At 40.5% G+C, this 72089-nt stretch overlaps 1 long non-coding RNA gene across 3 annotated transcripts; it reads left to right on the top strand.

The window, feature by feature from the left end:
- Nucleotides 1-44131: 44131 nt before the first annotated feature.
- LOC119151091 lies at nucleotides 44132-66374 on the top strand. 3 transcript variants are annotated; one of them, XR_005105298.1, is made up of 9 exons: nucleotides 44132-44245; nucleotides 45430-45495; nucleotides 50936-51020; nucleotides 51741-51934; nucleotides 52373-52544; nucleotides 60143-60269; nucleotides 60448-60511; nucleotides 63448-64297; nucleotides 66087-66374. It is a non-coding gene; the product is annotated as an uncharacterized LOC119151091 (long non-coding RNA). The 3 variants fall into 3 exon arrangements; XR_005105299.1 differs by lacking the exons at nucleotides 44132-44245; nucleotides 45430-45495 and adding an exon at nucleotides 47677-47821; XR_005105301.1 differs by lacking the exons at nucleotides 44132-44245; nucleotides 45430-45495; nucleotides 50936-51020; nucleotides 51741-51934; nucleotides 52373-52544 and adding an exon at nucleotides 58325-58471.
- The last annotated feature ends 5715 nt before the right edge of the window (nucleotides 66375-72089 follow it).

The following is a 72089-nucleotide window of genomic DNA, read 5'->3' as shown; positions in this document are numbered from 1 at the left end:
TTTGTGTCATTTTTGACGAGCAGTAAGGTTTCCAACACAACCATGTGCAAAACAAGACACGAGGCCAACAAGCGAGCCCTGGTAGCTGGCTGAGGTGCTGGCACCCATGTGGCAATGGTGACGGAGCACTCAGCCTCAGCTGCCTTATCCTTTTCCTCGGCTCCAGTACATGTTGCAGGCTCCTTTTTTTGGTCGGTTGGTTGCTTTTTGGGGGGAGATTGTTTTGGTTGTGAAGTGTGCTGTAACCTCAGGCTTAAACAAGGCAGTAAAGGGACTGCGTGATGACAAAAGCAAAATAATACTGGAAGGCTTTAAATTAACAAGGAAGTTGCTGTAAAAAACTTACTGAAAGGTGTGACCCTTTCTTTTGTGGACACACGTTAAGTCTTTGTGAAATTCCTTCCAGTTCTCAGGGATGCTTAGAAACAGGGCAAGCAGGTCCTCCTGCAGGTTGGGCTACTTCACTGCTTATACTAAATCATTTATAAATATCTTAAGTAACATGGGGTTTGATAGAGAATTGCTAGGCAGTTAGATATTCACCTTGTGTCATTATAACTAATATTTGCATCTAATTTTGGTTGTGGTCTCCTATTCCGTTTTTTGATGCAAAAAAGCATTTCCCTCCCCTTCCATGTCATGCTTTGTCATGAGCCTTCACAGAACTGAAGTGAATGTTACCTAATCCCTCACTCATCAGTATGGTTTCCTAAGCAATTCCCAGAGCCGGGAAATAAACAGAAGGCCATTACACAACAAATCAACAAAAAAATCCCAGCTTGCTTTTGTAGATACCTGAGAGTGGAAAAAGCAAAACCATTAACCTGTTCACAATGCGTTACCTTAGGCTCTGTAGATACGTACAACTTTATTAGACTTACTATTAACAAATCTTCCCAAAGGAAATTAATTCCTTTTCTTCAGGAAGTCTCTCTGATTATGAAGTGTTGTTTCTGGCTTAAAAAATTATTTCAGCATCCTCCCACTCAGATGTTAGTGTCTTGAGTCCTGCATCTTAATTGGCTACATATACATACCAGAGTACCAGTCATTGTTCTGTCATACCTGGCTACCTTTAGGCTTGTTGTTTCTTGCATGTCACCGTGTTCCTCTATTTGTGACTGTGTTTGGCAAACACCTACAGCTAATGATACAGAAGTGCAAGTCTTCAGAAATATGACAGAGAAACTAATCTTAGGAAAAGCGTTATGGATTTTTAAATGTTACTGCATTTAACAGAATCACATTGACCTTCAAAGAAGTTTTTCCAAATTGAAGATGCTCTGTCTTAGCCTACTGTTGCTGTATCTGTATTATATTGTAAAAGGCACGGTCACTTCTGGGTAGGTCCTACAGAAAGGTTAGCTTCCTGAAGAAAGACAAAGAATAGTGCCAAAGTCCCAGCCGGGATCCAGACATTCTTGCAGGGTGGTGCACTGACCTTCTGTGTGTACTTCTGTTCTGGTTTCTTTGCCTCAGGTTCCAGTGGTGGGCAGGGTAACACTGCAGCACGTGCCCCGAGCTGACCTTGCCAGCTTCGCCCATCCCCATGCTCAGGGATTTGGGCTGTCTGGAGGCCAGAATGCAGCTGCTTTTCCCCCAAAGCCCCTCTTGACACAAATGCATCTTGTCTTTAAGGTAAGTAGCAGTTAAATAAGGAGTGAAATCTGCACTTCTCATGTAGTTTTTCATAAATAATTCCACATACAATGGCAGATTTTCAGCAATGAGACTGGTGTAGCTTAATCAAAAGCTTCACGGAGACCTGTGTATCAGAGCCGTGCCAGCTTACAGCAAGCTTTCAAAGGGGAGCAGCTCTGGCATCTTGAAATACAAAGGGCACACAAGGAGCATGGCGTTTCTTAGAAAAAAAGTCCTGTGAACTACAAAAAAAAAAAAAAAAGAAAAAAGAAAATAACATCTTTATTAATCTGAAGAAAGCAAATACCTGAAATGTGCCTTGAAAGATACACCAGTTGCTCAGGCACCTTGCTTGTTTTACAGGGAAAGCCAGGCAATAGGGCAGTGCATTTTCACATGTGGTTGGGCCTCGGCCACTGTGAAACAATTACCAACAAGAGGGTATTAAATCTTGAGTGTGCTTAACTGAACTGAAAATGTTTCAGCAGGTCCAGATCCCAGGCGAGACTAATCCACTCAGTTCCCAGATTTGCTTGTCCTCTTTTCCCTACACGTTTTCCTGTACCTCTTCTCTGAGTAAGGTTTGTTTTATGGTCTTTGTAAGCGTGAGGAGAGCCAGCAGGACTGATGGGGGTGACTGAAGCTGGCACCTCCCCTGTGCAGGTTTCCAGCTGGCTATTTTCCTGTCTCACAGCAGAGTCCCCAGGCTGTTCCTGCTCAGATCAGGTGACGGTATCAGCCACCGATCAGGCTCTTGCAGGAAGTTACATTGTCATGAACCGAAAAGGAAAAGATAAGCAGATCCTTGTTTTAATTATGTTCTGAAAGGGGGACAGAAAAGCTGGGATAAGACCACATTGTCCATCCTTAAAAGAATGGTGTACTTCCTCAGGGACAAATGTGGGGTTTGCATTCAAAATCTATTGACTGTTATTTTTTGTTTCATGTTTGTCAAGTTGCGATAGCAAGGTCCAACCAGGATTAATCAAAACTGGATATTTTTTGCAGGACGAAAACTTGCAAAGACTTTGAAGAGGGCTCATGCATTTAAAATCGGAAGTACCAAGGGAAAATGGACTTCTGAAAGTTCAAGGGTGGGAGGTGGGCTATGCGAGGAGGCTGCACTGGCCTTCCAGTTTGGAGTTTCACAGCCTGTGGTTAACTTGAAGTGTGTATCTGTTGATTTAGCTCTTTACAGAGATCTCAGCTGGGATAAACAGGTTGTGGGATGTGTGGAAGGACCTTTGCCAGCAGCTAAAGTCTGTCTCGGAGGCCAAGCTGCCCATGGGAAGGGGCTAGCTTATCCTGATATTGGGACGGGATCAGTATTTGCACATCTGAATAGCAGGGCTCTGCATTCATATTCCAGTTGAACCTCAGCTGTAACACAACCAAAATACAGGGAGAGCAGTATTGCAGCCTTATTGAATTCATGTTCGCACCTTGTTTGAAGCTTTTTCTTTTGTGGACCTGAAGTAAAGCAGCTGTTTACAAGGCACGTTATTTTCTCCTATCTATTTCAGTAATAGGCAAAAATACTTTAGAAAGATAAAGCCTCTAATTAGATGTTCCCAATGAAGAATTGCTGCCTGTCTTATGCTGTTCCCTTCAGACCGTTGCTGTTGTTTAATAACTCAAGTATGTGATTTGTAGCATCCTTCTAGGGGTAGGGTCCATGTAATGTCCTTTTTGAAGGCTGTTTGCAATATGTAGCTGTGAGCCTCCTCTGTTCAAATTCGTGTTGCTTTAAAGCTGTTCCTCTGATGTACGCACACGTTCTGCTTATATCAGTTTATCATTTTCTCTCCTGGGAAGCTTGCAGGAGGTCTATTCATTTTTGTGGTTTTTTTTTTTCTCCTAAGCTCAGAATTTTACACCTAAGGAAGACCGTGGGAGCAATTTTCATTAAACTGTTCCCAAACCAGGCTGTGGCACGGGAGCTTAGAATCCCTTAGAATAAATGCCACCTCAAATAGGTTTCAGCAGGTTTTCCCTGATAGTTTTCAGCTATGGGTGCATGTAAAATATTAGGTATTATCCTTTGTTTAGTGTCACTAGTGCCATACCATATAGGGAGTCTGCTTGGCTGGTCCTAAAAAGCCTGAAGTTGTACTTGACGCTCTTTCTTATAACAGGGTCCTGCATGCTTTCTTCTCTCTAGAAAATGGTTCAGTGTTATTGGTCTCTCTTTCCATTATTGCCCCATTTTTCTACTTTTAACATATTTTTCATTAGTGTGCCATAATTCATATTGAAATTCAGTGTGCTTGCCTGTGTTTAAACTTTTTGGTCTTTGCATGAGCTCTGATTTTACTCGCACACAGACAGCAGGTTAGCTATAGGAAGTCTTACAGAGGATTCGTGAGTTTTATCACTGTTATCTTTTCACTAGACAAAAAAATAAAAAGGGGAGATGAAGGCACTCCCCTGCGCACACCTTCCCAGGTTCCCAACCAGAATGACATCATGCCAGTCATTTCGTGCATCACAGGACCCACAGCAGAGTGAGGCACCTCCATCAGCCCCAGCCGTTTTTCCCCACCAGCCTCCCCAGCTGCCCACAGCATCGGTGCCAGTGGGGCAGGACCCCCCCCCCCCCCTCCAGTCTTGCCCCATCTCTGCAGGCTGAAAAACCCTGGTATTAGCTTTCTGCTTAAATTTCCAAAGGTTAATTTGCTAATTTCCAACTCTTAAAACACGTTTTGACCTGCCTGTGTTTCTGTAAATACTGTCGTTGCATCTCACAGCTATTTCCATGATAAAATGACCGCTCGCATGGTCTCAAATAATTGGAAGGAATAAAAGAAAAATAGTCAAGACCAATGTTTTTTCCCATTTTCTTGACTCTAGGTGTTGCTTATTGAAGATGCAGATCTGCTGGAAAAGCAATACTGTCTAAAAAGAAAACAGATTCTTTTACTTTCAGACTAGCATTAAAAAACAATCTCTCAAAAGAAATTGATTGAAAGTTCTCAAAAAAAAGCATGTGTTTCAAGATGAATGGGAAGACAGATGTTGTTTAGTAATGGATAGTGTATTTTTAGGTAGTATAAACTTTATGGAAGTCGTAAAGTTTTATGAATTTTAATGAATGTCCTTCTCAGATGAACTTGGATCTTCCTGACTGTATGTTCTCTGGGAAGAGGTCACCAGATCTGTTCCTAAACAAGAGGAATTTGCAAATGGAATATTGCGCAGGTTTGGGAAGAGAGTTTAAATAAATCCTTACATGCACTTCGGCATCTGCACTGTGAGAAGTGCACAGGCAATATAGCAAAGCCAGTTGCCTGACTTCAGAATTCTTTTGATTTTTCTTAGTGTCCAATTACTAGCAAACCTCCATGCTGTGCAGGATTCATCTGCTGTCACAGGAATTTTACTCCCTTTCTTGAGACAAGTAAGACAGGACCCGCATGCTGTTCTTGTATGCTGCAAGTTGCTAAACTTCAGATTCATAGCTGAACTTCTGCAAAAGCGTCCCTGAAGTAGCTGTGTTGGTGTCCTAGGTGCTGGCTGGCATCCAACCCATGGGTGTGCCTCCACCGAGCCCGACATACAGTATGCCAGTCACCTTGAGGCGCACGCTGAATTTAATTCCAGCTATATAGCTAAGGACACCAACCACACTAGAATTGCTGGTTCAAACCCCGTTACATTTATGGATCAGGCTTGCAGTATTATTGTGTGAAGTGACACAAGATCTGTTTCAACTGAAACTGCGAAGTACCAATTTTTTTCCTGTTAGCTTTAAACTGTTGACATGGTGCTAAATTCAGTACACTGAAGGTGTTTCCATGTGTCACTTCTAATAGGATACAGGTGTCAGACAATTTAAGATTATTTCAAACCTAATTTTCCTAGAGTGAAGATACAAACAGTTACACCAGAAGCAGATGTTGGGCCTTTCTCACCCCTCCAAAATGTGGTTTGGCATCCATCCAGACTAAGTCTGTGGGGAAAAGAGAAAATTATATTTAATTTTGGCTTGCTTGGTTTCCTCCTTTCAAAATCTACATGAATGTGCAATAAAAAAAAACCAAACCACCCATCCCTTTTCCCTCTGCTTACACAGGGACTAAGTATCTTGTTGCAAACAGATGGAGTACAGGCAGGTTGGGATGTGAACGCTTTTCCATCTCCACGCTATCACTACATGGCCGAAAATCTGGCATGAAGTGCTGTCTTTTCCTGTTTGACCTCTTACCCCTGTCTCTATTGGTTACTTGTCTAATGCATTGGTTGGAAGTAACAGCCAGGAAACAGAGGTGGCAAAGACTGCACCGGGGCCCTGCCTCTGGTCCACCTCCCTTCACCTGCCTGGGGTGGTCACTGGGACTCAAGAGAAGCCATAAGAGTGTCTCCTTCCCTCCTTCTGCTACTATTTTCCCTAGTTTTTCTTATTTTTTGAAGCAATGATCCTTTTCCACCTTGTGGTGTTCATGAAGTTTTACACAGGACTGGAAGTAAAATCCCAGCTACATGGCATGGATACAAAAACTAGATCACTTGCTGGCACTGGGCTCTCCTGAGGATGGTACGTGTTCTTCATCAAGAGTAGCTTCACCGAGTTTAGTTACACGTCATCAGAACTCATGCAGGTGACAGAAAAATGGAGCTCATAATCCTGGTATTACAACCTTGTAGAAGAGAACACGGTGTGAATTTTGGTTTCTGCTGCTCAAATACAGCTTTCTTCACCTGCTTCTAATAAATGGATCTTATGCCTATAAAGTCCCACTTGTGCTACAACCGTATTTAAAGTCAAATTACCATACAATGCTAGAGTTGAACAGTTTTAGTCCAAATAACCACACATTAAAAAAAATCCTTAAGGATTTCATAAAATATGTTGTGGAGATGGCTATCCTTTTTTTTTTAATCAGTAGTTGTTGGTCATGCAAATGCTACTGAAAAGTTGCCATCGTAACTGAACAACAAATCCTTTAAGAGTTAAAAGCCATAAATGTATGCTGGGAAGTGAAGGAGCAGCATGTTTATATTATCCTGTCCTACATCCCAGAGGAAGAAGGGCACAAAGTCCCTCTACATGCGGTGAGGACTCCACAGACTGGTAAATATGTAAGGCAAGAACCAGCAGATGGAGGACGCGAGGCATTAGTGCTGCTGCTCCTCTGTGCAGCGCTGGTGCAGATTGCACCGGGAAGGTTCTCAAGCCAGCTCCCTGCCGAGGCCACCAACAGAGATGGGTGAATGTGACCGATAGAAAGCATCGAGTGCTGGCTTGCAAATCAAAGGCAAAACTATGGAAATGCCACTCTGCGAATGGGGTTTTAACTGCGCTGCCAGGAAGTTATCTAGAGGCATTTGAAGACCAACCCAGTAACAGGAAATTAATCAAAAGCATTTTTGAGCGGATCCTTAGCTGGTGAGTGCTGCTGTGGCTATTTATACCGCTGAACTACAGCAATTTACCCCCGTTAAGGATCTGCTCAGATGTCAGATATTAGCCACTGCCAGAACAAGTGACCTTCCTGCACAGTGCATTAAGAACAAAAAGATGGAAATTCCCATTTTCCAAGCGTGGTCCAAATAAACCTCTGTGCTCTTGTTAAACCAGCTGTGTTGAAGAGGAATGATTATAATAAGCCTTTTTTTTTTTTTTTAAGTCTGCACCTGTCTCTCCTTCTGCAGCTGAGGACACACTGGAATCTACTTCCCTATAGACCTGAGCCTGTAAAAGCTTCAGGTGGAAATTAAATTCATCATTATCTACATCTATTTTTACTTAACCACTTAAGAGGAAGAGTGACCCGAAGGCCAGCAGTTACTGGAACGTGCAGTAGCTAGTCACCCCCAGTGAAGAGAACCTCCCCCATTTCTCCATCCCCAAATACCTAAGATTTGTTTTAGTTTTCATTCTTATGAATGTCAAAGTCTTGCAAAGGAGAGAAGATCTGCGTAGCCATTTCCACCTAGGCAGAAAGGTTCCCTCTCCTCGGGCACAGCCACACGGATCAAGGCAGTACTTCCATTTTGCAAGAAACATAGAGAAGTAAGTGTGATTTTTCTGAAGGATTTAAGACTTTCCGAGAGTGAAACTGGGTTCAGCACTGTACCTGGAGAAACATGAGACTGCAGAACTGTCATTTTTCCTCCTAAAGGATCCTTTTATTCTAAAATGTTTAAAGTCGAGTGCCGTGAGATATTCCACTTATTCATTCTACGTAAACAAGCAGTGGGATTTCTGAAGTGTGGGTTTCATAAAAAGTATCTCCCCTCTTTCACAGGAATAACTTTTTTATTCTTGACTTTGTACTTGATTTTGCTCAGTTAATTCTTACACGTGGATCCTTACACATCCCCCTTCAGAGTTGCAGTTTCTCCATGTTCCCTCAGTGGTTATTCACCCACGAACATGCATATTCACCACGAACATAGTACTAGCAGTTTGATTTCTAGCATAGTGATACAGGAAAACTAACAGTTTCAAAATTTGCATTATTGAAATTTTTTTTTCATCCAAAATTATTGGATTTCTCTGCCTATAAAATGTGATGCCTGGAAACTGACTGGCACTATATAAGCAAATTATTCTTTTTACAGTAAGTCAGATGTCCCACATAATCTTTTTTTTTCGGGGGGGTGGGGGTGGGAATCACAGTAGAACTTGAATTGTTTTGTGACAAGATGCTGTATATGACTGAGGCAAGACAACATGATGCTCACTGAAAATTACTAGCTAAAAGCATGTGTAGCACTAAAGCATGTCGGAACAGGGTAAGAGTAATAAGTTACTGTCTAACAAAATGCTGCTTCATGTTGACCCAAAATGTCATACTAGATTTTACTCTATGTCAATGAGATATCAGGTTCTCAAAAGATTAATTTTCCAGGGGAACTGTAGCTATTTCTATTCTAGATTAATTCTACCCGTAGATTAATTCTACCCTTGTCACTTTTTGTGTTGTGGGGTTTTATTTTTGTGTCTTTTCACTACCTACCTGAAATAAGGATAAAATTAGATTTTTCAGAATAATATTTTTAATGATGCAAACAATATCTCTGAAAATTTCTTGCCACAGAATAAAAACCAAGCTAAGCAAGAAATTTGGAAAACTCTTAAACATTTTAACAGCTAAGTTTTAGAAAGATGCCAGATTAATTGAGGATATTTTACCTCCTAAAAATAGTAATTAATGTATTTATCGTTTGTAACAGTAAGGAACTCGTAAGATTTTTTTAAATTTCAAGACAGTACTGGAACTTTGTGTAGTTTGATTCTCTGGGTTTTAAGCAGAATTACATCCACAAGTGCAGCCATCCAGGATTATGACTGCATGATAGAAAATGACCACTTTTGGCATACTGATCAGCTAGTGAATAGAGTCTGTAAAAAATAGGGATACAAACTAGAAAATGTTATTAATTAATTTTGTTTATGGTTATTTAATTTTAATTATAATACTTTAAAGTTACTTAAATCTGTAACTCCATCGTATGTAGGTTAATGTAGCATATTTTCCACAAATAATTAGGCCCTGGTAATATAGATCACTACGGAGCTGGTAATTAAATCTTTGATGAGTTTCAAAGTGATTGCTCAATGTGCACGTGGCTTATAAAAAGTACCTTACCGAAAACTCAACTTCCATCGTCATGACTTCCCAAATGTTTCTCTGGTATCGTCCATGTTTAATTTTCCTTTCAAATTCAAAATGGCAATGTTTGGAATTGAGTAATTGCCTTGCAATTACATTTTCTCTGTAGGTAGGAAAACCGTTAATTTTCACACGTGTTTTCCTGTGTAAGCAATATCAATCAATACTTTTCGATGGATCATAAAGACCCTTAATACTGTTAATGCCATTATGCCTCACTGAATAGGGCGCCAGTGATACCCATTTCAGGTGTATTCTTCTCTGAAGAGGTGGTACAGGGTCTGGTCTTACAGCTGTAATTTCGACACCATCACGATGGCTGAAGAGAAGTTCCCCTGGCCACTGACAACAGAACAAATCCCTCTGCAGTATGAACTCTGCGAAAGGATTTCACGAGCCAGAGGAAAGTTTCTCTGCCATTTATCCATTATTCTCATCAGAGGTTTTGTTCACATCTGTGCCTTCTCCAACAGCGCTCAAAAAGTGGCACCCTTGCAGGGGGCCCTCAGGGGTCCCAGTGCCATCTTGCCTTTGCCAGCAAGCCCCCTGGCCCACCTGCACCTCTGACAGCAGAAAAATGGGGTGAAGGGGGTGGGCTTTTTTTCCCCAGAACAATTTCCTTGTAATTGAATTACATGTTCAAGATGGGCTTTCACTGCCTCGTGTTACAACATAGGAGCTTGCAGGTTTCCAGAGATAAGCAGGCTGGCTGTAGGCAATTAGAAAACCTCAGGGTTTTAAGAGTCTAGTCACTAAAATATGTTACAGCTCAAGTCATTGTTTAACAATCCAAGTCTCTTACAGCTGTGAAACACTCCCATCATCAAGTAGGTCTCTGGGACTCCCTCAGGAACGGCAGGCTCTAGATATCCAGCTGCTAGGAACAAAAATAAATCTCTTTGAAGACTTATTTGCCATCATATTGTGTGAGGACTTAGAAAGGCTGAAATATTTTAATCATTAATCTCCATTCATCAAATCTTGTCATTCTTAACAAAACTCCAAAATAGTTTCAGCTGTGAGTTGAATGTCGATGACACCAAACTTTGTACATAGATATCAATTTCGTGGCTAAGATATGCCACACGCAAGACATGCCTGTTTGCAATCGGAACAGTTCCTGCCCAGGCGGAGACACTAGAGAACGTTTCATAACTCATTATTATTTATGCTCTTGGCTATTGTGGAGGGGTAAGAGCAGAAGTGTAATAGCTATTGATCACAAACCTCTACTAACCAGTAGTACAATCTTTTTCATTAATGGTCAAACTGCCTATGATGACACATAGTGTTTGCTGTCATTGCTGTGGTATAATAGCAGTAGTAATCGCCGCTATGAGAAGTGATCGCCTCACAGAAGAATTCATTGCAGAAGCTTGAGTTTGGTTGGGAAAAATATCTTAATGCCTGATCAAAAACTCAACAGAACCTGTAGGTCTTTATTTCAGTGGGGTGTGAAGAAAACCCATTTTTCTTCTCGCTCTTCCGAGCTGCTTGTTTTAGTTACTGATAATGTTCCTGTTTTTTTCTCAAGATTTTATTTCTTATTGCCGACCTAAAAAGAAAGGAAATAAAAACCCATTTTTTTATTTGGCTGTAGTTAAAACATTCCTTGACCTTTTCCTTGCTAGTGCTTATGAACATTAGATAAACGAATAGCAAACATATTGCACAACTTAGAGGTGAGTTCTTAATGACTTAAAGACTCTTAGGCTGGTGAATATTTCCAAAGGGACCCCAACATCTTTCTGTAGACTGGTTTTCCTTATAGCGTTCCTTCTTTTTTATAAGCAATGTTTTGCTTCTGCCACCCTTCCACCCTTCTTTCTTGAGCAACCCAGACCATTAATGCCACATTTTCAGTGTTGCACCAGTCAGTCTGTGACGTGCAGACAGCAGAAGAAAAGTTTACTGCGTGTGGGAAAACACGCTTGGTCTCTATATGCACGAATATCTGAAGCGTGCACTTCAAAGGAGGAACAGTTTATTGCTGGCCAAGCGCATGGCTCTTGCATGAACATCCCAATGATTTTTTGCTCTTCTAGGAGACAAACTCCTCCAGACTTCACAAAAACATTGCCTCAGCCCTTGTTAATACTCTCTGCCAGAGGGACAAAAAGCCCTGCAATCATTTAGGGAGAAAAGCCTCATCCCACTTCAGAGGCAAGATAACTTTTGGGGTGCAGAGGTTAGATCGATACAGCATGGGAATGAGGAATAAAAAGTCCTAGCCCAAGAGTTATTTTCAAGGGCTTACATTTTCTTTTGAAGCATGAGCCAGAGCCCGTTGTAGGCTCCTGTGGAAATGTTCACATTAACATCAGTATTTATTTTTTCTGGGTTTTGGATCTATTAGAAGCAGGACAGAGAATAATGTTAAAATTGCTGTAAATCATTAAAAATATTTCAACCTGCTCTCTTTTTTTTTTTTTTTTAAGCTGTGTGGTTTTATTTATGCCCATTGCTGCAAGTAGGAATGAGAGCCTGGGCAGTATCATGCAGAGTGACAAGGAGACTCCTGCAGTAGCCCTGCTGACCTCACCTTCTTTCTTAGTGCAATTTTCCACCAAGTTCTCTGTAGCTTCTGATTTTTTATTTAATTTTTCCTTTCCAGAAAAGATTTTTTTCTGTTTCATTATTTCCAAGAGCTTTCTGTATGATTTATTTTCTATTTTCAGTACTCGGTGAAGCAGAAAAACAATGTTAGTCTTTGGTGGCCAGGGAAAATAACAAGATCGCAAAGGTGGTCTCCAGATGATACAGCCCTCGCCAAAGCAATCGTGCCATTCTGCAAATCTACGACAGCAGCGGGGCTGGCAAGTGCAGGTAAGCTACCTTCACTGAATGTGCTAAGAAATCACCAGCAGAAACACGTTCCAGCTTTGGCAGTATTCAAGTAATGGCTATTACTGCTCCAGGGAGGAAATAATTAAAGCCATTTCTTGACTCTGACAGTTTGATACTGGTGGTTTTCAATAGCAAATTACCAACATCTGTACAGCAGAATTCAGCTACTGCAGCAATTATTCAGCAGGGCTAACCACAGAGGTGCTAGGACTTTTTCATTTTCTAGATGTCCCCTAGTTAGATGTGACCTACAATTGAGACATAAACTACACACGATGGCAAACTAGGTCTCTTGCTTTAGAAATGTAAATGAAACCATATGGAAAGCTTAATATTCTGTGAAAGACCCAGTGGCAAATGCATCAAAGAGAGAAAATGAAAGACTGGAAAGACATCTGAATGGGTTTCTTAATTATGTTACAATTTCGAGTTTCCAGAGCAATTCAAAAGTAAAATTTGTACAATTCGTTCAATTCCACAAAAATGATGGCTTTTCATTCCCACATACTGTTATGACTGTCTTGCATAGTAAACACAAAGAAAGTGTGACTGTACAAGCTGAAAACTCACATCTACGGCCCACAGCAAGCAACACAGTGCTGCATGTTTTCGTGGCTGATGAAAGAAAAGGGCAGCAAAAAAGTTAAATAAGCTATGTGTTTCTCTACCTCAAATACCCCTTTTAACCACTATCTAGAAAAAATAATACAAATCTGAGCAGGAATGAGAGGCTGTGATATGAAATATATTTCTAAGAGAGAATTGGGCTTGGATTGATACCTCCTCATTATTCCACTACTTATGTTGTTACTAAGTTTCCGTCAGGGTTTTCTGCTGTGATCCGCTTTGGTCAAGGATTTACCGATGCATAACACTTTAGGTCAGTTTGTAAATCAGCACTGTCTTAGCTCTGTTTCACTGTTACTTAAGCTTCAGAACCCAATCAAGGCATAGTGCAATTGCTGTACAAATATGCAGTCATTTTAAATAAGAGCTTCAAATTTCAGAAATTTTTTGGGTGGCCTGGAGAGGAATCAAAATAGCTTGTACACCCACCATCTGATAACTGAAAGGCTTTAAAGTATCACTGAGATCTCTGGTTACTTTGGCTGAATAGTGACAGCAGGGCAGACTCAAGAAAGAATATGCTGATTTCTAAGATAACGAAGTAATGAACATCTCATTTGCAAATATTTGATCTGTGTCAGTGCAAAGACAGGAGTATAATCCATTGTGAAATTACTCGCCTGCCTGTTGAGAATTGGTCTACATGGCAGGTTGTCCTGGGTCTGCAGCTCGGTGGAACTTGCACTAATCCTGCCTCCAGCTACTTCACTGCCAAGGAAGGCGAAGAAAATGATTATCATGCATCAACCTCTTCTTGTCGTCTAGTTATCAATGCATTTGCATGTAAGGGCAGATCCCCGCCTTTAGGAGATTTGCGATAAAGGTTTTATACTAACTGTGCAGTGTGGGATAACAGGCAATTGAAAAGGAGTTGCTTTGCATGACTGTGCAACCTGAACTGAGCCAAAAAATGTTACGTGACTGAATACACAATTTGTTCTCATGTGTTTATTTCCTCTTTTAACATTTCCACATAAATACTACTTGTAATAAGTTTGTACTTCTGCTGCAAAATGAGCACATGGACTTTGTTAAACTGTAGAAACTTGTATGTTGTAAGCACAAAGTGTAGAGAGAGGGTGTATAAAAGACAGTTTCTTTCATTTCAGTTGTGTTAGAACCTTAGAAAATCAAACAGTAGTAAAGAAAACTTAATGCTACTGCTAGATTATAGTCTAATCAGCTAACTAGGCTGTGGCAAAATCACCTATAGACACTGGACAGTTAAACCCTTACTTCTCTAAAAAAAAAACCAAAAACAAACATGCTTGAACTCCTAGGAAATCTGAGCAAGTTACTCAGAGTTAGATGAATTTAACTTAGATATTGATACGCATTTAATTGATTGTAGACAGTTTTCAGTTCTCATTCCAAGCAGTGCATTGTGCAGATTATGGTCAGATTTAATCATTATCCATCATGCAAGTCCTCCTTCTCAGGAAAAAGTAGGTCACTACATTTTTTTTGCGGTACTGCAAAATTCAAGTGCTGCGAAGAGAAATAGACTGGGAAATAGTTGCAGAGTTTTGAAAAGGAAGAGAAGCTGCTGTGTACATAGTCAGATGTACATTATATGGAAGAAAAAAGCTAGCTAAGTATTCTTTTCCACTCATAATCATGATTTAACCTGAACGTGGAAAGAGCAAGTCTAGATATTATATTCACATCAGTAGCACCTTAAGACATTGTGATGACTTATTGCAGTGAGACCCTTATGAATCAGTATTGATTGGCCACTTACTTTAAGGCTACTTAATTAAGAGTAACATGATGGCCCAGCTTCCAGGCAAATCCACAGTGCCTTGACTTACGAGTGTGTTTTGGGGGAAAGGGGTAAGGATAAGGTGTAACGGTTAGCCTGACTTTGCAGTTGAAATTTTTCTCATGTAAAGTTAAATTAAGAGTTTATTGCACTCATTCAGTTCCTCTTTATAAACTAAAAGGACTGTTTTGTCAGTATCTAGGCTGTTTGAGAGGACTTTTGGCTTTTTACCAGGGTACCTGGCTGTCTCATTGCGTATCAGGGTCATCCCGGGGCATCCAGCATGAAGCTGTCTAATGATAAAAGCAAATTACTTCCCTGTAACTGGGGTTGGAGGGAGCATAAGTTGCATTGCTGTTTTGTCATGTGGATCTTTTGTGTTTCTGCCAAATGTATTTAGCCCCACAAACATAAAAAATTGTAGCTATCTGCTTACAATAGTTCCATTTGGGGAAATCCACTGAGCTAATTTGACATGTATTTTTTTCCTAGGAATCTACATAATTCATTCCTTATTTTTACCTGCCTCTTGATGCTTGGGGAGCAGTCATTTATTTTTTTATCAGGTTGGTTTAGGCAACAAGTTGAACTGTATCTGACAGCCTGGTGTATTGTGTATGTTTGTTTGACCGGAGCCGTGTGCAAGTTGCAGAGCAGAGAATCCAACCCACTGCGTCACTAACGAAACCCTGGGGCTTTGCACCTCCATATATTTCTGTTTCTCAACAGCCAGTGAAGAGGAAAAGTAAGGGAAATCTCACAGAATGAATGCCATAAGGAATTGTTTCTCATCTGCTCATATTTACACAAAAATAAATATAGGGAATTATGCCTTTAAAAGTTCAAGCCTTTGAATGGAGATTTGTGCTTAGCAGGCATAAGTCAAGAAGTCACTTGCAACAGAACTGGGTTTGTTTTTTATCATCACTCGCAATATCCTGAATCTCTGCTAGCTATTGCAAACAGTTTGGTGAGCAAGCAGATGAGATGTCAGAGGACGAAGTATCACTCTCTAAGGGGAAAGTCTTGGACATCGTTAAGATAAAGGCAAGACGTAGTATAGAAAAGTGTGATTTAGGCAGTGAATTGATTTTTTACATATAACATTTCTCCAAAAGCAAGAAACAAACCCTAGAAAATATTTTTTTTTACAACTGATGCTAGAAGAAACCAAACATTTTTCATCTCCTTATTGTACTAAATGATAATTTGTGGTTTCTGAACACTGGAAGTAAAGCCAGAGAACTTCATAGTTTCTGGAGAACATTTCTGATAAACTTTTAATTGAAGTAATGATCTTGGCTGAAATCATCCACTGTTCTCTGTTTTATTCTTTTTGTTCAAGTGTATTAATTTCTAAGGAAAACTGGCAGCCATCAGTTCTCCGTATTCAAAAGACTGAATTTTTGAAGGTGTTGAAGCTTCGAAGGTACAGAACTAGCGGCTTGTCAGGAGTCTGAAAAATTATGCTTTGTTTCTTGAGTCATCTGTAAAGGCACTAAGTTCTCCCAACAAACATGTATTTGTAAAGAGTTGAGAATGAAAGGTATTTTATTGAATACAGAGAGTATTCTTCACTCTCCAAATCGCTCGCTTACTCATTCTTACCCTTCACTCCTTTTCTTCATCATATTTCTAGCATCAGTGTTATGATTCCTTGAGGGGTGGAGTCTCCGACTTTGTTTCAGGAAAGACCATGGTACAGTTGAGCTTATGAGAGAATTGTTCATGCCCTTGACGTGAAGCTGTATCGTGCTTCTAGAAAACTGTCAGCTGTTTATGTTAACAGAAAACTGTTCATTTATCAAAGCTTTCCATTCCCTTCCCTAAAAATCTGCGCCGGGTTACATCCAGTCTGTTACTCCACCAACAGCAGAGCAGGCACAGGGGAGGGAAGAGCTTTCCTGTCTTTCTAGTCCTGGCCATGGTTAATGCACAATGGTACTAATTCTTTCTCTGGGATTGCTTTAGTGACTGTGACAATACAAATGTGACACTTGTTCATATATATGAAGATAGAGAAAGAGCAATTGTGACACAGACCTTTGGAGATGAGTATATGCTGCTCTCTGCAGCTCTCTGTTAGCGCTGGAAAAGTGCGTGTCTGTGCTCTAGCACACATTTGCGCGGGGAGTTAACCGGGCAGAAGCCCCCAGACTTTTGTGTGGGTGAAAACATTGCTGCCTGTGATCTAGCATTAACACAGACAACACTAATAAATTGCAGTACTTACTGGGATGTTTCCCTGTCCTATTAAAAAAGCAAATTGTATAAAGTAGTACTTCTCTCCACTGCCACCTAGTGAAGTTATTAGACTGTATAAAGGCTTTGACGCTCTCAGTTGAGCATTATAATAGCTAACTATACCTTAGCAGCACGCGGGACTTTGGGCAGAAAAGAGAGTTCAAATGCAGAATAGCTAATATTCATCCTTAGCGGTAATAGGAAATAGTACAAAATAAACGAGGTATAATAAATTTAATTATAGAATTCTAACAATGATTACAATGATGGAGATACTCACAGGGGTTTACATGTTATCAGAAGAGCAGAAGTGACTGGCAGCACCTAGACTCAAACCACAAAGTTTTAAATAAAGCAAAGACCGCATCTCTGCAGGCTGTTAGAATGGTTTAAATTCAGGACTTTTTTTCCCAGAAAGTACACAGGTTTCCTAGGGATCAAACCAATACAAGTAAACAATAAAAATGTAACTTTTGTGGTAAACTTATGGCTTCTGTTTTGTGAACCATCCTAAAAGACTTTAAGCTGTAGTTGAAGCTATTGTCTGCTTTTACTGAATGCTTCCAGAACCTTACAGGAAGTTTATTCTCATGTAGCATATGCCTTCACTAAGGTCTGAAAGGCACCTCAGAGGTCATTTGGGCATTGTCCTACCCCAAATCAAGCTCATAATCCAGAAACTATTACACCTTCCTAATTTTCATATATTTTTCAGTGTTGGCATGCAGCCTCTCAGTTTTCTCTAGCTTGAGCAGCTGTAGTTCACTCCATCCTTTCAAATACATCTCTGATCATTCCTGTTCTGCCTCTTTGTGTCTCATTTATTGGTCTACGTCTTCTCCTTCAGGTCCCTATTTTCAAGTCCACAGAGCAAAGCTCGCCAAAAATCCTCACTGAAGTTCTTTGGCCTAGAACTTGAATGATGCTTTTTAAAGAAAAGCTTCTGAGCTTCTCAATAGTTCCCATGTTGTGTTGGGCAAAACACACCGTGGGTGTGCTCTGATGGTTTTACTGCTCCCACTGCCAGGATAGGCACCTAACTGGGTTATGCTGTGAGCACACTACACCTCTCCGTTACTGTTCAGCTCAATGAGATTGAATTTGTTTAAAGATCCTTGACTATTTTTGTAACATACAAGTAAGTCAACCCATCTTTTCCTGATAGTGGAAATAGCTAAAATAGGACATACAGCTCTAAAATCATTACTCTCTTTGTGCATCATTTAGTAAGCAAAATCTCTCTCTTAATGCTCTTGTGAAAGTTGTTTTAAAATCAGACGCTGTTCCTAACACCAGAGACTGAAATAAATTTAAGTTGAAAAAAGACATAATATTAACATGATTTAAAGAAGGAAAAATCAAGACAAGTGAAAATTGGAACCCTTTGGTGGCTGATATGGAATCTGTATTCCGATTGCCATAGCTGAACAGTATCTGCACATGAATTAACTTACCGTCTTTCCATTCAGTTCTACAGGCACAATGGAAAAGCATTAATTCTTACAAGCCTGATCTGTGCACTTCTCTCTGTAGCTTTGGTAGCAGCATGGCGGTTTGTTCATCTGTTTTTCAGTTTTGTTTTGCCAGCCTTATTTTCCTCAAAATCTACTAGGCAACATTTATTGGCAAACTTTGTGTGTATCCTTCAGCCCTAAGAGATTAAATATTATCTTAAAGTAGGAATGAAAGATTACTTTATGTTTTAACTTGGGCTTAACTGCTGAAGTCTGTGCTTCCAGGCAGAAACTGTACATGTACAGAGTTGCTGTATTTTCTAAAGTTGTGGAAAGGAAGTGAAGCAAACTGGTCATCTGGCAAATAAAAGAAAAGTGAAGGGTGGAATAAGTTTCTGGTTATTACTTATTTTGGAGGAAACTTGTTTTGAAGCCTTCCATTGAATTGTGTCATAAAGTGTAAATTGTAGAACAAGATTTCTTAACTTTGTTTGCTAAAATGTTTGGTAAATGTGTAAGACTTTGAAAAATCTGATGCTTGTAGTTCTGAATGAGCTTGCTATACTCAGTAATTGCAGCCATATTTAAAGAAAAGAAAAATCCTTTCTTTTGTTTACTGAGGAAAGGCTAAATAGGATTGAGTTGTAGCCACTACCCCCTGAGCCAAGCTAATTGACTAAGGGAGGAATTGGTTTACCTGTCTCTTGAGACAATGAATGACTGTCTTCTAAACAATCTTAAATCATGCAGTCTGCCCAGGCATATTTACAGTATGCCAGGGCAGCCAGACAATGACCATGTTGCTAATTATAAGCGAGCAGACAGTTTGGTTTGTTGGCAACTTCAGTACTGATCTTTTGCTGAATAACATTGAATTTCCAGCCAAATTGCATTTAAGCTTCTTTGTTCAAGGAGTTCCCTTCCTGAGTTAGAAGCAATGACATTTGAACGCTGAATTGCATATTGCTGTAATACTTAGGCTTTATTTTTATTGGAAAAATACAGTTCTGAGTAGAAAACTTCAACTACTGCATTCTTTCCTTACAGTTTCATCCAAAGTGTTGCAAGTGAATGGCATATAGAGAACCCACAACGTGGTTCCTAAGCAGTCCTATTATCAATGAACAGCTAAGAAAGTACATTATGTACTTAAAGATATCAAACACATCGGGAGGAAGAAAAAAATTTAATTACTACAGTATTGCATGGTTCACATTGTATTCCTAACCAGAATTTTAATTCCTTGTTTCTGAAGTTGCTAAATAAGGTTTCAGTATTAAAAAGTTCTCTTGTGCTCTTTCCATGATCGTTCATGTTTGACCCTGTGTACTCCAAGCTCTTTTTTCTCTTATTTCCCCCCAAAACATCAGAGCTGCTGGACATTCCTCCAGCTGATGAAGCAATCTAAATCACCTTTATGTCTCAGGCTAAAAAGCAGCATGGCAGATTAAATGGCATGCCCCCCTTTGAAAAGTAACAAGAAAGGAAAATGCCATGAGGGCAAAGCCACTTATTCTTCACTTGGAGTAAGCGGCTTGATGGATAGGTAGCTACAGAAGAAGGATGTATATGGGGCATTTTATTGAGACACAGGAAAGGTCAAGATTGATGACATGCCCTAGTTTTGTATAGTGCTGCTTCGACACGTACTATTAAGTCCCGACTGAAGAACAAAGGTAGAATACTGTAGGATGTGCTGAATATGGCTTTGTACTGACTCCTAATGCTGTCTTCTTTTCATTGCTTTATTGTTTTTAAGTCCATACTGTAAAAATGTTCTGTTGAAAAGATGAATCAAGATGATCAGGTATATGAATATTCAGCTGTGCAGAACTACTGGATTTTATAAAGCAATACTACAGTTTTGGTAGTAAGTTGAATATTGTTCTATTTCCACGAGAAAAAAAGTAATTAAAAATGGGACATCAAGAATAATCTTTAAATAGTTTTCCAGTGAAAAATACATGGATTTTACTTCTAGCTCCCAGTAACATATAGTAGCTGCAGAAATGGCTTGTTTTCAGTCAAACTTTTCTAATCATGTATCAGAAGAGTTGTTTGTTGTTTTTCCTTAGAAGTCATCCTGGCCATTACATCCTCTCTTCTTGCTTACCGGTAGAGTAGTAATTGTGTTCTATCTTGTATGTAGGGTCTCCATTACATGTAAAAATGGAGGCATATTAAAAAATCATAGGGAGAAGAAAGAAGGATGTAAGTTACAAACTCTGAAGGTGATCCTGTCACATAAGAGAACTGTGTCAGACCCAAGATCCACCTCGCCCAAAACCCTGTATCCTAAAATGGCCGAGGGAATATTTAGGCAAAGTGTAAATATACACAAGCAGATAGTGGTATTTCCCCTGAATACTTTCCTGGCATCCTGTGGCTGCATGGCTTACGATCTTCCTGACCCAGTGGCGGTGCAGGCTTGATCCAACTCTTGATAGATTTTTCTTCCATGAATTTTACCACTCCCTCTCTGAATCCAAGGAAACTTTAGGCATTCTGGTTCTGACTCTGCAACACCCTCTGTACACCTGATTTCAGTGGATTACAATCTGGGGCAGTTTTGGGGGTCCGGACCCTACTGAAGTTGAGTGACTTCCCCTGGCCAGGACTCCATGCTTGCTTCCACGCCTACAGGCTGTCAGGGAGCCCAGGTCTTCTGACGGAATGGCGTAAAGGTAAAGACTTCTAGAGAAAGTTATTTGCAGTCTACCTGTCTTAGACTCTCCTGGTGGACTTAAAAGTAACGTCATAATGATACTTCATATTTGTAGAGAAAAGCGCAACTTGACAGCAATATATTATTGTGCAAATTTATTTACAGTTTGCATTTTCTTTCCATTTACTGAAAGAGTAAGATGGTTAAGTAAAAATTTTTAAAAAAACAAATGAGTGTTTTTTCCAGGAAGAAGGCAGAGAGATAGTGCTAATAAGGGCAGATTCCTTTGATGTCAGGTCTCACGCTGCATAAACTTCGTGGACCCATCATTAGTTCTTGTCAACTCTTAGGGTCTTTTGGCTTGGGGCCAAACAATTGATATAGTAGAGAGCTTCCAGCTAAAATAACAGCCTCTGCATCTTTATCTTCCCATCCATCAGGTTGTTGTTGGAAGATAGGGCTAATTTGTCACTCTACTCACTTGGAAAAGTTTGATGAATGGCTTAATTAGACTTTTTTTTTAAGAAATCATATTTCTTAAGAACTAGAGGTTGGGAAAACAATGGGTAAGGATTGAATTAGAAAAGGCAAATATTTTTTCTTCAGCAAAGATCAGAGGAAACACAACCATTAAGCAAGCACGAGGAGAAGTGGAAAGACTACAGTTGAGCAAGCATGAGAAGTGGAAAGACTACAGTTGAGCAAGCATGAGAAGTGGAAAGACTACAGTTGGCTGGAAGGCGTTTCAAGGAAAAAGACTGTGGGCAAAACCTGTATCTCTACAGAAACATCAACCCGCAGAGTGTGCCATTTTAAATATGCTGCCCCCCTCCCCCCAAATTACAGCGCACTTAAGCCTTTGCATTTGACCTTTAAAATAGATAATAAGGCACCATTTTAGCTAAAAGAACATCTAAATATATTATTAACTGCCTCCGTTTAATGCTTTTGAAATCTTCCGGCATGTCATCTATGCTGAAGGGAACTGTGCTTTTTGGGAGGCTCCTGAGGTCAGTGTCTATGCCAGTCCAAGCAAGCACTTTGCTTCCAATCTCGTTCTTCAGATTTGGGAGAAAAGGGGGCTGGTCCAAGGCCATGTGCAATTCTTCTCTTGTTGGGTCAAGGACTGAGCAAGTCCAGATCACACTTTTCTAGTTCTTGCTCAGAACGTGTGAAAGGTAAAAGGGTATTTGTTATTTTCTCCTTTTTGTGAGGTCATTTCATGGCTTATGAATCAACCTGTGTGGATTAAAATTGGTGGGTTTGATGCTTTTGAAACTTACAGCCAGAAAAAGGGAAAGAGAAGCCAAGTGAAGTTCTTTTCTCAACTGTTCTGTCAACCAGGTTTTGGATAATTATCCCTCTGCTTTGCATGCATGATTATGACATGTATACATATGTATTCACACATGTGGATGTGTCTGTGACAGCTGGCAAATCTTAGCAAGTTAGATATGTCTGGACTTGTACTTCTAATCATCTCTTTATGTAACTGTTCCGGTTGGGTCACTGAGGAAATAACATTTCTCCTTTCTCTAGTCTGACATAAATTAACAAGACAACAGACAAACCACATCCTCCTTTTTTTGATAAACTGTCCAGAAATCAGATGCAATTCAGAAATAATTTTAAAACCTCTAGGCAGAAACTTATTTTAGTAAGGAAAAGACAATTATTTTTCAATTAAAAAGATTTAGAATCCCTTTCTCTGTAGTACGCTAATCTGAAATGACACTGAGGGGTAATGGGCCTGGTATTAGTGCTTCCCCAATGAAATGTCTTATCTTTTGCGCTAAATTAACCGTGTCTTTCTCACACATCCTAAAGCTGTCAGTTTGGGCATTCTGTGTTAGGAAACTTCTTCTAATTTAAAGTTTCTGAGGAGAAAGGCAAAACAAATGTGTTTAAACAATAATGACCTCTTACACCCCAGTCTCCACAACCCTTTCTGAAGTGGACAGCCATTATTAACATTAAATTCTTAACACTCCTGGAAAGGTTAAGGGGACGGGCTGTGGGAGTAGCCTCTGTGTGGGTCAAATCCTGGAGGTGTTACATGCGAAAAGGCACAGCAGCAAATGCCAAGATGAAGTGATGATGAAGCAGGGTAACATAGAGGTTTGTGTAAGGGCACCATTAAATGGAGTTTTGCTGGCTAGCCTCCAGGCAAGCAGTATGGTTACAACCAGAAATGACTGTGGGTTACTGATCTGTCCTGTCTCCTTGGTGGCCTCTCTGAGACTCAATAATCACAATGCAAATGCTACATTGGAAGCTTTCTCCATCTCTGTAAGCCAAGGTCACCAAAATGGGACCTTGGTGACCCAGTGCCAGCACACTCCTGTTATGACTTGCAAGGTGGCATGGTGCGGCTCCGGTGCTCATTGTGATGGCAGGAGCATGAGCTCTTGAAATGTGGGTGCAGACACCTCGCAACCACCTGACATGGAGTTTGGTACCTTCCCCACGCCAGTTTGCAATCTATGAGCCGCGTCATAAGTCATCAGAAGCCCTGCCTTGGGTTATGCTTGCTTGCTCTTCAGTGCTGCTTTCACCTGGGACCGTGGCAGGAGGGCCACACTGACCTCCACCTCAGATTATGTTGTTTGCAGAGCCAGTTTTGCAGAAAATTCCTCATGCTATTCTGCGTCACCCTGCTGTTGACATCAGTTGCAAAGTGCCCTGTATTAGTGTTTGTAGCCAAGAGCATTAAGTTGGGACTTGTTGCAACTATGGGGCATGTTTAGTATAGCAGGGGAAAATGATGTAAAAACGCATCTCATGACGATTTGATATTCCTGGTTAATAGTTTCTTTCTTTGTGCAATCTTTCTACTGTCTTCTGTTAGAAAATCAAGACAGGTACCCTGCAAACATTTTCCACCCCAAAGAGCAATTCGACACACCCTCACTCACATGAACAGTGTAATGGTCATTGCTGGACCAGCTGTTATGGGTAAGGTTATTCATGCACAGGTTTACAGGATCTGGTCCCAAGATAGTAACTGCCCACATCACTAGTGAACTGAAGATAAATTATGCTTGCAGCTTTAGATCTTCGCTAGGAAATCTGATTTATCTAATAGCAGGATCTAAACGTTTAACAAAGTGGTTAGACATTGGGACATGAAGAGTGCCTTTACAGGATTATTTTTGCATGGAAGGGAAAAGAAATCAAGCATTTTCTACTGTATCAAGAAATGTTTTGAACACAAGGGACGAAAAGGAATACATTGATTCCTGTGTCATTGATCTGCTGTTTTAAAGTAAGTGAATATATGCAGTATGTTTTGACTATATTTTAAAAATCAGAACTGTCAGAAATAAAACTCTCTAAGTCTAGAGTAATTCTTTTTGATTTAGAGCCAGTTGTGGATACTAGTATTTTAAATTAATTCAGTATGTTTTGAATTTCTCTGCCACTTAGTTTACTTGGAAACTAAAACCATTTGTAACGAAACAGCTAGACTGGTTTTAAGTCAAGCCAGTGCATAAAAGCACGTAAAACTAATGGTGCACTACAGGCCGTTAAAAACAAAACTTCTGGACTATATAAATGACAATTATTTCAATTTACATGCATTAGAAACCAAACCTAAAACTCTGTAAGTACTTTGAAAAGAAAAAGTATTTTTCACACTTCCACCTTACAATTTGCTATAAAAAAAATTCATTCAATTTTAAGGAAACTCAAGGGTCAGAGGATGAGATTCTACAGGTATAGAGCATCCAGGAGAACTGGCAAGAGTAACTTGGAGCTAACTGGAAGTTTTGCAGCCAAGTCTTTGTAAATCCAGACATAGCTACTGTTTTTAGCCTGCCTTAATTTGTTACGACAGGGCACAGAAGCAAGGAAATTAGTGGTGTAGGGAGAAGAGCAGAGCTAATGGAAGCCTTGATCGTGAAGTGGACACATAGACTGATAATTTCCAGTATGACCATGACACCAAACCTTCATATGGTCAGTGATCTTGCAAGGTGTTGGTTCTTTTAATGATTAGATGGTTTTCAAGCGTTTAGGGAGATGATCTTGGTTTCTTCAAGTTGTTAGGTGTAATTTTGTTGGGGTTTTTTTACCAGTGGTTTACTACATCTAGAATAGGCTCAGATATTTTTTTCAGCTATATTGTTTACAGGTATGTTTAATACCGTTTGCAAAATTATTGTAAATCTGCCATGAGTTTGCTTGTTTATATTTACAGTCATATAGAACGATAGAGTGGTTTGGGTTGGAAAGGACCTTAAAGATCACCTAGTTCCAGCCCCCCTGCCATGGGCAGGGGCACCTTCCGCTAGACCAGGCTGCTCAGAGCCCCCTTGAGCACTGCCAGAGATAGGCATCCGCAGCTGCTCTGGGCAACCTGTGCCAGTGCCTGACCACCCTCATGGTAAAGAATTTCTTCCTTATAGCTAATCTAAATCTCCCCTCTCCTGGTTTAAAAACCTTCCCCCTTGTCCTATCACTACAGGCCCTACTAAAAAGCCTGTCCCCATCTTTCTTACAAGCGCCCTTTAGGTACTGGAAGGCCCTATAAGGTCTCCCTGGAGCCTTCTCTTCTCCAGGCTGAGAAACCCAAACTCTCTCAGCCTGTCTTCCACAGAGAGGTGCTCCAGCCCTCTGGTCATCTTTATAGAACTTTAGAGGAACCTGTTACATGTGAGTAAAGTTGAATAGCTCGTAACTTGTTAAAATTACTTTATAGAAGCCATATCTAGCAGTCTTAAGACATGAAATGAAGTGTACTTTTATTAGTTCACCTTACAATAAAGATGTAGGGAGTTTTATTCAAACCAAATTCTTAACTGTTTTATTTAGAGCCCATGCTGAAATCCATACTCTTAAACTTTTCATAAAATGCTTGGAAAAGACTTTTCAGTGAGGGTTTTCAAAAGGATGCCTTTGTTTTTTATCCAGTTGGGAAGTTTGGACTGAACAGAGGACAAACAGAAGCAAAGGGCCAGATTTATTGAAGCATAAAAACCTGCATAAATGGATCCCAGGTGGAGTTCAGTCATGAGTAAAGACTTCAGGATTTGCTCATGGTGATGACCTGCAGATGGCTTAGCCATAGACCAAGGTCACTTCTGGAAAGAGCGGGTGGAATCTACCACAGTAATGATCCTTTCCCTGAAATGGAGAGTTGCCAACCTTCCACCCTCTCATGGCACAGTAATCTTTGAATAGCAATTTTAGTTATGGGGTGCTCCAGCATTAATATTTGTCAGATAAATGGGAATTTTGTTTATGTAAATATGTATTATTAATGGTTTGATCATTTGGGTGATAGGTATTTTCAGAGGGGAGAAAAATCACACAATTGGGAAAGCGCTTCATTGTCTCTCTAATGTTTGACAGTTAACAGATCTTGTAGTTCTCTGGTCTGGTTTACCAACTGAGATAATCTCTGCCTGACGTTTTTAGTCCATTACATATTATTCTGAATTAAATTTACTACATTTCCTTTTCAATACAGATTCAAATTGCTCCTGGACTCGCTAAGAAGGTAAGAGGGAAACACAGTGATGACTGGATATAAAGCCAAGAGCAGGGACATAAAGCAGAGGATACGTATGTACGCAAAATGGTTTATATATGTTTGCTTTGATCTTTAAATGTAAACCTAATGCTTATCACAAGTTAACAATTGCTTACCAGAACCAGATTTGCCTTTCAGTGTAGCATCAAACTTGAGATAATGATAGCAGCATGAAAAATAGCTTCTAAGTTGTTAATGCTTTGGACTCTTCTGGCTTTCCTTTGCCTGTAGAACCAGAAATGAACACATTATCCTTTCAGATTGCTTTGATAAATCTCATTCCCTTTAGGATTAAACATTCCTGCATTTTTATGCCTCTCTGAGTTCTTTCAAACAAACATAAATTAATTCTTTAGCTTAACATTTATACTCATAAGACGAATTGCCCTGGCTTCTAGCATTACTCTAGTCATGTTCATTAGTGCAAAGTGACCATGTTACTCTTCTGATGTCTTACGTAACTGCTTTGTGCACTTAAGAGAGGTATGGAGATGGTGTGTGACACTGAGCAGTGGGAAACAGGACTCAGTTTGGTTCTGCAGTGTCCTACAGGAGCAAGTTGAATGATTAGATGTCAAACATCAATTTTAGATGCAAATCCAGGACACTTCAGTGCTTTCTGTGAGTGCAAACGCAAGCTTAGCTGCTCGATACTAGCTACTCTGTGATTTAACGTTATCTCCACTGAAACCAGGCTAAGCTGCACACACATAGAGACAAGAGGTCATGCCTCATAAATACCCATACACAAATATTTGTAAAATCGTTACTGGCACAACATGACTCAGGTCTCTTGAAATAATTGAGCCACCTGATTTATACCACTAATTGTCATTTGCTGTTCTGTTAACTGCTGGAAGCTGACCCTGTGTGCAAGAACGTGATATAGAAAACAGAAATTTTGGGGTTTTTCTACAGGAAAGGTACCCCACTGAAAATAATATCAAACTTCAAACACTACAAATCTCTGTCAGAGTGCTTCAGTTCCACACAGCCAAGTGTTTGTTAGTTTTATGGACATGCTGGGATACCACTTGACTTTGCTGGCGTGCGTGTTCATTTATATTCACATGGGCAGTGCTGATCTGGTTAGAAATAATAGCATCTTCTGCTGGTCATCCACACGCTGCGAATGGCCGCTACCATCCCAGCATGTGGTGGGAATCCTTTGGTCTAACTGGTTCTCACTTGCAACCTCTGGGCAGGGCCTCCAGAGGCAGAGAAGCATACAGTGAGGAGCCAAGATGGACAATGTCTGCTGCCCACCCTGGCATCACTCTGTAGGGCAGCTTCTGGCCAGGGTGCTTGCGGGGAGCTGGGTTGTGCAGGCTGTCTTTGGAGGGGACCTGGAACAGCTGAGCCTTCCCTGCAGGTCTTCATTGCACACTAATGAAGCCTCTAGAGAGCTGATCCAAGCAGACAACGGGCAGCTGGTGAATTTGGCATGGGAGAAGGTGGTTTTACAGGGCAACGTGGACACAGATGATCAGGTTTTGAATGGCTCCCCAGTGGTGACCTCCGTTTCTAGCTCCTTGAAAGGATATCTTAACCAGAAACAATTCTTCTGGTTGTCTGGCCCTCAGTCTTGGCAAAACAATTTTCTAAGATGGCTGAGGTAAAAAAAAAAAAAAGGAATATTGTGAACAGCTTAGGTTTTATGAGAGTTTGCTGCAAGATGGCTTATCTGAAGCCATTCTCCATTTTTCCTGTTAGCGTTCATAAGACCCTACTGTATCAAACCTGTATATTTATACAGGGAACACCCCAACAAACAGTTCATGTACAGTATTCAGTATTCGTATAGTAGCTTAGGGGAGGTAAGTAGCTGAAGGTGATATAGACTTGACAGAAGGTGAATTCTTGTCCCAGCAAATCTTTGTAAAGGAATCAGTGCTCAGGAAGAAGGAAGGAATGATCCATCCCAGCTCAGACAGAGCCTGAAGCACGTATATATTAGTTTAATAATTAATCTTTTCATGTTTGATCTTGAATTAGATGTTCTGGTGAGGAAGCGGTACTTGAATGAGTGAGATGGCACACCTGATAATACAAAGAAAAATTATCAAGTGAACAAGAACACAGTTTTTGCTTTGGATTATGACTATTTTAGAATTCCTGGAACTTTTAAAAGGCTGTCTGCTTTTTCCCTCGTGTGTGATATGTCATATGAACAGACTGAATTCTCTGGTTCAGGAACAAGGCTTTATATATGATATGGTACAGTTCTGAAGTACTGAGGTGCAAAACCAGTCAACGGTGAGCTACATCTAATTTGTCTTTTACTTTGCATTTGACCTGATGTTTGGGTGCTAAACAGTCATCCTGTAATTGAACTTACAAAATTGCACTCTCGTTTCCTTTAGTGACAAGAGAAACTGCTAAAGGAAGTCTCTGCCGTACTCAGTTTAATTTAGATGAACATCCAAATGCACAGATGTTTGTTCAAATCCCCTCTAGAACAGGAAGTGGGACTCTTCCAGTCACACTGCTGTGATATTTCCAGTACTCTGGACAGGGCAGGATCTGTGCAAAAACGCTCTCCTGTGCACTAACGTATTGCTACACAGCTGGTATTAACACAGCTCCAGTAAGGAGTGAAAAAAAAGGGGGGAAATAATCTAAAGTAGCCTGCAAAATTTATTTTTTTTGAAGTGGCCAGATTTTGTGATTAAATTGTAAAGTTTACATTATCTGCTATTCTATTCAAACTGATATATGCATTTCTAACTCACGTGTTTTATTTCTGCACATTGTTCACCTAGTTAAATCTGGAAGCAGATAAAAGTAATTCCAAATTAAATTACACAGAGGTGACCCATAATGTTAAACCTGAGTTCTTTCATATACTGGCTTCCTATTAGATTTCATGCAGTAAGCTTAGAATTTGCCAGTGCCATTATGTTTATACTTAAGAGTTATTCCTTGCCATTGATGCATTTTTACTAGTTATAAATTCAATCATATTCCTATTACATCTGTTATCAATGAAATGCGTTATATATTAAAATTGACCTCCTAAACCTTTCCAGGTAAAAGCCAAGCAAACAAAACAAACTAATATCAAGTAAATGTGATTTCAATAGCAGCAGTTTTATGGCAATTTAATTCTGTTGATTTCAGAGTTATACCTTCAGTATCATTGTTCTTCAAAAAGAAAAAAAAAAAAGGAGGAGAAGAAAAAGAAGCTATAAGGAATTGTTACCATTGCAATGAAGAAATGGTCTACTGCTAGAAAACCTCTCTTTCTCACTAACAATTCAGGCAGCTCTAAAACACGAAGAACTCAGAAAATGTTGAACCACTCACTGTCAGTACTCTGGGAGTTTCTGTACATAAGCAAAGGATTTCTGCCATTCTTCCCAAATAGTTATATTCACTTCTAGTGTGTCTGTTATCCTTATTTTTTTAATGATATTTGCACAACCCTCTTGATTTTTTTTTCAAGATTATAAAACAGGTAACATTCAAAATTCACTTTGCATTGTGCGTACAAACTGCAGAGAAGGCACTGTGGTTGTAAACTAGAGGCATTTAATCTAATAACTAGTCTAATATTTATCTTAGAGGACAGATTAAACAAAATACTAACCAAGTTTTAAAAGTTCAACAAAACCAAAACTTGCAGTTAAGACAAACAAGCTGTGAAAGCTCTGTATCTTGAAATGGTTTAAATGTCCTTTAAGAAACTTTGGCCCAGTGCCAACATACATCCACCCCCATATTATAACTGTATTTTGGAAAAAAAATAATCACCATTTGGGAGCTATATTTCCTCAGGTAACATTGGTTAAGGCACATAAAATTCCTCCTGTTTAAGCCAATGTAAGCTTGTGAAATCTGTACACTTCTATGAAGCATTTATAAAGATGTGATGGTGTTGGACTCTGCCTGCAAAGGCCTTTCTGTGGTGAATGCCAGGAGAAGTACCATGTACAGGACATATTTTTAATATTGACGAAAATGGAAAAAACAAGCTCAGCCAAACTTGTGCTCCAGGCTTGGACTGTGAACACTGACAAACTCTCTGTTACACCCAGCTGCAGAGGATGGGGAATTCAAGAAGTGCACAGTCTGTCAATGCCTCCTGTGTGTGTCTTACTGCCCTCGTATCTGAATGTCCCACAGTCATCTTCCTAACTCTTCTGTGTGCTAAGAAGTGATAAAATATCAGTTTAATGGAGAAACTGAGTGTCAAATATACCAACGCTTGCCTCCTTGGAGGTGGAGGCAGCACCACCAAGGAGTGAGTGATTCCACCCACAGCCCAGATTTCTCTTTTTTTTTTTCCCCCGCTCTCTCCCCACTGAAAGTAGAGGGAGATGGGATGGCAGGTTAAACCAGCCGCCTCTCTTTTATATGGGTAAATGAGGAGAAATGTATCTACCTTAACTGACTTCTCCAGCAATGCACATAAGTTAGCTGGGCCAGTGACTAACCAATCCATCTGGCTCGTGTCCTAATTACAGATGTTATAACGGAGGGTTTATTTTGGTGTATAAGTATGGAAGAAAAAGCCAAAGAAAATTAAGTTCAGTTGACCCAAACAAGAAGGTATTTGTGTTTGGCTGGGTGGGTTTTTCTAACCTGTTAAAAAAAATCAGCGTGTTCTGATTGTCCTGGAATATTATTCTCAACCAAAGTCTGTTTTGAAAATTGTAAGTTGTTTAGCTCTTTCTATCTTCTAATTGTTTAATTTAGTTCAGTTCCAGCTTGCAAATAGTTTCCCCTCTAGAGTTGCTTTTTTTATGAATTATAGAAGGAAAAAGAAATCCCTCAGCCCTGAATTTAAACACACTCCCTCGGTACTGCTTCTCTTGTGCAAGAGAAGTAATGAATACTTATATGATCTCGACTGTAGAACTAGCAATTTCTCACACTGAAAAAGTGCCTTGAGAAAACAATAGGATAGGCTGGCACATGTACCATAACATATCAAATTAATATAGCCAGGGTAAATACCTAAAAATGCCACTATGTATTAAACTAATGTATCGGCAGTGAATGACTGCAATTCCCACCTCCTTGAATTTCAGGAAAGAACTTCCATTTTCCTGAAAGGCCTCTCTTTTAGTACGGGGGCAACTGAGATTGATAAATAAGCAAGCAAAGCCACAAGTTAAATGGTGCCAGGCTCGTCTGAATCTACTGTATGTGATCCTGACAGCCTCAAACAGCCAGCAGGCAATTACTGTTCACAACAGCAAGGCATCTCCAGGGTGCTAGGTCTGCTGTGATCATTTATCAGCTCGATGCTGAAAAATTCATCGCTGTAACTGAAATTCATATTTTGTTCTGCTTCCCTGAAATGCAAGGTCAGCCCTTAATGGGGATAGTGGCACCCCTCCCCACCAGAACTTTACAAATCTTGCTAAAATCTTTGCCCTTTTGTCGTAATAATAACATGCACTGAGCACACAATATGAGGGAAGTTACTGCTGTCATACAACAAAGTTAATAAAAAGCTCATACAAAATTCTTATGGCATGTAATAAGTTTGTGTTCATACAAATACATATGTGTTTGTTGTTGTTCTTTACAATTGCTGAAACATGTAGTTTGGTCACACGCACAGACTGCTCACGTGCTGGTGCAGCAGATCTCCTCAGGCATTTGCTGCTGATCCCCAACAGCATGGCTGTGGGGGAGTGGCAAGGTGGGCTGTGCATGAACAGGGGTGTGCTGGATAAAGTAGTAAGGTCTGTTACGAGGAAATGACCATTTTCACTAACCACAACTGAGTACTTTGACCTTGTTAATATTATCTCGATGAATACGCAGCTCCTGTTTTGTACAACCTTGTGCTCTTGAACCCAGTTGTATTACGTACATGCATACATAGGTAACTGCTACAAGATTTTATGTTGACATTCCAAGTTTTACAGCTGTACAGGACAAAAAACTCGTCTGCATATTGCAAAGACAACATGGAGTTTGTTTGAGGATGCTGTGTTCAATACAAAATGGAGAGGTTTTATAATTAAGACAAAATTAATTCTTAACTATCTTTTTCACAGAATGAACTTTCCTCTTACTGCTGAAATTATAGCTGGGCTGCCAGGCACACCACCACCGAGGAACAGAAATTCAGAAATTCCTTAGGTCTCTGCTGGTGCTTCATTTATATCTGGCCTAACAGACAGAATGTAGTCTGGCCTGCAAAGTTATCATTATAATGTCAATATAAATATAATTACATTTTCTCCAGCAATGGAATTAGTGCCACTAGGAAACAAAATCATTTTAGGTTTCTCCTGCTGTGTTCGTATGAGCTTGGGGTCTAACTTGCAACCAGGGAAATTTGGCCTTTGCACTCAAATAATGTAATGCTATGCTTTCCATTTCAAGATGAAATTACTACTAGTGGGATTTATGCCATCGGAAAAGAATTTTTGTTGCTAAATCTTTTGGTTGTTCAGGCTGCTTTGTCTCACCACATAGTTATTTACATGACTTCACATACATAGATACACAGCTAGGGATATATGTGTGCATGTGTGTGTGTTGGTTTGGGGGGTCTTTTTAGAGCAGTTAGTGCAAAAGACGTTATGATGATGTGAAGCGTTATGATGAGTGTAATTATCATGGAAAAGATGGTGAGTCTCCTGGTACCTGTTCCCTGTATCCTTAGGCAGACTTGTTTTCTAAGATTCTGGAGGTGGATGAGGGCTGTCAACTGACAGCTCGCCAGTTTTCACCTGCTCTGACGTGACTTTTTAGTCCACTCCAAACACAAACTGCTGTGTCTCTACTGGGAGCACTCAGTAGTAAGCCCTGGGCTGCTGCTCCTTACGTCTCCTTACCAGGGACCCAGATGGGGCGTGCTAAACATTTCCTGGCAGGCCATGTACCCGTTTTGACTGGTGAAAGCAAGGACTGGGGATAGGAAAGGGGAAGGGCTTGGTTAACTGTAGACTTCTCTGGTTTAGAGTACAAGTCAATAAGGTAATAAACGAAACGCTGCAGATTCCTGGAGGATTTCTTGTGCATCAGGAGATTCGCTTTTCCCTTAGTATCCCAGAAGGCATGGCGTTAGCTTAGAGTGATGGTGAAGAGCTAATTCTCCCTATTTACATTTGTACCTCCTGTGCCAATATTGCAGTGGACGAAACTGTTTTCAAGAATGTTCTCAAATGAGATAAAAGCAGCAAACTGAAGCCAATTTCTCTTACGCATCGCCATAAGCCTCTTTCAAAAAAGTCTGAAATTATACTACATGATAAGTATTTCAGCTGCTGCTTTAGCATTGTCCAACTGCAGTGATTTAGAGCGTAGCCTTGCCTGCAGCAAGGAGTAATTTGTGCTCAGTCTTGCCTGGCCAGCTGGATTCTTAGTGCAAATCAAGCCTCCTGTACTGCTCTTGCTCAGTGATAAGAGTACAAATAGGGTGAGGGTGCATTGGCATTCTAGTTCAGCTCAGAAGTGCACTTCTGAAGCAAATCTGATTTCTCCCACTTATCGTGCTTTTTCTTGCACTACAGGTCAGAGCTTACAAATTGGACTTTTGGGTGAAACCACCATCAGAAGGGTACTCCAGTATGACAGTTCCTGTGCTCTAACCAGTCTGCACATGGGACCAGACTGAAAAACCCAACCACGCATGCAGTGTGGATGTGAGGTCCTCATTACCAACTGTAGTTCTGCTCCCATTCAGCTGTTTATCTTTCTCATGTAGCTACAGCCATCTGATACCCAGGATCCATCAGCAGGTAAAGAAATTATTATTGCATTACAGACTTGTTTTTTCTACTAGATTTGTTTTAAATAAGTGCTGGGAACCCTAAAATAATATAATGCTCACCCCACATGAATTTAAACTCATGAGCTTAAATCAAAACGCTAGCACAGTTGTTTTGGGTTTGTTCTTTTTTCTTCCTCAGCTAAAGAAGCAACTCTGCTTTTGAGACTCTCTGCTAGCATACGCACACTAAAAAAATAATTATCTCTTTTCCGCTATGACTTACATGGCAAATATGCGTATTTACTCCTAGGTAGAATGAATCTTGGCTTTAATTACTTTTATACTAATTACATGCTTTTAATCTATGGTTTGATGATTTATTAGTTACAGCTGCAGTGAGCAAAATACACATAGGCTAGGGGAAACACAGCCCTTTGTAGATGACCGCTGTAGGTCCTTTTTAAATCCTATCAAGCCTTATGAGCTAAAGGCCTAAGCAGTTTACAGGCTTTGAACCAATGAGCACATTTCAGTCATCAAGGACATCATTGCCATCTTCCTATTAGGTACACAGCAGTCCTATTGTTACTTTAAAAAAAAAAAAAGAAAAAGCCTGAGTGTAAAGCTGAAAAAACCTGCTACAGAAAACTTTGACATACTTTCAGACAGGATTTTGTTCAAACATTCTGTATCGGGGTTTAATTTTCCTCTTGTTTTTCCGTCATTGCTACGAAATTGCAAGTGGGTCAGATTCTTAAAGTCAGGATAGGATAAAGTAATTCACAGACTTTCTGGGTATCTGGATTTAAAGTTTTAGTTGGGCCACTTTCTAGTACGTAAAAATCGTACACTTGTATCGTTCTTCCCTTCTGAACATCTGAGAATGACAGCATTAAAGAATTAGTCACCAGAGCATTATATTATCCACTTCCAACTGATGGGGTACAAAGAGGCTTGATGACTTCTTCAATACACTGTGGTAAAGCTGGGAAAGGAACCCAGATGTCCTGGTTCCTCATCCTGTCCCTGAACCACAAACCACACGTCCTTGCCTTATTAGCGACAATCACAGCACATGAAAACAGACTATTTATATCTAAATATTTCATCTGTTCTCACTCATTATTCCCTAACTCACCAATGTAATTATGTTGGCAAGGCGACAAGTATCTTTTTCCCAGTAAGCACAAACAGATTGTTAGATTTTCTGCTGAGGTACAAGCTGCAGAAGAAGAGCTCCCAAATAACTAAGATCAAAAGGACTGTTTTCATTGAAACATCCTTGGTAATGCAGCAGTGGGACAGAAGATTTCTTAACATCTTCCTCAGTTGACTCTGACAGCTCTATTAAAAGCACTGATCAAGAAAGGTTAACATTGTAAAGAATATCGACCCAGAATGAGTTAAGCCAAAGAGAAAAAAACCCACAAAACAAAACACCCCACAATAAAAAGGGGCTTCGGAAAGTTCTGTTTTTTCAATCAGTTCAATTCCTGCTCAGTATTCCCTGAGACAGTGCAGGGGATGAGCCTATCCCTTCTGCGAATCCCTAGCGGGACGGCTCCAGTCCTGGAGCAAGTTCCCTGCTTGGAACCTTAAAGCACAGACAAGTATGAAAAACCCATTAGGAGGTGGCTGCAGGCACAGGGCTCAGGGGTTGCCAGAGGCTTTGGCCGGGTGTCGCAACTCAATTCCCAGTGCTTGCACACCACTGGGAGCACTATGACTGCACATCTGGAGCCAACTTGCCGTGGAGAGGCTCGCAAGCCTGCAAATGAGAGACGGGATCTCTACAAAGAGCAGGTCTAATGATAACAGGGTATTTAGCTGATAGCTGTAGCTGAGTTTATGCTTCATAAAGCAAACAGAGCATTGCTAGCCATTTGATATGCCAGATGTTTCTTTTATACAAACAAGGGAGAAAATGGAGGAGGCTATAAGAACAAAAACTGGTAGTGCTGGAAGGTGTTAAACTGGATCCATAATGAGAAGAACACATTGATTAAGGTGAGCTAGCAGATGTCAAGAAATGCAGTTCTACATGAGTACAAACCTAGTGAATTGTGTTTGTTGGGGAGGTTTGCTGAAGGGCTGTAGCCAGCAGTATTTCTTAGTCCTTTCCAAACACACTATTCATAATATTGTATAGAAGTTAATCAAGCAACATTTAACAGTCCTCAGAGTTTGCATAAAAAGCAACTTTGGATCAAAAGATTAGAAGGTCTGTGCAAAACACATCCAAGATTCATATTTTGTCAATACTGTTACAAATTGCCTAAGCGATTACATATTCTGTGATTAGCAAAAGCCATGCTTCTTCTGGTAAAATACTTCCTTCCATATATGGGGAATACCAATGCATCTTGGGCAAAACACAAAAGTAATCGAGAATTTTGCTACTGAAGTCCACGACACCACATTTCACTCCATATGAGGCAAGAACCTCTCAGGTCTTGGCATTGCTTGGGTTGTTGCCTCATCCCAGGACTGAAGTGGCAGCTACAATCTGTCTCCCAGATGCAGACATCTTAACGTTGTATTATATATATGCCATGTGCACATTCCTTTTTATTTTTCAGTGACATGCACAAGCATGGTTGTGTTTATTAGCATGTAGACAACACGTACCCTAGTCCTTCTCAATGGGATACTGGAGTTTATCACCATAAAACTTTAGGCTACTAATTCCAAGCAGACTCAGAGTGAAGGCTGAGAAAACATCATTGATTCACAAAGTTCAAGTCTCAAAAAAGCAATTAATAGTAACATTTTGGCTGCATTTTTTTTGTCTGCTGACCATGTGCTCCCAAATGTAACCCTAAGAAATCTCCCCAGTAGTGGAACACAACCGGTTGTATTTGAGAACACTGGAAGGAGAAGGTGGCTAAAGAACACTATATTTTCATCTGTTACTAAGTCAGAAACAGTCCACTGTACATGTGCTCTTTTGATTTTTCTCTTCCAGTGTTTGGTGACTCGGTACAGTCCCAGTAGGATCCGGAAGCCCTCCGTTGTTTAACACCACAAGTGAAATGGGCACCATAACCTCTGCCTGGCCCTGGAGCTGCATAGGAATTATTTCCTGCTCTCTGCAAAGGAAGATGCCTTCAGATTTTGTTAAATGATAACAAATAACGAAAAGGCGGCCTCCCCTAATTCTAGCAATCCTATCCCTCCCACTGGGCTTTCCTAGAGGTGGCAGAGTTGAAACTCCCAGGTTTTATTTTCAGAACATGGTCTTTTCTCATTTTGGTATTTTAAAGTAAACAATTCTGGGTTCCCATGTATTATTCAAGTAGAGAGAAGTGGGTATCCAGTGCATACATAATCAAACATCCAGCCTGCACCAGACAACCTTCTCAAATCACTTCAGAAATTTCCCTGTTGCTGTTATCATTCTCCATTCACTTCCTCCAATTATTTAACACTTCAAACATTGTATCCCATGTTTACCCCACAGCTGTAGGGTGAAGCAAGCAAGAGCTGTGTTCCTTCAGGCTCCCATGAACAGTGCTTGCCCACAGGAGGAGAGAGGTAGCTGCACAGATGTTGCTGGTATCACATTAATACAGAAATAACCTGCTGAAAATAAATTTGTTTTCAAACCTTTCAATGAGAAAATACCAGTTTCAGAGAGAGAAATTAATGATTTTTAACCTGCCTATCATGTTCTTTAATTGCTGGCATGTAAAATAGTTATTGGTGTTTCAAGCTGTAAGTAGTAATGTTGAGGATATTTTCGTTAGTGCCAAAACATTTACATGAAACTGCTATTCAGATCAAATTATCTCGAAACTGCAAAGCACGCATGGATTCCAAATTATTCAACTTGGAGAGATTGTTGCATATTGAAATTACACAGTAGAAATCGGCAAAACACCACCATTGCTTCAGAGTCACAGAAATGTCAAAAATAGCTCTTAAAAGAATGCTTCTCATTAAATGCAGTACTGTAACAGACACAGGATTTTGCTATATTTAAACTAGTATTTTGTTACCAGAAAAACAGAGCTTTTCACTCCTTCAGGCAGACTGGTTGGTTCTGATGATTGTTTCCACAACACTTTAAACATTAACAGGACTGCTCAGAGAGAACAGTGTCATGAAAGTGATGCATTGGGAAACTAAAGCACAAAAGGTGAAGGGCTGTGGCTATTTGGGGAAAGACAGACTGAAAGTATAAATTCAAAGAGCGCAGTAAACTGTCAGAGCTGGTAGGATCCTATTAACTACTGTCTTTTATTTCTTTGTATCTCACATTTATCTTCCAGCAACCCATCAGTTATGGAAAAGACGCAAAAATATCAGAAAGAGGACTGGGCAATACTGTGAATTTCAAGTCTTTGACGAACCATCTTTCAAGGTATTTTGATGTGTTTTCCTTTGCATAATGTTCTAAATAGTGTTATTGCTGGTTTTCAGTAAGTAAAACCTTTGTGTTGCAGTGAAAGAATTATATGGCTACATTACAGATGTCCCTGAGAGTACCGTGGTTCCCTAAAGGAACCATAAAGGTAATTTTCCAAGAAACACAGGAAGGCTGTCTAATTTGGCAACAGGGGTAAGGGGTCATTTCTCTTTGGCAGAGAGGGGATGGACAGATGAAAACACTATATACAGACAAAACTTGAACTGATAAAACCAGAAACTTCTAACTCTGCTGTCAGAAAAGCGTTGACAAAGAAGAGTGAGGGCTATAGAAAGAACTCACCTGTGAGGAATATTGAGTGTGGCATTTGTATGGGGTCCTTTGCCCCTTTGGTCACTGGTAATTGGAGATTAACATCTAAAATTTGCGTGCTTTTTCTATGCAAGTTTGTAGTTGATTTGGTCTCATTCCTTCAGTGAAATAACCTGAAAAGCAAGAAGAAAGCAATAGGGTAAGACAGGTTCCCCAGATGTCATGAGGAGTGCTCAGTGGACGTTTGTAGCAGGAAGTAACTGCCTATGTGCTCTTTCAATACAGTATGTTTTATTGTGACATAAAATCATAGTGATTTTGGAATCAACTTGTTAAAAGGATATTCTGCATTGGTGACTGTCCTGTGTACAAGAAGAGTCATAGGTAAGGCATCCTGTCTAGAACAATCTGATATGCTTCTCTGGGAGAAGGAAGAGAAATTAAAGAAATAACCATATCGGGAGGAATGAAATACTAATGATCTGTTCAGAGGCTGTGCTTTTTCCACCTTTTCTTGTAATACGCAAGCAATGACAGCTATGTAAGTAGAATATGAAGAAGAACGTCCACACACAATGCACATGTTTCAAAACAACCTATGTGCTCTATCGTATTCAGATGAAGTTTTTTTTTCCTTAAAAGAACTAAGGATTAAGGTTTGCATGTCTTGGAGGAGAGAAAAAACACCTCCCCTTCAGTTTCACAAAATTAGACCAAATACTATGTTATTAGTGATTGAATTCTTCATCCAGACTTAGCAGACAGAAGCAATGAGCGATGCTACAAAACACACAGAACATAATGGCATTTTTTTTTTTAATTCAATACAAGTTTCTTCTAATAAAATCCTTCTGTGACACAAGTTGGACATAAATTCTTCCAAAGCCATGACTTTGATGAAAAATGAGCTAAAGCTGAAATAGCCCTTTAAAAACAGAGACTATCTTGTAACCTGCGATTTCCTTCATAACTTTAAAATTCAGTTCTTTCTGAACAAGTCTATTCCCTGAAGTGCCACCTTTTGGAAGAGTTCACAATCATCTTCTATGTTTTCCATGATACTTTTATTAACCGAAGAGATGTTATTCTCCTCAAACACCGGTACAAAACACATGCATGCAAAGCTAATGATCTGAGAATGCCTGAAATGGTGGTAAGAAGCATGTCACACCTCGCTACCTGAAGTACTTTTGACACGGTAGGGTTGGCAAGGCTCTTGATGTCACCCAGTGGAGAAGAGGTCCCAGGTTTCCCACATAATCTCCTTTCTTTAGTGGCTTCAAGGAGGATGACTTAGCTCTTTGTTCTCCACCTTAAAGAAAAAGAAATCTAAATTATGGCTGCGATTCACTGGGGCATTTCAACACCTAGTTTAAAGCATCGGATGAGCCCCAGTGAGTACAGGAAGCATGTGGGCAGTCTGAATGACACAGGCACATATGTAAATATTCTGCTGAATGGGGCTTCAAGTTGTATTTGGGAAAACATGCAGTCAGATATAAAAAAGAACACATTAATTCTGTTTCTTTCCATGTTTTTTCAACAGTTTTTAACAACATTTTTCCTAAAGTAGGGATGTGTAAAAAGCTGCACTATTGTAGATAATAATATATAAAATGTGGGAGATTAAAGATTTGGAAATTAACTTCTCAGGGGACCTTTTTCAGTCTAGACTCTATTGACATATCCTGCCAATTTGTTTGTCTGGTCTCCCTGTGAACATAACATTTGATACTGTAGGCAACGTAAAGATCTTTGATAAGCTTGCTACTTCCTGCAGCACTCTGTGTTCACAATGAACTTTTAAAATACAATTTAGAGCTTTCAGCTTTCCATTCACCAAGCATGGAGATTACCCAGTGAATTATTCAGCTTTCAGAGAAGGCCAAATGTGTTCCTTGTGCTTGCTGTTCTCTGGCAACACCAGGACGGAGCATCAGCTAATGAAAGCTCTGTAGAAACAAGGTGTTTAAATCCAGAGCAGACAGGCAGCATTTCCAAAGTCACAGGATGGACCCAACAACCCATGGCCCTGGCTACTGAATGGTGCTACAGCAAAAAGGGAAAAAACACGCTAGTATATTTGGAGATCACCTAAATGCACTGATACAGAAGCTCATCTTGAATCTGTGTTGGTGGATGTATCCATGGCACATGGCGTTATTGGAGAGGTCTTTGACACCTTTCAGCTGGAAGTGTGGAGCAAGGTTGTGCCTTCCCTGTGTGCTTGGTGGCCATTCCAAGACACACTTTTTCACAGTCCCTTCTACCCCCCGCTCCGCCCCTCCCTGAAACTCTTCTTTAAAAACTGTTATCTTTGCCAAAATGTGCAATTTTCACAAAAACATTACCCTTTCCATACTTTAAAATTCCCTTCAGTCCGACTCAACCTTTTTCCATAAACCGTATTGGTAAAAATGTGATTTTTAAACGTTGTGGGATGCTTCCTCAAAACCAGTGCGCTTAGAAGGTGAAGAGCAGTCCTGCAGCAGTTCTTAATGAGTTACCCTGCCTTCAGGGGAGGCTTGCTTTCAGCTTCCAAAAGTTAGTTTGCCAAGTCCTAAGTCTTTGAAGAGGCCATAGGACGATAAATATCTTGAGAATGTCCAATATCCTGAAATTCCTCACAGCAAGAATTTCCAGGATGTATACATAATGTAGTGCCATGTTCTCTGCGTCACCCCCATGCTGCATGTTTCCACCACGTGCCTTCCTGCTTTTCATGTTTCCACCACGTGCCTTCCTGCTTTTCATGTTTCCACCACATGCCTTCCTGCTTTTCATGTTTCCACCATGTGCCTTCATGCTTTTCATGATTTCACCATGTGGCTTCATCCCACCGTAGACTATTCTCAACTTTAAAATCTCCTGTTAAGGCATCTTTGAGTTGTTACTTCTGTGCTAACATCTCTCATAGTTTACCCTCTACATGGTGGACACATACTGCTGAACTGGTAGGATTTGACTGTAATCTTGCTCATTACCTCAGTCTCTGCCCTTGGGTAGCTATTTACACCAGTACCAACAAACTGGAGACTTCTGGATATGGACCGCTAAAGATAAAACTGAACAGAAGAAATAAAAGGCATTTCCACTAGAAAGATTCCAGAAACTAAGCTGATCTTCAGGGGGTGATGCTGACTCATTAATGGTATTTCTTGCAGTGCCTTTATTGCTTTTTAGTTAAGCACACAATGCATCTGTATAATTAAGCCATAGGCGTAATATGGGACAAAAGACACATGTGGGTTTTTTTCTGGTTTTAATTTTCTTCCTTGTAGTTATTACTGGGCCCACTCTAGTGGCAACAACTAGACATGAAGAAGAGTTGTGCTCTAATTTTGCCATTTTACATTAATTTGTAAAAAGCATGCTGTTTTCTGAAAGTACTGATTCTTACTACAAACTAGATAAAGCACATTTTTTTCTACATGCCTTCATTAGTCCAGATATTTTGGGTTGAAAAAGAAAGGCAAGAATATTTGCTCTTCAAATAAAAAAAATGACCTGGGAATAGGAGAAATGTATGAAAACTGACTCCTGTTCTCCCTATCAGATAAATCAAACATTGTTCAAAAAATTATTAAAACCAGCTGTGGGAATAATCAGATCATAATTTGCAGAGGGAAGCATAGTGAGCTATTTAAGATCTTCTGAGAAGCTGCCACAAGGGGCATAGGTGCTCAGGAGAGCTGATTATGAAGAAAACTTACTGAAAGCTGAGGACCAAACTGACCCTTGCTCAGGAAGGCAGGGAATTATGGCAGAGGTCCTCCTGACTAAGCAAGGAGCTGTTTTGTGGGCTGAAATGGAAATGAGACCATACAAGAAGCAGCAGCAAGGACAGGCAAGCAAGGCGCATATATAAAATCATTACTTATTAAAATACTTACTGGTGAAATGGCAAAGGCCAAAGCCAAGTTGGAGGAATATTAAAGAGCAACAAGGGGCTTCCATAAGTATGCTATTAGCAAAAGGATCACGAGCTTTTCCTGCAGACTGGTTAGAAGTTTACTGAGCAGAGTTTCAATGGAGATCTAAATCCTGGTTTGGAGTCTTCAGCTTGGGCTCTCTACTACCCAACTCTGGTGCATGGACTTGTTCCTGCTCAGAGAAGCACACGAGAAGGACAGATGAAAAGGAAGATCACTTTTTTTGTTCTGTGTGTTTCTCAAGTACCCATCGCTGAAATAATTCTGTGCTGTCCATGCATTTAGAGAAATGTCTCCCCTGGTTCTACACAGGCAGCTCTAGTTTGAATGCATGATGATACCTCTGAGTTGATCTTCATCATCCCTCAGAATCAGGCTACTGGGGTTCGCAGCGGTATCCTTTAGCCTGGTGTCTCACAGCTCTACGGTGGCTATGCCAATGTCACGCAGTGGCTAATGGGTTAGACGTGGACTGCCCAACGTGACTGCAGCTAAGTAAGGTACATCGGAGCTGAAGGTACTGAAAGCCATTTAGTCTAGCGCTCGCCCCAAGACAAGCAGCTAATTTTTGAAGTTAGTTCTCTGCAGATGATTCTGCCATTGTGGGGATGCTGTGGCAGCCAACATAGCTAATTGAAACTAGCTGTATGAAATTTGTCAGCTTCTACGAAGCTTATGGAGATCAGGCCGGCCAGCCACAAGGCAAGCCACCTCTATTTGGAAGTGTTAACACTCCCTCTCACCTATATGTAATGAATGAAGTTGAGTTCAAAGCCATCACACGACTGTAACTCAATCGTGGCAACCATTCTTCAGATTAAATATCCAGACCTAATTAGGCTGACTTTCAGTGAAGAACCTATTACAGTATGCCAGCGATCAATGTGGCGCTTGCTAAGTAATACCATTTCTGCTTTGAAACTGTTCTGCAAGAGTAGAAAAAAAAAATCTTTCTTTTCCAGTATGTCTCTAAATATTGCACTAATGTTGTCAACATGGTCTGAAGATGGGCAATACTTCAAATTCTGCTTTGGGGTGAAGCGGTAGCATTAAATTGTTTTCATGGAAAATCTGTAATTTAGACTACCTGTAGTCTTATTAACCATAATTACTTTGGACTAGATAAGTAATGTTTGCGCCTATAAGCTGGCAAACTAATGAATGTTGTCTATTCAAAGTCCATCAGGAAGTTGTTTTGCCTCAGTCTCTGCCTCTCCCAAATGGAAAGTGAGATGTGGGGATCTTCTGCGGATTTTGTGGCATTCTTTTTAGGATGTTTTTCATACTCTCTACATTGTGTAATAACACAAAAAGCCTCCGAGCTTGTAACTGCATTCTGTCTTTTTGTACGGAGTTACAGAAATACCAGAGCAGTAGCTAGCGGTTCAGCCATGTACACAAAGGCTGCCCCCCCTGTGGCCCTGTAGACACCTTCATCCATCAAAGTTCCTTCCATCAAGCCCTGTTAAGTTTGGTTCACCTCTTCTTCCTGTTGTATCTCTGTCTGCAGGACCTCTGAAGCCAGAGATTACCCTGTAACGCCTTGTCGCGGTGGGCTGGTAAGCTTCACCACTATTCACTTGTATTACTGCGTGGTGTTGGGGTTGGAGGAAAGAGGCTCCTTCTAGGCTGCTGCTTGCTTCATTGCATAGCATGATTCCCAGCTGGTGTGCTCTGCTGCTCAGCTGCCACAGTTTCACGTCTGAGGCTTACAGCCGAGGCTTTTCCTAATGCTTCCTAGTGCTACTTTTGGCCTGTCCTGAGGGTATGTCCTTGCTTCCTTGCATTACTCTTCTATCCCCATTTCACTCAGCTCCTAAGCCTGGAGCTCCCTTGCATTGCCTAGACCATCTCACCGCTGGGATGGCTGCCTCCCGTCTTCTCTCAGGTGGCTTTCACGTAGCTGAACCTAACTACATCAGCATAAATCCAGAGAGTGTTATGCTGAGCCACCTACCTTCTGGTCAGTAGGACTCTTGTTTTTATCACATCAGGGTGATCAACAGCAGTTTGGCCATCTTTTTTTTTTTTTTTAAAGAGCAAAATCTGGAGTGAGCCAGTGTTTGAATTATTATACAACACAGTGGTTGTACGGATGAACTCTGTAAGTCAGCAATGCCTGTGAGTAACATGTTATAACTAACTGCAAGCACTGTTTTCTGTTTCTTACCAGAGGCTTTTCCTAGCACTGCTTCCAGCATTGCATTTGGATTGCCATCCATATGTCAGTCTAACAAGGCAAATCCTATTCACCTGATTTTTTTTTAATGCTGAAACTTGTTACTGTTTTGTGGGGCTTTTTTAGCTATATACATCCTGGGAATCTCTGAAACAGTTTTAGCAATTGTACTGATTACTGCAGGCATGCTCTTCTCCAAAAGCACTAAACTTGGGCAGGGGTATGATTAGCTTTTTAGCTGGCATATGCTGATTCAAAACCAGACCTCAGTTCAATCTGCTTTTCATGAGTGTTAAATCCAGATTTTTTTCCTGCCATCTGACTTTCTTAAGCCTTTGCAGAGGAGAATTATGATGAGAGGAAGACAGAGATCTTGGAAGAGCTAATGCCTTTCAAACAATAAGCATGCTCTTCTAGAACTAGTTTTAGTGTAAAATCAAACACAGTTATGTGCCTCCTTGTTCCATACTGTTAGCAGATCTTTCTGCCATGCCCTCACTGTATTTTCTTAATACTTCCTTTATATTTCCTGAGCTTTTCTTAATGCATCCGTTTTGTTCCCAGATTCACTGTGAAAGAAGCTATTTGGCTGCTCTGGTTGCAGGCTGCATGGATGCGTGGCTTTCAGTGGTGAGTAGTCACTAGCCATCCTCTCCTCCCTTTCAACACTGGAGTCAGGAGGCAAGTCAAACTTACAGTGCAAAAAGATATGCTTGCACTCATATGCAGGCTTGCGAAGAGATGGGTCCCGATTTCATAGAAAGGAATGGGTGTTTCACACTGTGCTGCTTTTTGTGAAGAGTCGCTATGCAATTTTTCTTCAAATGGCTACTCATCAACAACAGTTAAATGAAACCAGATGATAGAGTTATTTCCAATGTCAGCTGCTAGCAACCTAAGCACCCACCTTCCCTGGACTTTTTTTTTTTTTTTTCAAATTAGAGTAGGAAGTACTTTGCTGAGGAATATTTTCTTTGTTTTGCTGTAATTTATGTTTGTTTGAGACCCAGTACAATAGAAGTTTCATTTTGGTGGGAGGCCGCCTGGCACGAATGCAATGCAAGCAATAAGCAGTTATAAGAATGCTTTTGTGTTTGCAAGTCACAATAATGTCTAACAAACATTCACTTTTTGCCTCTTTAACAGAGCTGATGAAGTGATTCACTTACTTCATGCACGTTCACTACATCCAGATGTAATACCAGTTTCAGTAGATAGTTGCTTTTCAACAAATCTTTGGCAACCTATTTTATAAGAGGGTTTTGGTAAGCAGTTTTCACCATACGGGATTTTTGTGATTTGTTTCATCGGCAAAACGTATTACAGCTAGGGTTAGAAAAAGGTCCGTGTGTCCAACTTGCCCTCATGAAGAATGCAAGCCCCCTACACCAGGAAACCATGTAAATGTGGTAACCATATACAATATAGAAGTGGCACTTGGATGCATCAGGAAAGATGTTTCAGGCAGAGATAGGGAAGTGTTAGCACTGTTGTACGAGGCCCTGAGAAGAGTGCTGTGCACAAGAAAGGCTGTGTATAATTTTGACTACCCATGACTGAGAAAAATGAGTTCAAACTGATGCTGAAAAGGGTGATAGGGTGATGGGAGGAATGGGCAATCTAGCATACAAAGGAAAAGTGGAGATCACAGCTTCCACAGCTGACAAGATTGAGGATACAGTCATTGTCACCGAGTATGTTTTGGAGATGAGTGAGTATCAAGGTAGAAAAGCTACCTAAGCAATCAAAGAACAACCTTAGTATTAGGAGCAAGCAGGGATAATTGGCTGTAAGTATGTTTAAGCTGGAAATCATGATGGTTATAAGCAGTGAGGTCCTGGAACTGCCAGAGTTACAAAAGTTAAGCATTAACTATTTTTGAGACTGAGCTTACTAAATTTTTAAAAAAGGGTTAAGCGAGACTGCGTTTGTTAGTCCCTCATGGCATCCTCCCTTTGCACAAGACAAAAACTGTCTCTAACCCAGGGCTCATATGAATTTCAGGTTGGTATTATCAGAGTTCCATAGTTTTAAGTTATTTGGCATAACTGGGATTGCCAGAACTTCCAGAGCAACAGTATAAGCTAATGGAAACAACATCTAATTTTTTAAATAAATATCAATATTTCGAATTCATTACATTTTTTGGATTAATCAAAAACCTGGCAGCAATTTGAATGCTGCTGAACAGTACGATACAAGAAATTGAAAAAAACAACAGTGTAAGCCAAGTATTTTTGTCAGTGGATATATTCAGACATTTTTTAAGGTGTGTTTCATTTCCCCATGGGCTGCATGCAGTTGTGAGCTGAAGTGGGGAAGCTACATAGTAAGTTTTCTGACTCATATCGTGAAATTTCTGGTGAATGAATGAGCAGGTTTGCATGTGGCACAGAAGGGAAAAACAAGCAGTATGATGGAAACACTGTATTTACCTTGCATAATGAACCGTATTGCAATGAATTCCTTCTTGTAAAGGAGCCTCTATCAAACATGCAAAATAAAATAATCCTCTGTTCCTTTCTTTTCTATCTCCTTATACGCTTTTTAAACTGTGCCCCTGCAAAACTAAAAAAAAATAAAATCCTATGTTCTTCCAGCGACCTAAATTTGCAGAAAGACAGATCCGTTGCATTTAAACAGCATGTGAACACACGGCTCTGTAAATTGCAGATCCCCTCCCTCCCAAGCCAAAGGAAATTTCTGTTCACCAATATCATGATTGTCTTACAGCAGCATATTGGGAAAAATACCCTGGTACTTTGCTGTCCTGACAAACTGTTTTCTTCCTTGCAGGACTCTATACTGATGTTTAATTCTCCCATCAACCTCAGAGGTGGCCCAAGCCATCTTCCCGCCTCCCCTGTTCCTGTGGGTAGCATTGCTCTGAATAAGGGTCTTGTATAGACTGCAACATCCATGGGGCTCCTTTAATTTTCATCATTAAAATAGTAAGGTCAGCAATAAGAAATTGGCTGCATATGCGATTTCACCTCAGCATCTCTAAAATGCTTCCTGTTGTGTTCAGCCATCTGACACTCCAAGAAAGGAAGAGGAGCTGGAACAAACACAGTACCCTGGTGCTACAGAATCAACTGGCCGTTTAAGATTTATTATGTAGGATCAATTTTTTTGGCCACAGAGGCAATAAAGCATGATTCTAGCAGGCTTAGAGACCTGCCTCTTAGAGAATCTGGCATATGATCATTGGCCTCAAAACAAAACCCCAAAACACCAAATCAGCCCATTCTTGTGGGCTCTCTGTACCCAGGCATCATGATCTCATCAGGTGGTAGAGATGGACAAATTTTCTTTAGCAAAAATGTAATAGGGCTTGCTAGGAAAAACCTTTATGTATCCTTGTGTGTATGTAGCCTTAACAACCCAACAAACATTTCACACCTTAAAAATTTTCTCTGGGAAGCTTGCTTCCTCTGCCTGATAGCAAGTTTCCAGTAAAATCAGTTTGTACTATAGATGCAGAGAAGTTTTTGTCAAAAAGAAATTCCTTCCAAACCATGGATAATCATTATCCACTCTGAATTACCTAATTATCTTTTATGGGTTTTTTATTGCTTGGAAAAAGAAACAAGGGGTTTTCTTGCCAAATCCCTCAGAAGTGGCCTAAATACTCATTGTCTAACGGAGATCACAGATCCAGACTGCTGTCCCATTGTCCAGCATCAGTGCACGCAATAGCCTGGCCTCATAAAACAGACAGTTAAGTGAACAGAAGCAATTAGCCCTCCATCGTGGCCCCTGTTCACAATAGAAAAAACAGCTGATGTTCCCTTAACTTGAAACAATGGGAGGATATGCATGGGCTGTGTAACTCTTACAAACGGAGTAACTCTTTCCAGAGTTCGGACCGTGAGAAAGTAAAGCCCATAAATGGCCTTTCAGTGGATGAACTCCTGAACAGTCTTTTATAATGTGAACTCATCAGTCAGCTGTCTGCGGATGCAGTTTTCTTTAGAAAATCTCAGTTCAACTGCAACATGCCAGTTTTTAGTGATAAACCATTCTGCTGAATGATATTCTGTCTTAGCACTGTATTCACCCCAGTATGGACTTATTTAGCAGCAACTTTTCCCTCCAGCCCTCTTTTACATTCCTTACCATGCTTGTACCTCTTCCTAATGATCTTGGAATAGCAATGACCACCGATGACAGCATGGCAAGAACTGAATGTGGCTCCTAACAATGGCAATGAGGCTTCATTTAAGATTCGGATGCTGAGAAAATTCAAGTGAAGAAGCTGGTGACCTCAGAAATTCAGCTGTTCTGTATTAATCCAGTAATTTACTTTCTTTTAGCTAATTTCTCCCCTACCTAGTTGGGATCTTGCCACCACATCTAATCACTGGATACCCAGAACCCAGCTAGAGCTCCTGCTAGCAACAAGACCATGTTCAAAAAATGAGCCCTCTTCAAAGTCAGTGTACAGCATTGTGTCCCTTCCCACCCAGAATATTTTCCAAATACCTTCAGGCAATAGTTCATCACTTGCAAGTATGAAAGTCTTTGAAACAAAGAGGCCTTCGCTAATGGCAAGGCAAAGATACCATTAACTTCAGGAAAACAATGCACAATAAATAAAACCATTCAGTACCTTTGGCAATGGTCCATTGACTTGGTCGCCAGCTGATGCTGGGAATTTCCTGTAGGCATGCATTCTTTCTGAGCATCGTTTCTCCTTCTCTATCTGCTAAATTTCCCTGTAGTTGAGCCCCGTTTGGATACTGTAGCTCCAGAGGGCTGACTCTTGCCTGGGCAGGCCTGTTTCCAGCCCGCTGTCAATCACTATTCTGTTTTCTGAATCTCCTTCCTAAAAAAGCCAGTCTGAAGGTTTCATTTTATTCCTAAAAACCAGTCTGAAGGTTTCGTTTTATTTAATGGTTGAGTAAAAGTTTTCAGTGAAGATCACAGTATGGTTTCGGTTGGAAGGGATCTTTTAAGATCATCTTGTCTAACCTCCAAGATGTCTCACTTGTGCTGCTGTTACCATGGTTTGCTTCTTCAGCTCCATCACGTGTCTGCCTCTCCATCAAGTCTACTTGTTAAATCATTTGCAAGAGCTCTTACAGAGAAGTTGTGCCAGTGCAGGATGCTGAGAAGACTGGATGCTGGCAGGACTCTGTGGTCATTGAAGTGTAACTGTGATGTCTCTCCAAAGTGCCACTGGAAGAAAGACAAAAGAGAGCCTTATTTTTTTATTAACAAACAGATGGTATCAGAGAGCCCCTACCTCTCTGGATTATCTGTCCATCAGTGATACGGATAAAACAGCTAAACAATTAACTAGTCTTATGGGCATTCTTATGTTGCTCACCAATAGATGGGAGCAGAGATTTCTCTACTCATGAAATTTTCAGGCTACAGCACTTGCAGTTTTTTGAAGACTACAAGGGGAAAAAATAAAACCAAACAATGACGATATAACTCACTCATGTGTCCACAGGGAGAAGTATATTGTTTCATTTAGTAGCATAGAAATGAGGTTTGTAATGGGAGTCAAATGGAAACCAGGAGTCAGCACTCTTGAATTCTTTAACCTTGAAAATCTATGTTTTGGTATCTAGAGCTGGTCAAAGGTATTTAGTACGTTTACAACCTCTCATTGTTATTTCCCAGATATAAGTGTGTTTTGCTTGGATCCAAGCCTTTACAAAAGCAAATAAACATGTCCTAAACTTCCATTCATTTTTCTTATGAGATCAAAGAGGAAAAGCTGTCCAGATGTAAATAGCTAAGCCTCTAATGAGATGACCAGTGAATTGTTTCTCTCTTGTGCTATAAGCATTTAAATTAAAATGTTGCACTTAGGGCACTCTGCACTTCTAACTTGTATAGCGGGATCCAAGCATCTAACACAAGCCAGACAAATAACTTCAGCAATTAGCTTTCAACATAGGTCCCTAGCCTCTGACCTTTCTCATTCATCAGAGGGAAGCCAAATGCTTTGTTAAACAATATTAATCGTGCCTGGCACTTCTCTAGGGCCAGAGACGTCACAAATAGTTTCCTACTAGCAAGAAGCAAAATCTCATGCACTTTTTCTGTTCAACAGGAGGCTGACTCAGTCATACTGGAGGCAAAGTCTGATCCGCTTCTCTCTGTGCGGAACCTGGAAATGGCCGTGAGCGCCTACACAGGTACCACCTGCGTGATGCTGTACTCTGTTGCTCTTCACTATCTTGGGCTTAGCACCTCCGCTAACTGAGGAGTGAACCCGCTGTACTCCACTACACCCTGCATTTCCCAGCCCCTGCAAGCACCCTGCCCAACTTCACAAGTTTAACCAAAGCGCCCAGGTCAGAACTCCTTTGACCTGACAGAGAGAGGAGTGTCTGGGGAGACCCCGTTTAGCTGAGCGGAGCTGCCTCCTGGCACTGCCTTGCTGCACTGAGTGCAGGTGGGGTCTGGGGGTAGCAGATGCTTACCTCGGGGAGCTCAGCGCAGCGCCATGGTGAACCTGGGACAAAAGGCTAGATTTCTGCATGTATTTGAAGACAGAAAGCTGCAGCTACGCCTGCAGGGATTTTGTAAAATCCCTCACAATTGATTAGGTCCGCAGAGGTCCTGACTCACCGACTCGGGGAGCTGCCAAACCTTTGTATGATCCTGTGCCATTTAACTGGAAAATGCTTTTTTTAAACCTATTCACTGAGATCAATTTGAATAGCTTGGCGTACGTTTGTTAGGGGGATTTTTGGTTAATTCTCTCCATTCATACCTAAATATTTTGTGCAAGCAGACTGGGAATATAAACTAAGCGCCCCTGGGGCTGCCTGTAAAGACCAGGGCTGAGGGGACAGACAGTACAGTTATCCCATCGTTTTCCATGTACCTCTTACTCTTAGCTCATCTTTCAGTCTCCAGATGGATGACTGTTCTGCTGGCAAGAAGAAATGACAACAGTAGCTGGTCTCCTGTTAAATGGAGTCTTGACGTTACTGGCTAATTTCAAGGGTTTAAACATGATGCATCACAGTTCATCTGTACTCAAGCTGGTTGAGTCACTGTAACTCCAGTGACCTCCATGGACCTCCTCCTTTTCTGCAACATGGTGAGGTTAAAATTCTTCAGCCCATCTTAAAACCTTTTTTCATTAATTTCTGTGCCCTCCTCTCCTTAGACAAAAGATGCCAAAAAGATTAAGTAATCATAGCCCATAGTACAACCTACCTGTAGTTGATTGCCATTTACCAGCTGACGAGTCCTGGTGTCCTCCATTCTGCAAAAGCAATTAAATTCAGAATGTGAAAAAAACCCCTCCTCTCATTTACAACAAAGGACCTATTGGTATTATCATTTGTGCTGATCCAAGCTGACATATTAAACAGCAGCGTGTGCCTTGGCTTCATGGATTTTTCTAGCTCTACATTTTAAAGAGTACCAGCAGCTCAGCTCATTTCCTAGTTAAACCCCAAATATGTGCTTAGGAAAAGTTTGGGTTGATACACACTCATCAGAATTGTAGTCTGAGCTCTCCTTTTTCTTTCAGCTTGGCCAACAACAACAGTGTTGTAAATTCCTCAAGGGAAAGAAAATGTCTCTCCTGCTAGCTGGTGAGCAGGTGCTTTGCGTTGTGGACTGATGTTTACTGTATGTTGGTACGAATTTGAGGTCTGCTCAATATGGCGTGCTACCAAGGAATACCAGCGATATCTGCAGAGGTAAAACGTGGTGCTGAGGCATGATGAAAGTCTGTCCTCCCCAGTACTTCAGGCCTCTGAGGCCATCTTGATGCCCTAGACCATTTGCGAGCTCCTAAGGCACTTAGACACTCACTGTCCCTCCATTGTACCTTGTCCCAGACAGAGATCTTCATGGTCAGCAGCAGTGTGATACAACCAGGGAAATGTTTTCCCTGAATTTCTGCCTGGTTCCCAGTCAAATCCTTAATTGCTTTTTGTTTTTCTTTCACTAACTTTTTAAAATAGGGAAAACGTTAAAAAGGAAGCTACAAAGTTTAGGAAAGTCAGAAATTTTTACAAGGTTAGAACACACTCCTTGTTCAATAATTAGTAAGTTCTAAGAGCTAAGATACACTTCAGTGATAAGGGCTTTGTATCAGAAAAACAATTCATTCACCCTACACGAGGTCTGCTGACCACAGGACAGGCTGGCGATACTGTAAAGGTGTACTCAGCAGTCAGGGGTGGTTAAGCTGTGCTGCAGCACAGAGAACTCACACAAGGGCGCTTGCTATCCCTTGGCCACAGGGACACAGAGAGAAGCAGGACTCCAAGTCCCAGCAGTCCTCCTTCATCTCATCCTCGGCCATCTCCACCAGCAGCATCCGTTGTGGGATGTGCTGCATGGGGCCTCTCTAGAAAGGAACAGAGCTGAGGGTTACGTGGGCAGTCATTGCACCAGATCACAAACAGAAAATCGCTTTTGGAAAGAGCTAGTGTTGAGCAGGAAATGCGATCATGATTTTTATTAATAGAAAAGAAAGGCAGTGACAAAGAGGTTGAAATAAAGGGGAACAGTTTTGCCGTACTATCTTACTCTCCCCTGTTACAGAAGACCTACCACATTTGTAATTTATAGCTGAACCTTCCAGAGCAAAGCAGGAGACAGGAGCATCTGTCAGTTTTAATAAGGAGAGGCATCCAAGCTCCTGAAGAGAGTCTAAACAAATTTCAGCCCACAACTCGTAACTAAAACAGTAATTTTAGTAAACACGTCAAACCATACATCACAAAATGGGAAAAAGAACATGGCAAATGTCGTGCTTCTCTTTAAAATGTATATGGCTGTATTACATACAGGGCTCTGAGGAGGATCCACACAATCCCAGCTGTTTGCACTGAACGTGTTATTAGGGCAGTGAGAGTCAGGCATGTTCAGCAAGTGACTCTGCCTTATCTTCAAAGATAAAAGTCTGGTTAATATTGGCCAGGAAAATAGATGACAGTGATCTCCATGTCTCGCAGAGGTTAAGGAAAGTTGGCAGTGGAAGGATCACCTTTTTCCTGGGAAGCTGGGCATGAAAAGCAACCACACACTCAAAAAAGGATACCCACCTTGATCTCTCTGTTACCTACTGTACTGAAAGAACAACTCTAGGAACTGAGAAGCTGAGACTAGATCTGCTTCTGCTTTTTCTGACATGTTGCCAACCAGACTTACTATCAGGAGTGGTGGAAAGACAGGTATTTCCAGGCCTGCAGGTTATTCAGTGAGCATTTTTTTGCATTGCATTTGGCAGTGTTTTTGCAATATGCTTGTGTGAGCACAGTGTAAGACCTGGCCGGATGGCAGCTCTTTCCCCTAGTTCAGCATGCTGTTCACTCACCATGGTGCATCTGCCACATACGTCCCGTTTTCTTCTTCAGCGTAAACCCCCCATACCCTATTTCCTCCTGGCCCTAGTGAGTCAAAGGGTGCCAGACCGTATTTCTGTTTGTTTTTTCTAGAGGATGTCCTAGTACCCTTCTTTCTCTAACAGGTAATGAGCATAAACCTCAATCTAATATGGCATTTGCTTGGGAAAGCGGTTTGCTCTGCACTTAATTACAAAGAACAATTGTTCTTTGAAAACGTGTCTGTTTGAGAAAAGGTTTTGAGATACCAACGATTTCCATTCCACTTTAAAATAACCCATTTTGTTCAGTTAACAGTTATGATGCATAAATTTTACCTTAATAGCTTAACTGGAGAAGATACAGGTTTACATTTATGGCTGCATAATTCAGAGAAATTTGCAAGTAAGATCAAGTGGTCCAGAATGAACCACAGCAGGGGGTCTCCATCACCCCCTATCTGTTTCCTAGATATTTACTGATATAGAGCTGCAGGTGAGAGTGTCCAGCAGACAAGAGGCCATGGCCATGTGAGCGGTCTGGGTGCTGTGGGTGCCCACAGAAGTGATCCTGGTGCATCGCCAGGCTCTCTGACCCAGGCGCTGAAGCCACCAGTGAACTGGGGTTGCACTGTGTGACTCTGCCCTGGCCAGCTGGAAGCTGTCATGCAGCCAGGCATCATCCACCAGCTGAGAACAGCTGACTGACAGCCAAGGAGTCAGGAGAAGCTTTTTGCATGGCCTCTCTGCAAAACCCAGTGGTTCTCAGCAGTTGCACCGGCATGTTTAACCCACCTATGCAGTGGATGCTTACCTACCAAGGCCAATAGAATTTTTGGATTTTTTTTGTTCTCCTTACAATTTTCCATGAGGCATTTCTAGTATTTATTCTGTACTTACCTGAACTCATTTCCTCTCAAATTTTTAAGAGATTTCTTTTTTATATTAAAAGTGGGTTTGCCACTTTTCCTATGAACCCAGATTTCCAAGACCCAGAAACCATCCAGAGTCCTGATCTTGTCCCAGGGTATGATCTTGGCTTTGAACTGCATTTCTTCACTTTTTTCATGTCATTTCCTTTACTCCAGGGGAAAGATCTTTCCAGCTTCCTTTCATGACAGGGCTTCTCTGAAGCAAGGATCTGAAATGATTTTTTGTTTTTCCTTCTGGCAGTAATCCTACAGATACCATTGGTCTTAACTAGCACAGCTAGTGTAGAAATTGCCAAGAGTGCTGAAAAAAAAAAAAAAAAGAAAACCAAAGTCAGCTGACTGCATGTCAAGAGGTAGTTTTTTTTGGAAGTTAACAAAACCTCTGATTTGTAGTTTGGGTGTGTTCCAAATTTATCAAAGCCACATCTTCATTCTAGTAATAAGCTCCACTAAAAACCAAACTCTTCTACCCAAAACTGACTTTTGACTTTCTAACTTAATAGCAGCCTTTCTGAAATCATAGTTTGTGGTACTGATGAGTTCAGAATTAAAATTAAAACCTTATCCTGCAAAAGGGAGCAGTTTTACACATTTCTGTACCCCTTTATAATTAGATGGGGGGAGGAGTATCACAAAATTACCCAACAAAACATCAGATTAAGATGCTGCTATGTTTCAGTATTTAAGAACATAATAAGGGGGAATGGATCTTACCCAGCTTCAGCTGATTAGGAGTCAAGAATTAACTATTTGCCCTACACTGTCAGAAGCAGAAATATAGGTACCTCTAGAGACCTCTTTATGTGAAAGCCTATAGAGGGAACTTTTGCCCTGTGGAGAAATAATTGTTTTTCCACTCACTATAGAGACAGCCAAAACAAGCAACTTGGACTCGGTGCCCAACTTTTAGACGCCCAAACTTAGGTGAGTTGAATGCTGCCCCCGGTTTTGTAGTACCAATTTTTTATTGAGTAATAGTTTCTATTGAAATTATCAGTGGAAGTATTGGTCCTAAACTGGAATATAAGGCGAAGGAGTGAAGACAGCTCCCTTTGATGGAGTGTAAAATGAAGCTTGTGGATATCGGCAGCATGCCTGCATTCATGAAAAGAAAAAGAATCCACTTAATCATATATTCTTTTTTTTCATATATATATAAAAACCATGATCTATGAGACAGAGCTAATGTATAAATTTCAAACCCTTAGCAAAAGTCTTTGGTTTTTCCTGGGCTACAATTTATTCAGCACTGCGGAGGAGCATGGCTTCTATTACACATCAAAAGTTTTTCACAGGGAAATACTTGGCTCCAGATTGTTCCTGTTAAAGCCTCACATATTCTGCCAGCGCTCCCTACCTTCTCTGCCCTTTCTGATCTAGAAGCAAGGGATGCTCAGAAGCAATTGTGAAACTTGTGTGAAGAGGCTGACCCATTCCTATGAATAAGGACCTGAAGGGGAGCCGCACACCGGCGGGGCTGCCCTGCTAGGCAGCACGCGTTTCCACTCCACTTCCACAAAGGCATTCTTCTTGCTCCGCAATCCAGCTGCCAGCAAAAGGCCCAGGCTGGGATTTGTGGTGAGGATATTTTGCTTTGACAGCCCAATGTCACTTTGTTTTTACATAATCAGCTCTTTTTGTTATAAGTTGTGGGCTTCAGATAACAGCAGTGAAAAACAATTTCAAGTGGAAGCGGCACCCTGGGTACAGACTGAGACAGAAAACATTCAGAAAAACCAAATAGTTCTTATTTCTTGTAATCACCTGTGTCACAGCAATCAAATGTTGACGAGTGTTTGCTGATAACTTGCTTTGCAGGAAAGATGAAGTGAAAGAGGACAGGAAGAGTGGTTCTTTTGCATTTCTAGTAAGCCTCTAGTTAGGCCCTTCATGGACAGATTTGCCAACAGCAAAAAGTAAGGCAAGTACGTGCAGACTGAAGTGGCTGTAAGCAAACTCACACATGCTTTCGTTGTACTGGGCTTTTGTTTGGAGAACCTTTCCATCTGGATGAGTAGCAGGAACAGGAAAGCATTTGAAGCTGGGAAAGCTACCATGCTGCTGTCTATAAACCACTGATACAATTTTTCTGTGGAGCTGTAAAGAGAATGACATGCAGTGCTTTTTTATTATTTTTTTGCCAGATCTGAGGGTTCAGATGTTTGCAAGCAAAACAAAATAAACTCAGGCATTGAGACTCATTCCTGAAATCTGTCTGGTGGCTGATCCCATGGCACGTACCCCAAACACATGCATTGTGCAAGCTTTGCCTCATGTATACCCTTGGACTGTCATGGGTACAGCAGCACTACTGCTATAATACTGCTAATGGCACCCACTCCACAAAAGGGAAGGTAATTAGCAGAGAAATTACTATTGGTGCAGCTAGAAAGTAGACAAGTAATCTTTTGGATTTCAGTTCATTGCATCGTTGTTTTCAGACCAGTGCCTAATCTTCCCAGACCCCACTCCATGGCTGTTCCTTTCTTCCTTTCTTTTCTTCTTCCCCCTTTTTGCAGGGACTATGGCTTATTCAGATTCACTCTATTTCTTTCTTCTTAAATGGCTATAGGGCAGCCTTGCTGTTGCCAAGGATATAGTAAATGCATGCGACATCATGCCACCGAAAACAATCGAGCGAGTCACATTCATTCCTGGTGCTGAAATCAGTAAAGCTAGACTGGGAGCAGGACATCTAAGCTACAAAATTATAAAAAGAATTTTTTTCAAAGAAAGTGTTCTTAAAAATAGGTTTTCGGGACAAATGTGCAGTTTTTGCTTGTAAAAGGGTTGTTGGCAAAGGTTTTATTGCCAAACTCAAGTCAGGGCATCGATGAGAGGTAGTAAACATACACTGTTTTGACAAGAAATTAGTAGGCAACATAGCACTGTGGAAAATATTAGACTTTTTTTTTTTTTTTTTTCTCCCTAACCACAAAGAGCCTGTTAGGAGATTAAGAATCTCCAGCTCTCAAAGGTATAGCTGTTTTACCGAAAATAGCTGTTTTACCGAAATTTAATTAATGAAGAATAATATTTTGGGAACAAGAGAAAACACCTCTGTAGGATGTGGAGTGTTAGGAATAGATGGAAAGTTGCCTGTATAAACAGTTCAGCAACTCTGGGATAAATTATAGGAGCATTTGTATGCATGGTTGCCCATCTGTGTAAAACAAGATGTGCAGCCACACACCAGAATGATGTGCAACTCAGACATGTGGGGCTGATACTGAGCTGATCCAGAACAACAGAAGATCTGTCCCATCACATCCAAGTTTGACCCAAGGAAGTTTAAATAATTCTAAATGAGTAAATAAATAGAGGAGGAGGTGTCACTGAGAGCACTAAAAGGAAACTCGAGGTATGCTATCTACGTATCTGTTTCTGGGTTTGGGGTTTATTTAGGCTCAGCTCAGATTTTGGATTGTTATTTCTCCATCAGAAGTTTTTTTGGCAGTTTTGGGAAGGGTGAAGGCTCAGATCCAGCATGTTTGAGTTGTGCAGCCCAACGTAGTCTGTGGGCATTGGCAGAGGTATGGGGAGCTGGAGGACTTCAAACCAGGGACGCTGTCAAAATGTTTGCCTTCCACAGCTCCCCTCTCGAGTACCAGCTGCAAAACGTCAACACCACCTTCCTTAGAGAACACGATTAATTAAATGAGGCTTAATTAATTAGTGTCAATAAAGCAGATGTAGCAATTATGGTGAAAGTAAATAAATGTACATATTGTAAATTTTTATCTTCTCTGCAAAGGATTTGTTCCAAAATCCCTGTGGCTATTCCAGTCCTCCCCACAGTGATATTGGGAATACCACTGGGGAACATTAAGAGATAAACTAAAAATTGATGAGGAACTAATGTACTTTTATAAATTTATATCGCAGAAAAACAAACAGCAAGCATATGTCTTTATTGACCCTTTGTGGACTTGTTGAAATACAACCCTGATGATATTTAATTTCCATATCATCCACACCATGTGCCGCAAATAAGTAAACTATTTAAAGTTTTGGGGGTTACTTGAAATGTTTTACACCTGAAAATCCCACTGAGGCTTTTGAATCATCTACCAGTGTCACCCTTCAGTAGTTCAGGGAGAGAAAATGAGGTGGCTATGGCAATCTAAGCTGTTTGTATGCAGATAGTAATCAACTGTGCATTTATTCTGTGTGTTTACTCATTGGAGCAGATTCTGATCTCATTTACTGTGCTGAGAATTAGATATAATGATGCTAAACTTGGGTTAGTTACACTGAATGTAGTCTGATGCCAGTAAAGGAGAGCATCAGAACCCCAATGATCAAATATACCTCATCTCAGGCAAATGGGACACCTCTTATAACATTAGTAGGTACTGATGTAAAGTAATCCAGAAGTTGATGTCAAGGGAAAGAAAAGGGAAAAAACCTAGTAAGGGAATGAAAGAACAACAACTAGTAATCATGAAGTTATTTATTGTATGTGTCTGTGCAGCTGGTATTCTGCAGAACCTGAATGTGCGTCTGAAAAAGCAAATTTGGAACCACACCAGACTGATATTTTTGTGAGGACATGGGCAGCTTTGAAATGCAGGCTTATTAGGAATGAAATGTATTACCAATCCAGTCAAGACGTTAGACTATTATAAAGGATTTGCACTGAATGAACTCTCATACCTTGTAGATAATGAGGACGATGCAAACTCAATGTAATGGACACTGTAACAGCGACACACACTTTGAAAGAGGCAGAGAGAGAACTTTCTGAGTTGCCTTTCAAATTTTCTTCAGAATTATAAAGAGGACAAATTAAGTTGGGTAGAGGTCCTAGCTATAAAGGCAAATGGGACTAATGTACTGGAAGAAGCAGTCAATATATTAAACTAAGAGTACTAGCTGTGAAAGTTAATGTATTGCACAGTAAGTATCGCGTTGAGGGGAATAGCTAGACTGACGGAACCCACAGAGGCAGCCACACAGAATCACCTTCTAGTTATTAACAGCTCACAGATGAGATTTTTATCTTTCGCTCAATGCTCTTTTTGCTCTGCAGATAATGACAGTTTTGGTGGAGAGAAGATGGAAGCTGGGATATGTTTTACTGGAGTATAGGCAGCTCACTAATTCATGCTGTACAGAAGCCACAACTCCTGCCTCGCTGATGAAGTAAATGGATTAAGGTAGGCAGCAGCATATGGCCGGGCTGCCCTAAGAGATAAGTTGCAGTCAGAGTCCACTTTCCTTCCTGCCTCAGCCTGTGTGCTTTCCCCCTGCCCCCAATCACACTGATACTGGTTAGCCTTTGTGGAAAGAAAGGTTTCCATGGCCTATGCCAAAATATCTCCTTTATTTCTTCAGGTGACAGCATTTCCTCTGCAAAGGATGGCCAAGGAACCAGCTCATTATGGATGCGTCTTCAGGGGTAAGGCTGTGTCCCACCAGGGGCAGCGCCATGAGTGTACTGCCCTACTAGTATGAGATATTTGTGGATTTTCAGGTTTATGTTGTGAGCTTTGTGTTTATGCATTTCTCTCCTTGCTTTCCAAAAGCCAAGATTTAAGGGTAAATATATCTCTGTTTATGATGGTGCAGTGAGTCACTAACCTTATGAGATGAATGAGTTTGGCTTCTGTTCACAGGTGAATACTTCTTTACTGCCTGTCTCAAGCAATTTTTGTCTCAGTGAGTAAATGAGCAGTGAAACAAGTAATGAGATAAGTGAAGGTACAAACAGAAAAACAGCTAGTACAAAGTTTAAAAATAATTCTAAAAAAATCTACCTACAGAGTGAGATGTGTGAGAAGAGAGAAGGCAGCCTTTTCCTATGCCCAGCCATAGGATGGAGAATATGTTCAGGCACCTGACAAGGCAGATGGATAATTAGTGCTATGGGTTAGGACCTGGGCAGGCACTGCTGGTGACCTGGCAGTTGCCTTTTAGCACTTAACTTGATTTGGAAATCCCTTCCTCCTGCTTTAAATAGGTATTGGCAGAGTTGCACAGGTAAGATGATACACACAGGAAGGATCATCTTGCATTAGGGGCTAGGGCAGCAACAAGCGTGCTCATGCTTGAATTTTTTGGATCTGAAAAGGAAAACCTTTAAAAAAGAACATTGCAAATCCCCCTTTCTAGTTCTCTCAAAGTCTGAATTCTCCCCTTTTAAATGGGACACAGGGCTTTTTTTCCTTCCTCTTCTCTGTCATTTAAAAAATTACTTTTTGTGCACGTTCCAATGCATTTTAGAGGGTTTTTATAAGACAGCTTTACCAGCTGTCGGCTTCCAACTACACTAAGCTTTCTATGATTTGAGCACCTATTCAGGCAATGGTAACTTTAAATTTAATTGTCAATGACAGGTTTTACATAAACACAAAATACAAATAATTTTCAGGGACTTAACACACCAAAAAGTAACCGGCTCTCCATAATGTTACATCCTTTTCGCATAACCTTGTTTTATATTTTGCGTAACACTTAAAAGAGGGGGGAGGGGGGAGCCCTGTAATTAAGGCAGTTGAACAAAATACTCAGATAACAAAAAACTGAACATTTTCTTGTTTGCAGAAAGTCAGATCTTATCACCTCTACATATGTAAGAATTTAGCCAGGCTGGGGAATGTCAAAATGGGGCTCAGCAGGGTAGTATGGTTGCAGTCCTTGCTACCAGTCCTGTAATAAGCTGAACAGGTTCCATCACCATGTCCTGTACATTTGGCTTAATTGGCCCAGTCTCTCCAAGGAAAGGCAGCAGTATTGATTTACTGCACTGTATAAATGTGTTTATAGCTTGGCACCAGCACATGTATGCTCACTTTTTTCCAATGTGGATTTCAAATAAGCCCTTTGCTCAAATGAGTCTATTAACTTTAAAGTGCCTAAAGCTAAAACTGAATTATGAGAGGCAAGCTTTTGGGGGTTGCAGTCCAAAACAGCTGGGAAAGGCTCCTCGAGTCTTCTGTTAGTACCTGTTGTGATTGATATTTAAGCATCACTGGTGGAAAAATAAGTAAAAGCAAAGCTGGCAGCACACATCACCTCAGCCTGGCCTGCCTTTTACTTTAGCTGGCGCTCAGACCCATCTGATACTACAGGATTATTAGATTTAATATCAGCTCCTGATTTAAGCCAATGTGAAATCAGAATATAACCCATTCCTTCCTCTATTTATGAATTTAATTTCAAATAGTCGCATTTCCCTATTTCTGTAGGGGGTACAATAGACTGGGGAGAAGATCATCTAACCGCGGTCCCTCCAGCAGTCTATTTCATGGGTCTGTTCCAGTCTTCAGTGTTTTAACGAGCTGGGGCACAGTTCCCTTTTCTCTCCCAGCTCGGGGGACTGCACAGAGCTGTTCTCGGAGCCCATCAGTGCTGCCCTGTACGCTGCTAGAGGGGCCGTACCTCTGCTCTGTGCCTGATACTTTCACGTGTAACGGCAATTATCATCCCTGCAGGGATAGTTAATCAAGCAGAAAGGTTTAGCGGACCCCTAAGTACAATCCATAATGACATATACCTGCTCAAGATTAGGTCTCTCCAGCTAGGGAATAAGACCGATTTCTAGTTGCTAATAGTGTGACTCTATCTGGAATTAAAATACCCATAGCGGAAAAAAAGATTTTTAGAGAACAGAATTAAATTAAGGAAAGTAAAATCTAGGGTGAACGTCAGGGGTAAAAAAAGCTATGGTAATGTCTACTAAACTGTGGAACAATTTCCCAAGAAAAGGGCGTGATGGAGTCCCACAGTGTGAAGAATTGTATCAGCATCAGGCACAGCCTCAGGAAGGAAATGCCCGAGGAGGCAGCATGGACTGGCTGTAACAGTGCAGGCACTATGCATGGCTGCAGAAAGCTGTGCCACCAGCTTTTGTGCAGACATTTGCAATGTAGCAAGTACATGGTGTGTGGGAAGGCACACTAAATGTATACTTATCCTGTATTAAAAACTATGTGTATTTCTCAGGTAGGTAGCAGCTACATAGTTTGAAATGCTGCCTCCGTTTAAACTAGTGGGAATTTTACAGCAAGCACCAGTGACTCTGGCTGGTATTTTTCTGTCCCATCCTCAGCACATAATCCCTTAAAAATTCTTCAGACCTACAAGCACATGATTTTTCACAACATTGCTATGAGTTAAAACGTTGGTTATTACTGGAGATTTCTGCTTTTTAAAAAAAGAACTCTTCTTTTGCTTTTACCTCTAATATACCGGTCTAATAGGCACAGGTAGGAAACTAGACACAAACCAAAAGCATTTCTCTCAATTGTAGGAAGAGAAAAATACAACTGGACTTGCTACAGAATAAGAACTAAATGCATTTCTTTGTTATGTTTTATTTTGCTTTTTTCCCAGGGAGTTTGTTCATAGTTTCTGGTGAATAATGAGGAAGGAAGGATCTCCTGATCTGTAGCTGTCTGGGGAAAACCTTTTCTAGTAGAATTTTTGAGCACGATATTATCACAAGTCATATGCTGCTCTGAAGAAGCATGGCTGCTCTGTCAGTTGGGAACTGCTCCCTTTCCAGTCTGCCGTCCATTACAAAATGATGCCAGCCAATTACTTTTTGCGCAAGTGAAATGTTTATGCGCTGACTGAAAAAAAAACCCTGTCTGTGTACCAAGGTCAGGATACGATGTCCCATTCTCTATAGAGATTAGCTCATGTTACCTTGTTTCTGGATACAGCCATGTGAAAAGAGCTGCAGACTTTATGAAGGCATACAATTTTAATTAAAAATTATAATGTGCTGATATCTTATTATAATGCAAGTTGAGCTTGCAAATTTTTGCAGAGTACCTAAATTTAGGGACCATTATTTTTACTGCAACATTTCTTGGACCTGCTATGATTAGTAAATACTGGCTTGCATAGATGGTCATTCAGATTAAAGGCATTGGGATCAGATGAGGAAAAATTCACTGAACCCATTTCGTACAACATCAGACACCTCAGTCTTTACCATCCAAAACAAAGGCACGGAGATGTACTAGTCATGACCCACTTAGCTGTTCTCTGTAGATTTTTGTGTCGTCATAAGAGAAGAACAGCAGAGAAGCTGAGAGAGGAAATAGTCCAAACCGACTTGCGACAGAGCAAGTGTGGGAAGCTGAGCAGGAGGGCTGAACCAGAACCAGAGCTGTGCAAAAGAAACCACCTCCCATGGCTTGACTACTCCTGGGCCCGGGGAACAGGACTTTTGTAGGTAAGCAGGATTGCTTCAAAGATACATGGTGATAATATCATTTTTTCTTTGTAACATAGAATACATGGATACCCTAGTTTCTGGCCAACCACTTAGTCCAAGGCACTCACAGTCACCTGTCCCTTGCTCCCTGGTGCCAGCTGTGAGGCAGTACTGACAGACTCTTTTCAAAGTCTCACAGTTTGGATCTGTTCAGGAAAAAAAGTGCCTATTGCCCCTCACCAGATATGCTGGAGGGCTAAAAAAAAAAAAAAAAAAAAAAAAAAAAAAAGACAAAAAAAAAAGACAGACATGGAAAAAGCAATGGCCATACCTACTGTTTTGGCTTTTCCATTACTTTAGGATAGACTACTGCCACTTCACAGTGCAGTTCATCTGCTGGAATGAGATTGGTGCCATTTACATTTGTCTTCTATTTTTATATTTGTTATTTCTTACATTTTGGAAAGCTTATCCCCTAATTTTTTTGCTTTTACTTGACTGGCCCCACTTGCATGGCAACCCTTTTCCAGTATTTCCCATCATGTTTCAGAGTGGGTTTAGCCAGCGGCTGGGGAACTACAAAAAGATGGGAGACCCAAGATCTCCCTAGAGCTCTGCAGGTGACTGGGTGACCTGGGGGAGGTTTCTCTCTCAGCCCCACATACTTTTCTAGTTGTAGAAGAGAGATTGGGCTCTCATATTTAAAAGGGCTCAGGATTCTCAGCTGGCAGGCAGTCCTGCCTTCTGCAGTATCTCTGTGTGTCCTTTCTCTCTCTCTGGTGTATCCATTACCTTGATATCAAAGTCAAAGGGTTTTCATTGCAAAGAAGTGGGAATTCCTGTTGTTTGTTTTGTTTTTAAGATTAGAATGAGATTTCTTTTCAGTTCATCACAAAATCAATCAATCAGTGAAAGATTATGTATGTTATCTCTTGCTCCAAAGGAAGAAATGTTGTCCACTGCAATTCACACACTCTATTAACAAGCGTAGGCAGACCTTGGAGATACAGCAGCCATGTGTAATCAGCAGAAAAATCTGTCCTGCTTGGCTGAATTGCCTCATGAGAATACAAATGCCAAAATGCTGTGACCCTTGTGAAGTTAGGGCCTCTTGCCAGCACACAGTATCTCTTAGTTTGTGGGAAACTGAGGCAATGCTTCAGCAAAGCAGGGACTTAAATCACAGCACCTCACTGCTATGCACAGGTTCACCAGAGATGTCTGATCCAGCCAAAATCTGCATAATCAGCCTGGGACACAAGATGAATAGTTGTGATGGAAGCTGTATCTTTCATTTGCTCTGTATTTTCTGCCTTTTCTTTCTGTTTGTTTTCCTCTTTTTTCTTCCCTTGCAATTGTCAAGGAAGCATCTGTGAATAAATGTTACACATTAAAACCCCGTTGCTGCCTGCCAGAAAGGAAAATGGCATCTTATTTGTAAACAATATGTAATTGTTATTGCTGTCTTGTTGCAAGTTATGCCCTTGACAAATTATAGGGACTTATTTAGTAGCAACTGATGCTGAGGAAAAGCATTGTAACTAAAGCAGAAAATTAACTGTTGTGTTATCTTTGGGAAATGCAATGCACTGTTTCAAACATCGTAATACAAATGCTTGGTATATTTTGCTCTTGGATGTGTTTGTGGTCAGTTCAAGGGAAAAGTACAACGTTTTTCCATGCTTTTGTCTGTGTGGCTCAGTGTTGGAGTCATGGATGTTCAGTTTGGTGAAACACACAGAGGTGCTGAGACAGCACCTGTCCAATAGACATACTGGTCATAATTCATATTTCATCTCACATACAGGCCTCGCAGCAGCGATGGAGACTTGGGTTCTAATCAGGATAGCACAGCTAAACTGGTCTGAGTAACAGACATACTGCAAATGGAACACCATCTTGGATAATGCCTGTAGGTCCAATGCTGACATGTCATACCTACCTTAGATTGGCACCCTCAACACCTATACTGGCAGGCAAAACCACCAACGGTCACTTACAGATTTTTGTTGTTCTTTTTTTAGTGTTTCCATGTTAATGCATTTTGTATTTCCTTCTATTTTATTTCTTTGGGGTTTGTTTTTATTTTGTATTTTGTTTAATTAATATTAACAGATTTTTACAAAGCAAATCAGGAAACACAGAAGAGGAGCACTCATCACAGTTCTGTACTGTTGGAAATCTGGTGTTGATTTCTGCACGCTAGCAAACCCCCTCTCTCAGTAAAACTTTAGCTACTATTTTTCAGTTACCTGCTATTTATCCAACAAGTGTTTTATGTTAGTGAACATAATTTCTCCCCTCACAGTTCAGAGGAAACATATACATTTTTTTCATAAATTATGGAAGCATTTTATAAAACGCTGGGTAAAATAGTATACAACAAACGGTGGGAGCTAATGTAAAGTTATTATCCTTCTTGCTTATCCAAGAGGGTTGAGACCATAATTCAGAAGAAGTGAAAGCCCTGATCACAGAAGTTTATTATTAACTACAGTACCATAACCAACATTCACAGAAGAAAAGAGCTCTGAAAAAAAGCTGTAACAGAGTTTTTGCCATACTTTCCACCTTGTACTCTTACTAATTGTCCTGTTACTATAAGGATCCCTTTGAAAGTCTAATAAGCTTTTTATTTTAAAAAATATCCTAAGGTAATATGCATAATTTAAAAATACTTAAGTTATAATTTAAAAATATTATAGTAAAAGAAACTGACTTTGGACGATGTGATTTTTCCCAAGAGCTGATATTAAGTCTCTGGAATTCCAAAATAAGGCTGAGTGAAATGCTCTCATTTCCATCTTGCCTTCATCTCTTAATAAACCAATGCCCCATATGATTATAATTCATCAGTTGTACTGTGACAGTACCAAACCACTCCCTTCCTAGGGTAGAAACTGCCAGATGAGGTCCAAAAACCTCTGCCCACACATCACAAGCACATGATGAGAGCTGAGTGCTTAGGGTCGATATAGCAAAGCTTCATCTGTGCAAAAACCACTGGAGCCCCCCTACGCGTATCTTGGTCTCTCTGAAACAAAGCCCTGAGCAAATGCAGCTCTGTGACGGCAATCTGGGAAATACGGGATAGTACAGAGTACATTGTATTTATTGCCAGCCGACCCATGTCATCCTCTCTGTTAAAACTCTCCTTCTCTACATTGCACCCTCAGAATCATTTTCTTGCTAACAGCTAATGCTTCAGCTAGCAAAGAATGTTTCTTTTATGATTCTGAGGTGATCTACAGAAAACGTGCATCCTGCCCAAAATGGTCTGCCAGGTGAAACTCTTCAGAGAACCTTTTTCAGGGAAGGCTCTGGGAATGCTCTGGTTGGGAGCTAGGCACATCTCCTGGGCTGCCATATGCACACTTATTTTCATATTGCAGCCTTAGAATCTCTTCAGTTTTAGATTCTGAAGCTGGAGGGGTCGAGACAGGGAAGAGGCTGCAAAGTTGCTTTCTGGATTGCAGATCTAGATTTTACAAAATATTCCTCTAATTTCTACAGCAGGAAGGAGGGTCTAACAAATTTCCCTTTAACTGGACTTCTAACTTAAAAATCTACATAGAAATAGCAGCTCACCCGTATAAAATTTGTTTTCTAAAGTATTTATTTCTTCTTCTAATACACTTTTCTCCAGATTACTGACTTGAAAAGAGCAAACTCTGTAATCTCCATTTAACCTCTGGAAATACCGACATAGGCTTTAATGTAGAAGAAAATATTCTGACTAATTTTAAAAAGTAAAATACAGGCAGAACGCAGAATGATGTTTGCCCATCGCATCTTGCTTGTCCTACACAAGGAGCAGCGACTGGTGATGCTGGATCTTTTTTTCCCAGAGAAGGGTGCTGGATGCAAGATGTATGTAACAGCCTGGTGGGGTACTTTGGATAATGATTAAACAGCAAATGAGCACAGTGCTGCTTACTGAGTTTTCAATGGTAAATTTGGCCAAGACAAATTTCAAGAGTCTGGAAGCCAAGTTCCTTAGATCTCGTTGGCAAGAAAAGAGGCTAATACATCCATCCTTTATAAAAAGGTGGCTGTGAAGAATTTGTCCATGCCCTCCCACTGGTGAGAAATTTCCATATGCACTCTATAGCAGTCAATGTCATTATACCACATAGACTGTAACTGAAACTAGTGGTGAAGCTTGTCTTTATTAAGACTGATCTACTATTAATAGAATATAAATATGACTGAGTGTAATGGCTTAAATCCCTGACAGCCTCAGGTTTGCCAACAGTGGATTTCCATGCGTTTTCAGCCGGGAATTGGGAACATTGGCTGAGCACAGAGCATTTAACACGCCGCAGATGGTGCCTCAAGATTTCCTGTGCACGCGTGCGCAGAGGAGCAATGGTTGGGGAAAGCTTTGCTTTTCCATCTTCCTCAAGACACTGGTGGAAGAGGAATTCTGCCTGTTGTACTCAGGGTATCAAGCACTTTGCAGAGGTCCTGTAAAGACACCTCATCACCTTTGCCGTAACACCTCATAGTGCCTTGTTAGCTCGTCTCTTTTTATGGTCCTGTAGGTAAAAAGGTTCATCTTTAAATATCCCTGAGGCTACCAGCAAGAAAGTATTGAACTGCATAAGAAAAAACTTGAATACAAAAACAGATGCATACATTTGCTGTGGGGATAAACGAGTTATGATACAGGGTGAAACTCTGCTCCAGCTCTACTGAACGGCAATGCAAAGCAGTCCCAATGCAGCCAGAAGATTTCTGAATTGACGCCAGGCTGAAGGAGAGCAGCGTTTGTCCTAGGATTATCATCAGGCCCCTCACAATCACATTTTCACTTATTCTGCATGGATGGGGACTTGTTGACAATTCCCTGAATTTCAATTTGGAAGAAAGATTTTCATGTTTGACCTTGTATCTCCAACGCCATGTGTCTGCCTGCCTCGCCCACACACTTTATATCAATCCTGTTCCCTTTCATTTAAGTTACATATGATGTAAGCTATAGTAGCAATGCCTGTTCTTTTTTCTGTTTTGTTTTTGGCTTAGAGCATTATCAAGTGGTCCTGGATTTTAGTTTCTGCATTCACTTCATTGTTTTTATAAAACTGCCTCGGCAAATTTGGATGACCGATAAGGGTTGAACTTTCTCTCACCCTCAGCTGCTCTGATCGGAATTTTTAAAATCCCTTTGGACTGAACAAATGCAGAAGATATTATTGACAATTTTCAAATAGTTAAAAGATTTTTCATACATAAATACTTAGAAGCCAGAGTTTTATCTGAACCTAGTCTAAATGCTCTGAGAACTTCTGAAGGCCCCATAAGTAGGGAGATACCTTTCTTACCTTCATGAGGAGGAGGGGACAACTCCTGGCAGTGGCAACAGCATTGCTCACAAGAAGCTAATGTGTGCTTTCCCCAGCCACTGGCAGAAGACAGCCCAGGGCTAAATATATTGATATCCAATTAGTACCTGAAGTACCTACTCATAGCGACAGAAGTCACGTGTGGGCCACACACGGGTGGTGTGTGGTACCCAGCTGAAGCCGTGGGTATCCCTCAGCATCTTCTTTGTAAAACTTTTATGTTCTAGTAAGCCATTAAAACATTGATCATCTCTTAATTTTGAGATGATAGTCCTCAAAGTCACAGGAGGATTAAAAGTGAGAGAAACAAAGACATTACCAAGAAAGCAGCTGGGTACTAAATTGCCCTGGAAGGCATTAGGAATGACAGATGCTCAGTCTAAAAAACAGTGGCTAAGAAAGGAAACTCATAGATAGGAATGAAGGGCTACCTTGACAAGAGCAGCTTAGCAATTTTTGACTCTGCTGTGATTTGCTTTTTTTTCCCCATCACGTTTGAGACACCACCGCCATGCAAAAAAAAGGGGGAAAAAAAAAAGCGCCAAGTTATTTCAATGTAAGCATGTTAAATAACTGGCATCTTTCCTGAAATCTTGTAACATGAATTGTAGCTCTATGCAATTAAGTCAGCTGGGTTATAGTATCCTGCAAAATTAGACATCTATAATGGGAGTGTTGACAAGTCTTTCAGTGTAGCAATGCAGTTGTGCCCACTCAGAGAATGAAGCAAAGCTCCTGGGAAATAATTAAAGAACATTTTGGTCAGCTTGTGATGCAAATAGGATTTTTTCAGGTTATGCAGAAATAAACTGGAAACCCACAGAACATCAGCAAAAAAAGACTAAAATAATGAGACTGACTGATGATATTTGTCCAAATGGACCTGAAAGGAAAAGGCTGGGAGGAGAGAGGACAGGAAGGTTTCTGAGTAGCTGTAGTTCAGGAAAATACCTCTCTCCTCTCCATCTTTCTGATGTTTTTTATTTTTGTAGTCTGATGATGAAGACAAAACTAACCCATCTTTTCAGTAATCCTAAATCTTTCTCCTTCATTTGGAAAAATCATGCCAATTATGGCTTCAGATTCACATTTTACTAATTCAGACTCTTGTTAGAGAACATCATTTGCATATTCAAATGTGTTATTTTCACTAGTCTGTGGCTATATTCTGTGTTAAGCCAAGCTTTTCTTATGTTATCTTTTAACAGTGCTACACGGAGTCTGTTAGTTACATAGACCATTTCCAATTCTAATTACTGAGAATTAAATTCAATCAACCTCAAGGAAATCAGCAGAGACCACCTAGATTTAAACAGATCTATCTGACACAAGAATACAACGTTATACTGTAATCCAGCTCCTCAAGTTCACCATTGACTGAAGGACATTTAGAAAAGCATTCCCTCCAACTGAGCATACTAATTCCCAAATGAAATACATCCTCTTTTTCTGCCCTCTTTTTCTGCTGACATGATGAAATACTGATGGTCAACGATAATACTGAATAACTATATCCAAGAGTTAACACTCTCATGGCATACCTTTCATACTAGCTAGCTCAATGCTTCCAACTGTTTTTGAACTGTGTTACATTTTGCTTCAAGGAGCAAATTTAGTGCAAAAATACAGAGGGAAAACAAGTATTTAAAAATTGATGTATTAACTGTTGATGTCTATCTAGCAAAGCAATCTTTGGTTATTTGGTCAACATGATAAATTTGGGAAGTAGCTGGCCTTCAAGGGGACACTTGGGAAAACAGTCAAACTTAAAATCAAGACTTCAAAACCTAAAAAGCCTAAGCTACAGGGAGGAGTCAAGTCATAAAATCTCTTTTTTTCTCTCCTTTCCTGGTCTTTCTTGTACAGCCATAATTTTCCAAAGGTGTATTTTGAGCATTTGTACACCTGCAAGCATTGTGGACAGAATGAATGGGTGAAGGAAATGTATTTTAACAATTAGCCCATACATGGTGGTCTTCTCCTATTCAAAAGGTGCAAGCCTGAAAACTCAAAAAAGGTCTGAAGTAGATACAGCCACAAGGTGTAAAGACAACAGTGATGTTTAAATCACTATTATCACTTTTTGTGTATACTGATGTTTAAAACAGTATTGTTTAAAAATATAGTGTATTTTCTAACATACCCTCAAGTCCCTGATCAGTGCTTAAGCCACTTGAAGGGATTATTCAATTTTTTAAATAATTTCTGCAGCTAAATGAGGGAATCCCATGTTGGCTGCATGAGCATTCTTGCAATTGCTCGTAGTCTGAGTTGCCCGATTCTCTATTTCATGAACCATTGTGAGAGAAAAAATGATGTGCTAAAGGTGTAACCCAGCAATGAATCAGTAAATAGCTGTTCCTCTGAAGATCAGCTCATTAAGAAGCAGAAATCTGAATGAAATAAGGTTCCCGGGGAGTCTGTGGCACCAGACATGCCAAAAAGAGAGGCATGAAACCTTGTTA

This window comes from Falco rusticolus, chromosome 1 (assembly GCF_015220075.1).
Source record: "Falco rusticolus isolate bFalRus1 chromosome 1, bFalRus1.pri, whole genome shotgun sequence".
In the NCBI taxonomy this organism is placed as follows: Eukaryota; Metazoa; Chordata; class Aves; order Falconiformes; family Falconidae; genus Falco; species Falco rusticolus.
The sequence above is the reverse complement of the archived record's forward strand: the minus strand, read 5'-3'. Positions and strand labels throughout refer to the sequence as shown.